The following is a 72,089-nucleotide window of genomic DNA, read 5'->3' as shown; positions in this document are numbered from 1 at the left end:
TTAAACATGCTAAGGAAGGATTTAGGGGCACTAAAACACCCTTTAAGGTGTTTATGGTTTTGATGTTTACGGTTCATGAATGTTCATGGACCGTAAACTCCTTTTTACTCCCATAAAGACACGATTTTGGGTTTCTAATTTCATGCATGCAAGTTTCTAAGTCATAGATAAGCATTAGAAGGGTTTTAGAGGGGTTTTGGGGCTTCAAAACCCCCTTATGGGAGTTTACGGTTTTGGGAAGTGTTCCCAAACCGTAAACATGAGTTTTTGAGGTATTTGGATGATTCAACCCCGAATTTGCATGGATACAAAGCTAAACAACAAGCTAGGAAGGATTACTTACGATTTTGGAGCTTCAATAAGGTGTTTCTTGACCAAATCCAGCTTGTAGAGAGAGAGTAGAGAGAGAAAGCTTTAGGAGTGGGAAAAAGGCACAAGTGAAGGCCACTCAACCCTTATATAGGGTTTGAGTTGGCGGCCAGGTGGGGATCCACCCAATACCGACATTAAACAGAATTTATGGTCGTACCCGATTAAACGATCGTAAACTAAAAATTTTTCCAAATGAATTCGAGGGTGTTTCACGTGTTTTTATTTATTTTGTTTCGACATTTATGAAAATGAAAATAAAAACATTAATTGATTTGTCTAACCCAAAAGTTAACGGAAAATTTTAATAAAAATAAATTTTATTAAAGGGAATGGGTTACAGCAACAAAATAAATTTCAGGTTGTCACACCATCAATATTCAAGTGTTGCTGTTCTCGAGAGCCATTATTTCATTTTTCATAGCTTCTCTCCACTTGGAATGTTTTGATGCATGTGAGTAGTGCTTGGGCTCATCTGGAGATGAGATGGCAGTCAATAATGCCTCGTGAGTGTTAGTAAAATTTTCATAAGACACATAATTGGATAAAGCTTGTACCGTTGATGTCGTTGAAGTAGCCCCGTGGAGAGAATTCTCTATGGAAGGTGGTAAAGTGACTTCATAATCACTAAACCTTTGAGGCATGCTTCTTGTACGTTCAGATCATCATTGATGATTGGTATCACGTTGCTCATTTGTCTCTTGATGAACCTGATCGCCGCTAGTGCGTTGCTGATCGTTGCTAACAGGCTGCTGATTTTCTACAGTGGCCTCGAAAATGTGATACTACTCGAGGTCAAGTGGGTCTGTCTATAAAAAAGGTCTGAGGCCAACATTTTCAAGCTCAGTTTCGCTTCTATGGGGATTTTTATCAATAGTCTTGAAAGGGTAATGATGTTTAACAAACTTCACATCTCTTGATACTATAATTCTTTTATCCTTTAAGTCATACATACGATAACATTTTTGTCTTTGTTGGTACCCCAAGAAGACGCAAGGTATCCCCCTTTCTTCAAACTTGTCCTTTGAGACTTTGTTTTCCTTAGCATAGACCAAACACCCGAAGACTCTCATGTGGTCATATTGAGGTTTGCAATTTAACAAGATTTCATATGGTGTCTTGTTATTTATGACTTTAGATGGAAGTCTATTAATGATGTAGGTAGCAGTTAAGATACCCCCCTCCCCAAAAAAAATTAATGGGTAGATTTGCCTCAAATCTCAATGCTCTTGCAACTTCAATTAGGTGTCTATGTTTTCTCTCCACTATGCCTTTTTGTTGAGGCATATGGATACACGAGGTTTCATGGACGAGTCCATTGTCTTCATAAAACTTCACCATTTGATTCGAGACGAATTCACCACCACATTCACTCCTATTTCTCTTGACACTTTTCCCATGTTGTGTATTGATCATGTTGGAAAATACTATGAGGCAATGACTAGCATCAGACTTACTTAGCCACCCTATATAACAAAATGTATAAGATCAAAACAAGCAAAGGTTTTTATTAAGCTATCTGAAAAGGGAATTCTAGTTTGCTTTGATTTTACACATGAATCATAATGTTCACTATTTTCTAAACTACCTATTGAATCAATGTGTTATAATTTACTATTAGATGCATGCCTTAACCTCCTATGCCAAATCTCAGAATTAACCTTAACTGCCATATCAGCAACTCTTTTATCAGATCCTTCTAAGCGATATAAACCATTCTCATATCTCCCCATTCCAATTAACTTCCTTGACTGTAAGTCCTGTATAAGGAAAAAATCCAGGAAAAAGGTCACAAAACAATTCAAATTTTTAGTGATTTTACTAACAGATACCAAACTGCATTTGAAGCTAGGAATATATAAAACATCATTGATGTTCACATTGTTTGGAACAAGGGAGTTTCCAACTCCTTGAGCCGGTACATGATCTCCATTTGGTATACTAGCTGGAATTTAATTTTCTGACTCCTTTAGATTGACCAAGATGGAATTGTTGCAAGCAATGTACTCAGTCCCCCCCCCCCCCAGAGTCAATCATCCAGGGCATTTTAAAAGTTAGCTTACCAACCATGTTGACCTCCAGTTTCGCTGCTCCTGTGAATTGTTTTATCAGTTTAGAGTATTGATCATAATTGAGACCAACTATATGACTTTCGAGTTCAACTGCTACTTCCTTCATCTTGGGTTTTGAATCCTTTCGCTGGTCTCTTTTTTGTTTGTGTTGGTGTGAGTCCCACCAGTCGGGATATCCTATTTTCTCGAAACATCCTTTAATTGTGTGACCATTTTTCCCAAAGTGCTTATACTTAAGACTTTCATGATTGGTGCTTCGTTTATCAGTGTTGACTTTTTCTGTGTGTTGGCCGCTGACCTGGTATGTTGCTGCATCAATGCTTGTTTTCCTGGATGCAATTATATTCCTTTGTTGTTCGTCCTCAACCACGAGGTGACAGGTGGTGCCAAGAGTAGGCATAGGTTTGGTGCTTAAGATCTAAGTTTTGATTGAATCATATACATCATCGAGCCCCATGAGAAACTCATAGGTCCATTCCTTCTCCATTGATTCTACGAGTCTATTTCCAAGATCACACATGCATTTCCCATATGTGCATCTAGGGATGAGTGAAACAGTGCCGATTTTGTCCCATATTACTCTCAGTTTCTTGAAGTAAGCCAACACTACAACGTTGTCTTGCCACAAAATAGTTAATGCTTGTTTTAGCTCATAGGCACATACAGAACAATCTTTTCCTAAAATCTTCATTGATCAAAAGAAACCCTAAAAACCCGCCTTGATACTCTCGTCCTTCTTTTTCTTTTGTAATGTTGTTTCAAGATAACACCGACTTTCTCATTTTCACCTATTTCTATTAGTCTAAATATTGGTACTCGACATGATGCAACTCTGATTAGTATTCCGTTTCCGATTCGTCTGAATTGAGGGTTTTTTTCGTAACATTTTAGTTAGGAGTTCATATAGGGTTTTTTGATAAATTACAAAAAGGCATTTACTAATTGGTACTTTGATTATTGGTATTTGGAGTTTGATTTGTGAGATTAGTAAGATAGTCAGGCGATCCGTGTATGGGGACTCAGACAATGGGATCGAACGGTGGAACACAAAAACTTGTGTTCGATGGATTGTCAAGGCAAGGATCTCAACATAACCTAACTTTAGATGAGGTTCAGCAACAATTAGGCGATTTAGGGAAACCTTTCAGTAGTATGAACCTTGATGAGTTTCTAACGAATGTTTGGAGTGCCGAAGCTGATCAAGGAATCAACAATGGCTCCTCCCCTGGTTACTCCGAACTCACCCAACTTGCTTCTGCTTCATCTTTGCCTAGACAATTGAGCCTTACATTCACCAAGGATTTAACCAAGAAGACAGTCGATGAGGTTTGGCAAGATATCCAACAAACTCATAAGAAAAAGAAGACGAATGGTAGTGAGAGTAACATTAATAATACTAGTAGTTGTAAGAGACAAGCTACTCTTGGTGAGATGACACTCAAAGACTTTTTTGTCAAGGCATGGATCGTGTCTGAATCTTCTTCTCCTGGTAAGAAAAAACATGAGCATAATCTTGATCCACTAGAAGCATAGTGGATGAACTACCAAATCCCCCAGATTCCACAACAACATGAGGTTATGTCAGGCCATTATCAAGTACCACAACCCCTCCCCCTGAATGTAATAGACACTGGTTATCTGGAGACACATATGGCAGTGTCTCCTACCCCTTTGATGGGGAGTGTATCTGAGTTTGGAAGGAAACGATTTACTTCTGGAGATGTTATAGAGAAGACTATGGAAAGGAGGAAAAAGAGAATGATTAAGAATAGGGAATCTACTGCACGCTCTCGAGCAAGAAAACAGAAACAATTTTACCTTTTATAAATACATGATGAGAAAATGTTGTATTGTTTAACAGGCTTACACACATGAGCTGGAGAACAAAATCTCACGTTTGGAAGAGGAAAATGAAAGACTCAGGAAGCAGAAGGTATTTATATATGTTTCTCATAGTCGTTTCTCTTTTTTTCATGTTATCCAATCTCTTCCTTACAGGAAATGTCTTAATGGGAATGTTACTTGTATGTAGTGTTACTGTGATAAGATCTGGAAATTATTTGTGTATTCTTAGCTAATGACCTTAATTTATTTGTGTATTTCTTAGTTAATGACCTCAGCAACACTGAGTTGGATGGGTATTAACCAAATGGTATTTGCACAAGCAAATATCACAATGGACAACACCAAGTTTGTAAATGGAGCAATTGTTGGGGAGAGGAATGTATTTCAGGTCAGTGAATCTAGTCTTGTCTTGTTGTTGCATTATTATTATTGTAAGTGTTGTTGTATTATCATTATTATTAAAAAACAAACTACCCCTAAATGTATCAACTCATATTAAGGCCAATTTAATTTATTATTTAAAAAACAAACATCAATTTATTTGCTTTGCTCTTACTGCCCCTGATTGGGAACAATATATTAAAGCAATCTGCTGTTTGATGGTGCAGGGAAAGTATTTGATTTTATAATCTTTTTATTAACCGTATCTTTTTTCACTAGTTATATCATATGGCAGGGAACATGTTGTTTTTGGTAAGGTAAGAAGGGGGATGGAGACAAATAAGAAGATTGAGCTGTTGGGAACAAGTGATGGAAAACCTTCTGGTGTGGTAAAAATTGTGGATTGTGGTGAAGTTATTGAAGATAAAAAGAACAATGTGGTGGAACCCATAAAAGGTATTGTTGTTGTTATTTATTAACCATGAATAACATTTATTTGATTATATAATTTATTGTTACATTTTCTTTATTGGTAAAAAGAAAAAAATTGTGAAGAAAGATACTTCTTCTGGTGACAGTTCCGATGGGCGAGTAAAAAAACGTTGTGGATCAACTGTCAAGGAGAAATTAAGGAAACAAAGGAAGTACTCACCATCAGATTCAGATTCTGACTCTTATTCTTTCGAGAGTGATTCCGATTCTAATTTGGAGTCAGAATCAGAAGCTGATTCCGATTCTTCAAGTTCATCTGCTGGTGGTAAAAGGAGGAAGAAGAGGTCAACAAAGAAAGAAGTCAAACAACGTAATAACAAACGGAAAGAAAAGAGACGGTTGCCTGGCAAAAGATCAAAGAAAAGGTCCAGATAGTATCTGTTGATATATATATATATATATATATATATATATATATATATATATATATATATATATATATATAAATGTAATATCTTTTCATATAATATTGTGTTTGTAACTTGTAAAAGTGGACTTACTTTAGGAGCTCTGGGAGTTCAAGTGAAACAAAAAGTGGAAGTAGCAGTTTTGATGATGGAAAAGCAAATCGACGTGTTACAAAGGCCAAAATTAGACCTCCAAGTACTTCTGGTATCCTTTTTTCCCTTCTTTTTAGGGGCATATTGCAGGAAATAACAACATACTTTACTCTTTCTACTGATATAGGCATTGTACTTTATTTTTACCCATAATAACAATATAGCGATGTCCTTACATTTATTTACCAATAATAGCAATATGTCACTCATGGTATCAACAAACTTATATTTTCTTTATAGATAGTAGTATTATGTAGTAGCTAACTTAAAATGCTCGTATATATATGTAGAAAAATGCAACATTGCCATTTTGGGTAAAAAATAAAGTACATTGCTATTATGGTATGTATAACTTATAAGTGTTATTATAAGTAAAACATAATAATCAAATAGATTGAAATTATTGGTAAAGAGACGTACGTATGTAAGTAGGTTGCTGCTATAGGTAAAAAATAAAGTACAAAGCATATTTCAGTTTTCCCCACTCAAATGTTAGTGAGATAGATGCTTACAAATCTTGTTATGTAATATGTACGTAACATCCCGAGTTCAGGAGTGCAAGTTCAGGGTTCAAAGTGAAAATGTGGGTGGTTAACTCAGCGAGTCCATGGGTAGACTCTGCGAGTAGGGTCGCAGTTCTGGTCACGTGCTAAGTGGCCAACTCGGCGAGTCGGCGGCTGGACTCGGCGAGTTGGTGCTGTGTGGAGAAAACCTTAATTATGGGGGTTGAGCCCTATATAAAGAACATAATACCCTCTCCCCAGCCTCTTTACTCTCCCTTGAAGTCCAGAAACCCTAATATTCGTTTGTGAGAGAATTAGAGAGCATTTGGATCTTGAAGGAGAGTTGGTTGAAGAGATATTTGAAGATTAAGAGGCTTGGAGCAAGGGGCTTTACAAGGTTTTAGCTTATTCTTCTATTGGAGTCTTCTCTTGAGGTAATGATTCGTTATTTGAGCTGTTATCCATCTAGATCTATCATTTGTGGGATTTTTGGGAGTATATCTAGTGTTATCTTGAGTTTGGAGGTTGGATCTAAGGTTGCTACTTCAGATCTAGAGTAGTGATGATCCAAAAGAACATAAAGTCCCTGTTCAAGAGTTGTTGATGAAGCCTTTTAGTCCCAAACCCTAGCCCTATAGTGTATTATGCTTAGATATCCTTGGATTCACGTAAAGTTTTACGTGATGGGTGGCTTGTAGAGGAGTAGATCTATGGATTGGAGCCCCTGCATGGCTTGGAAAGCCACTGTATGGATTAAGAACTAGAGGTACTCGGCGAGTCACACGGGGTGAACTCGGCGAGTTGGATGATGATAGGCAGGAACTTGACGAGTAGGAAGAACAACTCGGCGAGTATGATGAAGGTTGCTTTGGACTCGACGAGTTTGTTCTTGGACTCCGCGAGTCTGGTCGTGGAGCCCTAATCTTTCTAGTTGAGCTGTGAATCGGTGAGTCGAGGGACGACTCAGTGGGTTGAGTGAGAAAGGACTCAGAGTTTTTTGGACTCGGCGAGTCTTGGGGCGACTCGGAGACTAGAGTCGTGGATTGGGAGTTCTGAGCATAGGGACTCGACGAGTCAGCGGGTTGACTCGTCGAGTAGAGTCAGTAAGGAAGGTTGACTTTGACTTTGATAAAGTGTTGACCAGTTGACTTCCAGGGGCATTTTGGTAATTGTTGGCATTATTTTGAGTTCAGTGGTAGGTGTTGGCTGGTGGTGGAGATGGTGTCGGTGGTCGGAGCAACTCGGTCTTGTCTCTTCATTCGGCAGTTGCGAGGTGAGTTATCCTCACTATATCGACAGGGTCTACGGCACCAAGGCTGGCCCTTTATTGGATTGTAATCCGGATATCGTTGTTATGTTGTTGCTTTGCTATGTTTGTATCATGGTAGTTAGGATGGTATATGTTAGAGACCTGGTTAAGGTCGGTATCCTGGTATATAGGATGATGCTATGCTAGTGACCGGTTAGGTCGGTATCCTGGTTAGGATGATGTTATGTTATGTGATCGGCTAGATTGGTTTGATTGGATGTGAATTGTTATATGATTGCATGTTATGTGCACATGGTTGTTGGACTGGGGTTGGGTTGAGGCGGGTTTTGCTTTGTGTTGTAGGCCAACATACCCCAGGCAGACCGGTTATCCCGAAGGCGCAACGAGCGGTCCGGATAGGCTGTAGTCCCCACGAGGGCGGACCAGATGTGCCGAGGCTCGGGGAGTGGACCAGGCCGACTGAAGGCTGGTGGTGTGGTGCGGGCGTACCAGTCATACTATAGACTCAGAGAGTGGACCATGCCGACTGAAGGCCTGGTGGCGTGGTGCGGGCGTACCAGTCATACTATAGACTCAGAGAGTGGACCAGGTGGATTGATGGCCCGGTGCGGGCGGACCAATCACACTATAGACTCGATGTGTATGGCTAGACTCTGAGGGTGGACCAGGTGGACTGAAGGCCCGGTAGGGCGGACCAGTCACACAGTAGTCCCGAAGTGCATGTTGTTCTGTGTTCTGTTATGATATGGCATGTTATGTGTATGGTTTACGTGGTTGGTATTTTGGGGGTATCTCACTAAGCTTTCGGGTTTACAGTTGTGGTTTAAATGTTTCAGGTACTTCAGGAGACCGTGGCAAGGAAAAGGCGTGATCGTACCGCTCCTTATGATTATGTTTTATGATATGGTTCTGGGAAGACTCTGATAAATAATTGTATGGAAAACCTTTTTGTAATAACTTAATGAAATTGGGTTGTTTTTGAAAATTTTAAATTGGTTGAAAATTTTAGAGCGTTACAAGTTGGTATCAGAGCCTTGTTTTGAGTGAATTGGAGGAACATTCGTGTGAATCCACTCTCAAATCAAGGAGAGTTTTCTAAAGAGAATTTAAAATGGTTTTCAAAATGTGTAAAAGAGGACGCGGAAGTACGATCAGCCGGAGCCAGTAAGTATCCCCAAAATACCATACAAGATATTTGTTTTTGAGATATGATAGAACAACATGCTAGTACTAGGCTAGGGATCTTCCGGAATTTCATGATAGTGTTGCCTGATTTATGATGCCTGCTAGCCTAGGGTTTCTTTCTGTATGAGATTTCCAGTGTTCCTCTAGGAGTGAGGGTTGAGTGCTTGTTATGTGTGATCATCACTAGGGTGTTCTGGTGATACTTGGTATAAATATGGGTAGGTGTGGAAGGTTGTATGGGCCCGTACTAATGAAAGCATAGGACCCATACACATATCAAGGAAGCCACAACCTATAGGGTGGGGTTGGGAGTTGGTTCCCGGGGTTCTGGGAGAGCATCTGATGTTTTGCAGTATTTTCAGTATGGTGGTTACGAGTCATGCTGGGAGCGGATCCGGATCGGGATCGGGAGTAGGAGAGGGTGGTCAGGGTGTTATTGGTCAGATGAGCACAGACGAGTTGGATGCTAGGATTTGTGAGATCCTACATGATGAGGTTGTTGCGATGTTCCGGGATGAGTTGCCAGAACTGTTTGGGTCAATCAAGACCGTCATGGTCGAGTATTTTGATGAGCGCTATGTAGCTCTTGCAGAGACGGCTGTCGCGGCAGCTACAACGGCAGCGGGAGGAGCATGTAGAGGTTTTCCATATCGGGACATCGATAATACGAAGCCGCCTACCTTCGATGGAGTTCAGGACCCGATTGTTGCTAAGAGATGGTTGTCAGATGTGGAGGGGTGTTTCTTTACGTGTTCATTCCCTGCTGATCAGAGAGTGAGGTGTGCTCTGAACCTGTTGAGGCTCGGGGCGAAGGATTAGTGGAGATTGACCATGGGGTCATATTCGGATGTGCAGAGGGTTGCGGTTTCATGGGATCAGTTCTGGGAGATGTTTATCACTCGTTATGTTCCATGGGTTGAGAGAGAGAGGTTGGCTCAGGAGTTCCTAGAGCTGAAGCAGGATTCGGAGACGGTGATGGAGATCACCAGGATGTTCACTGAGAGGGCGATGTTTTGCCCTGAGTTTGCTTCGAAGCAGGCTTAGATGTCCTGATATCTGAGTATACTCAAGAGGGATATCAGGCACTTTGTGTTTACATAGAGGTGCGAGACCTTGTTAAAGTTGCAAGAGGCCGCCAGGCGGCGTGAGTTAGAGATTGAGTTGCAGTTGCGAGAGTAGAAGCAGGCTCCGGTGCAGTCGCAGCCAGCACCGAAAGAGTCCAAGGCCGTTGATTCTAGATTAGGAGATCAGAGCAGCCGCACTTGTGGGAAGTATGGGAAGGGTCACATCGGAGTTTGTAGGTCTGGTGGTGCATACCGCAAGTGCGAAAAAGAGGGGCATTATGCGAGGGATTATCGGCAGACAGCCCCGGTTCAGGATTTGAGGATTTGTTATCACTGCCATCAGGTTAGACACTTGAGGGTCAACTGTCCACAACTTGCTGCAGGACTGGTGTAGGCTCCAGCACCGGCCACTTTGAGGATTACGGGTGGAGGTCAGGGTGGAGCGGAGCCCCCGAGGGCTCAGGGTCATGCTTTTCAGCTTTCAGCAGAGGAGATCAGGGCAGTGCCGGATGCAGTTGCGGGTATGTTTCCTTTTTGATATCTTGTTATCTTATGATTATTATGGAGTATTGTATATCTGCTAGTCTCGTTGTGTGATTTTTGGTATTATATTCGTTTGTTCGTTGAGGGTTATGGTATGGTTAAGGGTTTTGGTTTTGGGAGTTTCGTTGGTTATCATCCATGAGGATTATTAGTGGGAAATCAGGGTTTTGGTCTGAATGTCGTGTAACATCTGCAATCTGAGGAGTGGTTAGCTGAAGGTCGGGCTTCTTTCGAGTCCGAGATGATCAGTGTTGATATGTGTTTTTGTGAAGGTTGCTCGTTCTAGTGGGAATCAATTCACATGTAAGGGAATGTGTTGTGAAGGGTTGTTAAGGGAGGTCCGTTATGGCGACCAATGGTGGATAGTCAGTGCTCTATGTGGGGAGAATCCGAAGATTCTCCGGAAGATTGACAAGCATGAGAGGTTGATTAGCTGTTTAGGATTCAGCAGCAGTTCTGTCAGCCAAGAGCGTAGGCTGGTATGAGTAAGTGACAAGCAAACGGGGCGGGATACAGATCAAGGGTTTCGGAAAAAGGGTGATTGATTGTGGAAGGCCTAGGATCAGGCTGGGATTGAGGATGGAGGAAGGAGTTAGAGTTCGGAGCCCCTAGAGGGCTAGAACAAGATGCACGGGAGAGTTTTCCAGGAGGGATAATTCGGGATGATGAATGTTAGTTGAGCGGTCCGGGTAGACTGAAGGCCGGTGGGCATACCAGTCAGGCCGAAGGCTCAGAGGACGGTCCAGACAGGCTAAAGGCCCTGGAGGGCGGTCCAAACATGCTGAAGGTTCTGAGAGTGGTCCAGATTGGCTGAAGGCCTGGTAAGGCGGTCCAGTCATGCTGAAGACTCTGCATGTGTTGATAAGATGGAATGAGTATGTTGTGATGTGATGGCATCAAAAGGTCTGGCCCTGGGTATTGATCATGATTAGTGGAAGGTAGTGCATGGACTCGAGAGTCCTTGAGAGCAGATTCAGAGCATGTGTGGTGCATGGGATAGCGATTATGCTATAAGGGAATGGTGTAGTATTGGGCGAGCACCGTGGCACTTGTTGTAGTAAGAAGGCGGCCAAGTAGATTTCCTTGGATAAGGAAAGGGAAAGGTGTGTAGCTATGAGAGGGAGTCTAAGTTCACAGAAGTGAAAGCCGTAACGCGGAGGTATAATGGAGGTGTTCCAATTATGTTTGTTGAGTAGTGTGTTTGCGCCGGTGGTATGGAAACACATCCGGGTTGGATGTATGCTGAGGTCACGGCAGGAATTTCGAGGGTGTAGAGCCAAAGAGGCTTGGAAGTGATGCAAGGATGGAGCCTTGGATTCCCAGTTTGGTTTTGATCAAGGAATTATGTATGTATTGGTAATTCATCCTGAGGGATGTTTGGAGGTGTCGTCAGTGTTTCGGGTTTTCCCAACCCGAGGATGCTACAGCTAGTTCAACATGTGTATGTGATTGCGGAGGAGAACTCATGGGAGTTGCTTTGAAGCTGAAGGATGTGTCATCCTATCAGCATGGAAGGGATAGAGTTGGACTCAGGAAGGGAGCAGGATAAGTCTCAGCAGTGAATTTGGTGAAAGATATGTCTGTCGAGGAAAGTGATGGCAGTGTGGTACCGCGTTGGGATGCCGGTGGTTTAGGGTTATATCTAGCTCGTAAGAGTCAAGTGACTGTTGTGATCTGGAACGAGTGAAGTATCATGGAGTGGTACTAGGTTGACAAGTGTGGTTATCAGAGGATGAAGGCGGTGGCCGGCTTGAGGCGGTGGTCAAGACACCGCAGGGGAAGAGTTGGGTTTTTGGGTTTCGATGGTAGTGATTTGAGGAACCTGGTTTGGTCAATGCTAGGTGCTCCATTGTGAGAGTAGCTTATGGAGTTGTGTTGTCGCAGGCTTCAAGGACGAAGCCTAATTTAATTGGGGGAGAATTGTAACATCCCGAGTTTAGGAGTGCAAGTTCAGGGTTCAAAGTGAAAATGTGGATGGTCAACACGGCGAGTCCATGGGTAGACTCGGCGAGTAGGGTCGCGATTCTGGTCGCGTGTTAAGTGGCCAACTCGGCGAGTCGGCGGCTGGACTCGGCGAGTTGGGGCTGTGTGGAGAAAACCTTAATGCTGGGGGTTGAGCCCTATATAAAGAACATAATACCCTCTCCCTAGCCTCTTTACTCTCCCTTGAAATCCAAAAACCCTAATATTCGTTTGAGAGAGAATTAGAGAGCATTTGGATCTTGAAGGAGAGTTGGTTGAAGAGATCTTTGAAGATTAAGAGGCTTAGAGCAAGGGGCTTTACAAGGTTTTAGCTTATTCTTCTGTTGGAGTCTTCTCATGAGGTAATGATTTGTTATTTGAGCTGTTATCCATCTATATCTATCATTTGTGGGATTTTTGGGAGTATATCTAGTGCTATCTTGAGTTTTCAGGTTGGATCTAAGGTTGTTACCTCACATCTAGAGTAGTGATGATCCAAAAGAGCATAAAGTCCCTGTTCAAGAGTTGTTGATGAAGCCTTTTAGTCCCAAACCCTAGCCCTAGAGTCTATTATGCTTACATCTCCTTGGATTCACGTAAAGTTTGCCACTTTACGTGATGGTGGCTTGTACAGGAGTAGATTTATGGATTAGAGCCCCTGCATGGCTTGGAAAGCCACTGTATGGATTAAGAACTAGAGGTAGTCGGCGAGTTACATGGGTGAACTTGGTGAGTTGGATGAAGATGGGCAGGAACTCGACGAGTTGGAAGAACAACTCGGTGAGTATGTTAAAGGTTGCTTTGGACTCGGCGAGTCTGGTCGTGGAGCCCTAATCTTTCTGGTTGAGATGTGAATCGGTGAGTCAAGGGACGACTCGATGAGTTGCGTGAGAAAGGACTCAGAGTTTGTTGGACTCGGCGAGTTGAATCATGGATTAGGAGTTTTGAGTATAGGGACTCGACGAGTCAGCGGGTTGATACGGCAAGTAGAGTCAGTTAGGAAGGTTGACTTTGACTTTGACCAAGTGTTGACCAGTTGACTTCCAGGGGCATTTTGGTAATTGTTGGCATTATTTTGAGTTCAGTGGTAGGTGTTGGCTGGTGGTGGAGATCGTGTCAGTGGTCGGAGCAGCTTGGTCTTGTCTCTTCAGTCAGCAGTTGCGAGGTGAGTTATCCTCACTATATCGACAGGGTCTGCGGCACCAAGGCTGGCCCTTTATCGGATTGTAATCCAGATATCATTGTTATGTTGTTGCTTTGCTATGTTTTCATCCTGGTAGTTAGATGGTATATGTTAGAGACCTGGTTAAGGTTGGTATCCTGGTATATAGGATGATGCTATGCTAGTGACCGGTTAGGTCGGTATCCTGGTTACGATGATGTTATGTTATGTGATCGGCTAGATCAGTTTGATTAGATGTGAATTGTTATATGATTGCATGTTATGTGCACATGGTTGTTGGACTGGGGTTGGGTTGAGGCGGGTTTTGCTTTGTGCTGTAGGACAACATACCCTGGGCGGACCGGTTATCCCAAAGGCCCAGCGAGCGCTTAGGATAGGCTGTAGGCCCCACGAGGGCGGACCAGACGTGCCGAGGCTCGGAGAGTGGACCAGGCCGACTGAAGGCCTGGTGCGGGCGTACCAGTCATACTTTAGACTCAAAGAGAGTGGACCAGGTGGATTGATTGCCTGGTGTGGGCGGACCGATCACACTGTAGACTCGATGTATATGGCTAGACTCTGAGGGTGGACCAGGTGGACTGAAGGCCCAGTAGGGCGGACCAGTCACACAGTAGACCCGAAGTGCATGGATCTTCTGTGTTCTGTTATGATATGGCATGTTATGTGTATGGTTTATGTGGTTGGTATTTTGGGGGTATCTCACTAAGCTTTTGGGCTTACAGTTGTGGTTTAAATGTTTCAGGTACTTCAGGAGACCGTGGCAAGGCAAAGCCGTGATCGTACCGCTCCTCATGATTATGTTTTATGATATGGTTATGGGAAGACTCTGATAAATAATTGTATGGAAAACCTTTTTGTAAAAACTTAATGAAACTGGGTTGTTTTTGAAAAGTTTAAATTGGTTGAAATTTTTAGAGCGTTACAATGTATTGAGGAAAAGTTTACCAGATATGTCACGAAAGGAACCTGAATCAAAGGTGGAAATTAAGGATCCAAATTCAAAGAAAACAACCTTGGAAGAGCAAGAGCTTGATAAAAATGGGGTTGTAAAGGAGAAGGAGAAGGAAAATCTATCTAATAAGCCATGTGGCAAGCGAAATCAAGATTCAAATGACTTAAGCAGATCCAGGTTTGAAATTTGAAGACACAGACAGACATACAGTAATATTGTGTTTTGTTGTGTGTGTGTGTGTGTCTATATATATATATATATATATATATATATATATATATATATATATATATATATATATAAAATCAAGATTCACTTTCCACTCGTACAAAAATACTCTTCAGGATTGTTCTGAATTATTATGACCATTTTTCCCTCATAGGAGTTTTGACATTAACATACATGGGTACATTTCTTTTAGTGTAGATTTTGTCGAAGAGAAATGACACCAAAGAAGATAAGTATCTCTTGTTGTTTGTATATATACACTTTTTCTTCTTGTTTAAAAACTTTAAAAATATATAATTGTGAAAATTGAAGGTTCACACACTATTAAAAGGATTGGAAAAGATTGTTGCAAGTGCAGATATTCAAATTTTAGTCTGTGGTGACTTCAATTAAGTTCGAGGAAGGTATCTTGTGTATTTTTATGCCATAACTTTTATAAAAGTAAAAGCTTTATTATGTTACATAATCTTTATTGAATTATTTATTATAAACTGAATTTCAGTGCCCTTCATGCACTTCTTGCAATTGGAAAAGTTGATCCAATGCATCAAGATTTAGCAGTAGACCCTCTTGGAACAAGATACAGTTTATATATCTAAATGATACCAATGAAGAAAAGAAAAAAAATCTTAATGATATTAGCTATATGTATGTATGTGTGTGAATTTGAAAAGCTAAATGCATCAAAAATAGCATTTTTACACAGGGAGGTATAAAGTGTGTTAGTTTTAGTTAGTATTGGAGTGTATGTGTGTGTGTGTATACATATATATATATATATATATATATATATGTATGTATATATATATATATATATGTATATATATATATATATATATATATATATATATATATATATCTCAGAATGTTGAATTATTGATCCACAAACATCTGTTTCATTTGCTATAGACAAGGAAAACAAGTCTAGATGACATTACCTCTTTTCTAGTTCATTGGATGTGCCATTTCAGCTACATTTGTTATGTGTGTCGTGTGGCCAACAAACATCTATTTTCATTACTTTGGTGTGTGCAATTATTGATCCAGAGTAAGTCCATGGATTTAATGTGTTTTTGGATTGTCCTATAGGTAGCATCTCAGCTTCTGATTAATTTGGTGTACTATTTGGTAGGTTGATCCTACTACATGGCTAATAATGATCTCTAGGGCCCACTAGAAGGATTGGATATTGTATTTAAGCATCTATCGAAGACTTCACGACAAGGACTTGATGAATATAAGCTAGCAATGTTTTACTTGATTTGGACATGAACCCTACGATATCATACTTTGGAATGGCTAGAAGCTTTGGAGGAAACAAGACACAAGCAAAATCAAACACACAGAGAGTTGTTGGCACATATTAAGCTAGATAATGCAATTGTATATAAATTCTGCTTCTCTTGAGTTCATTTCTTTTATCACATTTACTCACTATTGGAATAATTATTTGTATTTGACATATTAGTGAAATGAATCATCATTGTTATTTATTGTATTTTATTTTGTATTATGAGATTTTTAATGCGTTATTTAATTTGAAAATTACTAAATCTATCAAAATATATAATTTTTAAAACATTTAACTTTATGACACGTAAAAATGTGTGTCATCTTCATTTATGACAGTGGCTTCCTTGATACGCATTACGTGTCATAAACACGCGCGTCGTAAGGTTACAACACGAAAATGCGTGTCATATTCCTTTATGGTAGGGCCTTTCTTGATACGCATTGCGTGTCATAACTGTGTGTCATAAATGTGTGTCATAAATATACGTCGTAAATGCGCATCATAAATAGACGACGCGCAAAAGCGTGTCATCTGTCGTTATGACAGGGCCTTCCTTGACACGCATTTGTGCATCGTCTGAGCATTTTACGACACACATTATACGTCCTAAAAGGCTGTTTTTCTAGTAGTGCCCACAATTATAATTGAATATGAAATTTTAGAATAATAAGATTATTCATGGATTAAACATGTTAATATAAAACACAACAAGTATTGATGTTATGATCATACCCCAATATATCAAAAACATTATATAATAGTTATTGTTACAATGTTCCAATATCTAAATACTAAATCCAAATCAAAATCCCATTTTTGGAATAATAAAGTCTTATGGATGAAGTATGACCATTCATACTTAGCTAAGAAGAAGAACTTTATTAATGGGTTCGACTAAATTTAATTTATGTGAATTCTGTGAATACTATCATCTCTATATTTGACTTTACTCTAGGTAGAGGTAAATATCTTGGAGTATATGATTGGTGTTATTTCATGACATATAGTCTCTTCGCTCGATTAAGTATACTCTTGAAGTCACAAAGATTTCTATGTGATCCTTGAATGACATAGATCAACACAGTTTTTCAATGAACTCATCCATCCAATCATATTAGATTTAGACTTATAAAGTAGTTTATTCTTACTGTTAGTATGTTGTGTTATTTTGTTTTGGTTGGACCTTATTCCAACTAAACTTACTCTTCATCCCACAACGAAGTCATAATCCAATTACAATTCATAATTATATATATAATTTTTCTTAGAAATCAGAATCTTATGCACCTCTTTACATGAATGATATATTCTAAACTAATTGTCTCATATACATTCACTTAGTTCTTCTAAAGTATCATTAGAATGTTCCTATAATCATCCAGTGAGTTAACCATGTATTCAATTGGTATATTATGATATGCTAATAGCATGATCATATACCAGAGCTTATACATAACAAAACATAAATGATTGACTCATTCTCCAAGAAAATCGAATACAAATCATTTCAACTAGTTCAAATCTATGAGCTAGTTTCTTTATGAGGTTGGCTCAAAACATAGTGCTCTGTGAAAATGCTAACGGTCCTCCAAAGGAATCTTCTACCTTGATCTCTTTGAAGACATTGTCAATATATTCATAAGTATGTAAAACTTTTAACATTCATTTTATCTATCTCTATAGATTTTACATTCCAAGAATGTATATTGTTCTTTCTAAGTCTTTCATTTTAGAAACACATTCCGAGTCAAGGTGAAAAATCCTGGCATGGTCAAAGTGTAATTTCTTATGATTAAGTATGTCTCATTCATACAAGATTAGGAATGTCACTATGCTCCCATCAACTCTTAGTAAACACACATGTTCTATTCAATCTTATATAAAAAACATACCTTGTGGTTTTATATTAAAATGATGATTGCAACATTAAGATGTTTGCTTTATATCCACAAGTGGATCTCAAGCTTTACACATTTTTTAGGATAACATGTGTGACAACCCGAAATTTCTATTATGAACAATCATTCACTTCAATAGAAGTCGGAACTATTTTTGCTTAGTGTTAAGCATCTTGGAGTCAGTTTGAGTGTTTTAAAGATTAGTACTTAAAGAAATAACAGGAGAGAGGATGCCCTAGGTTCATTGTGCAACATTTTCACAAAAACACCAAGAGTTGGGAGTTTTCGGCCCAAATAGTGTTTGGACCGAAAACCCCCATGAGTATATATATGACACTTAGCCATATTTGTCACTTTTTCACTCTACCAAGAATAAGTCTCGAAATCCTCTCTGTTGGATAAGGTGTCTAAGTCCATAACTATTTCTGGTATGTACTTGACCCGACCCGGCATGGTCCATTTGGGTTGCATGGCACCATGCAATTGGATAGACTAAATGAGAGAAATAACACTTGGAGATTATTAATATATTATAAGTTCTAATATATTAATAATATTATTTGGTTAGTTTGATCAAGAATTAATTTAGAATTAATTAAGTGATCAAAAGAGAACTAATTAAATATATGGGTTGATTATGTAAATCATCCATATCTTGTGTAGTGGGCTAAGAGGCTCCATGGATTATCAAGTTGGGTTCCACCCATAGGATGCTCCATGGATGCTCCATGGGAGTTACAAACCCATGGTTCATGGAAATGAAGAGTCATGACACATTAGGGTTTACATGGTGTAACCCTAGATGTGTCAACACTATATAAGGATCTCATTCTCCACCAAATTCGGCTACACTAAGGAAACAAGAGGGCTAGGCCAATTTCAAGAAGTGTGCATTCTCTCAAAAGTCTTTCCAAGAGCATTTGGTGTTGTGTGAAGCATTTGAGGCATCACACTTGGGGTGCTAGGCTCACAAGGTTTCATGGAACGTAAGCAACAACAAGGTAAGTTATTCTATCTTTCATTCAAGTAAAAGTTGTTCCCCATGTATGCTAGATAGGAATATAACCTTGGAATTCAACTTTGCATGATAATTAGACAAGCATAGATCCAAGGTTATTAGGGTTGCATGTACACTTAGGAAGTGTTAGAATGCTCAAAACCCAACAGTGGTATAAGAGCCTAGGCTTGTTTGCTTTTTATTTGTCCTTAAAAGTTGAAAAAAGTCGAAAATCTTGCTATATACGAATGGACTCGTCGAGTCCATAGGGGGGACTCGTCGAGTTCACGTGTATCTTCAACCAACTCGGCGAGTAAGTTCATGCACTCGGCGAGTAGGGTCGACAGGTTGCAGAATTTCGACTTTAGTTGCTGGAAATGGACTAGAAACATTACCCTAAACTGTTTTGGTACTTGAAAACTTGTTTTGATGGTGTAATGTTCTTTCTAATTCATTTACAACAACTAGTTATCAAAATTACAAAGTTTTAAGTGTAATTTTGATTTATGAATGTGTTCATATTCATGTTCTTGTTCTTATGATGTTTTAGATGATCATAGGAATTATTTGTAACCTATGTGGTAGATTAATTCTTGATCATAATGTGTTTTAATGGAGTCCATAATTGGTCCTCAAGTTATGGAAAACCAAGAGTCACACTTGAATTAAAACCATTAAAAGAGTCCTCAAGTTACTCTATTAAACTCATAAGTTAGAAGAAATGAAAAGTTTTGAAAGTTACAAAACTTGCCCTCAAGTTTTGCAACAAGTAAAGTTCCAACCCTTAGAATTTTAAAAGTTAAAATTCAACCCTTATATTATTATAATAATTATATATATGTGTATAAGAACAAAGTCGTCTTACCGCTAGTACACCTCATTCACGAAGCCGGTCTATAAGGTGGGTATAAGGTTGTTGCCTATAAAATGGCAACTTAATTGGTGTCCATTCTCACCCACCGCTCGCTTGACTGGTGGAGGGTCGTTAGCCGAACGGGTAGGACAAGGACTTATAAATTCTCATTTAAATTATGATGAATATTATAAAGTAACTAAATGTTTTATTAAATTCCCAATCTTAGTTACTTTAGGAAAAATGTGAATAAGGTGCTAATCCATGAAATTACACTTTACACTTTGTTAAAGTCATTGGTGGAGCGTGCGTGGTTAACCGGCACACTAACTTGGACTTAACAAGGTAGGTAAAGGGTGACTTAAGGTTTATTATAGTATCGATGGAGCGTGTGTGGTTTACCAGCAGATTGATTGAGTGATAAACTTTAAGGGTACCAAGTGATTTGCATGGTTACTTCACACCTCGTTTTGTGATCCTCGGTATCCCAGTCACAAAACTTGGAGGGCACACTCGAGATTGAAACATGCCTTTGAAAAGTCCATTGAATCTCAAAGAATCTAGGAATTTCTAAGAACCAATCCTAAAAGCTAATATCTAATATATCGGTTTTCATGGTGGAAATTGGTGAATCGTCATTCACCTACCTTTCAAATATGTTATAGCTTGGATTACGGAATACCTCTTCTAAGTTATAATATATTGTGATTGGATCCTAGCCTTAATATTACATTTGGGTGTTTTATTAAGGACTCTCCTAATATCTAAACTAATCTTGTCCTCTTCCTTCAGATGTCTTCAAACAATGCTGCTTCTGGCTCGAATCCTAATGGCTCCTTTACTCTTATGAGCTTGTGTGGGAAAGTTACCTTTGATGGATCCAACTTCAATGAGTGGATCAGAACCATCAGGATGATTACCCGCTACGAGGACAAAGAATATGTCCTTGACAAGGAGCTTAAGGAAATTGATGAGTCCACTGCAACTCCCCAGGAGATCGTTGACTTTCATACTCATGAAAGAGATGCTACCAAGGTGGCTTGCATCATGTTGGCCACAATGACAACAGAACTCCAAAAGTCTTATGAAGATTTCTACCCTTATGAAATGCACCAAGATTTGATGGAAAGATACCATCAAAGTGCACGACAAGAGAGGTACGAAATCATCTGCTCCATGATAACAACCATGATGAAGGACGGGGATTCCGTCACGAGCCACATGCAGAAAATGCAAAGGTATGTGGATCGATTGCTGAAGCTTAATGTGAACTTCCCTGAGGAGCTTGCAATAGATATAATTTTGTGCTCCTTACCATCGTGCTATGATCAATTCCGCATGACATATCACATGAATAAGGAAGAGGTCACACTCAGCAAACTTCAGGGACTTCTCAAGACCGCAGAATCAGGTCTTAAAGGGAAGTCGGTTGTTAACACTCCTACTCCAAACTACACTCCGGTTTTGGCAATCGGGAAAAGTCGAGGGAAGAAGAGAAAGAGATCTTCGAAGGGTACCAAGGTTAGGACCCTTGATGGCTCTTCTTCAAGTGGAACCAAGAAAGGTTTCGTCACTCCTTCTTCTGACCCAAAAAAGGCTGAATGCTTCTATTGCCATGAAAAATCACATTGGAAGCGGAACTGCCCAAAATATTAGCAAGATGTGAAGGATGGGAAAGTTAAACCCAACCATGCAGGTATTTACACTATCATTTCTAATAACTCACCCCATTCGAAATTTTGGGTCCTTGATACCGGTTGTGGTATTCACATTTGTTGTGACTTGCAGGGACTAGGAAGAAGTGAGAATGTGGAGCAAGGAAGAATAAACTTAATCATGGGGAATAGGAAAGTTACACCTGTCACCAAGATTGGATTTTATACTTTATCGCTAAGTAGTGGGTTAAATTTAGATTTAAATAGACGTTGTTATTTGCCATAAATGGAAAGAAATATTATTTTCTTTCATGCATTGTACAAACAAGGTTTCACCTTTTCATTTGATAATGAAGTTGGTTCGATTAATGCTTTCTTTAATAATGTTCTTTATTTTAAAGCATTACCTTGTGATGGTGTGTATGAAGTTGTGTCTGTTGTAGATAACTTAGGAAATAATGCTTTGTGTATTGATTCTCCTAATAATAATAACTTGGATAAAGCATCATTATGGCATTGTCGTCTTGGACATATAAGCAAGAAACGCATAGGCCAACTCCAAAAGGATGGAGTCTTGGAGTCGTTTGACCTGAAGTCAGATGATAGTTGCGAATCATGCTTACTTGGAAAAATGACAAACTCACCCTTCACAGGCTCGTGTGAAAGGGGTGAAGGTTTGTTGGACCTTGTACACACGGATGTGTGTGGACCATTCAAACATGCCACAAGGGATGCTAATCGTTATTATTTGACTTTTACTGATGATTACAGTAGATATGGATATGTCTACTTAATCAAACATAAGTCAGAGACTTTTGAGAGGTTTAAGGAACTTAAACAGGAAGTCGAGAATCAATTGGGCAGGAACATTAAGATGATTCGATCCGATCGAGGAGGTGAGTATCTTAGTTCAGAGTTCCTCGACTATCTTAGGGAATGTGGGATTGTCTCACAATTGACACCTCCCAGGACACCACAGTTGAATGGTGTGGCTGAGAGGCGTAATCGAACCTTGTTAGACATGGTTCGTTCCATGATGAGTCGAGCTTCGCTACCTATCTCATTCTGGGGGTATGCCTTAGAGACTGTCGCCCATATTCTTAATCTAGTCCCTACAAAGAAAGTTGCCAAAACTCCTCACGAGATGTGGACTGGTAAAGTACCTAAACTAGACCACATCAAGATTTGGGGTTGCGAGGCTTTCGTGAGACGCGAGTCTCATGATAAGCTAGAACCCCGAAGCGAGAGGTGTATTTTCGTCGGCTACCCACATCAATCCTTTGGTTACCTCTTCTACAGACCTAGTGACAATGTGGTTTTTGTAGCAAGAAGAGGAGTCTTTCGAGAGAGAGAATTTATAAGCCAAGGAGACAGTGGGAGGCAAATTGATCTTGAAGAAATTCAAGAGTCAAGTGGTGAAGGAACTTCAAACTCTAGCCCTCAACTTGAGGAGGAAACTCCTGTTGAGCCAATTGACGAATCTGTACCTCTAAGGCGTTCCACGAGAGTTAGGAGTGCACCTGAGCATTACTATGGATTCCATATTACTACAGAAGGTGAGACACTTATTAGTGATGGGACACTAGTAAGTCAAGATGACCCTAACAGCTACGTGGAAGCCATGGCAGGCCCCGAGTCTGCTAAATGGAAAGAGGCTATGGATAGCGAGATACAATCCATGTATGACAATCAAGTTTGGAACTTGGTTGAAAATGTACCAGGTCGTAAGACGGTGGGGTGCAAATGGGGCTTCAAGAAGAAGACCAACATGGATGGTAAAGTACACACTTATAAGGCTAGACTGGTTACAAAGGGCTTCTCTCAAATTCCTGGAGTGGATTATGATGAGACTTTTTCTCCACTAGCCAAGATTAAGTCTATTCGGGTTCTGTTAGCCATAGCTGCATTTCATGACTATGAAATATGGCAAATGGATGTCAAAACCGCTTTCCTTAATGGAAAATTGGCTGAAGATGTTTACATGAATCAGCCAGAAGGTTTTGTCAGCAGCGAGTACCCTAATAGAGTGTGGAAGCTTGAGAAATCCATTTATGGATTAAAACAAGCACCTCGCAAATGGAATCTTTGCTTTGATGAAAAGGTCAAGGAATTTGGCTTTTCTAGGAGTGAAGATGAATCTTGTGTGTATGTCAAGGCTAGTGGGAGTATAGTTAGCTTTTTGGTATTGTATGTGGATGACATACTACTCATAGGAAACGACATTCCAACCCTGCAGGAAGTAAAGTCCTAGCTTGGGAAGTGTTTCGCTATGAAGGACCTTGGTGAAGCTGCCTATATTTTAGGGATAAGGATCTTGAGAGATCGGAGTAAAAGACTAATTGGAGTTAGTCAGAGTACCTACTTGGATAAGGTGCTGAAGAGATTCAGCATGCAGGATTCCAAGAAAGGAGAGTTGCCCATCCAAAGTAACGCCAAATTGAGTAAGACACAAAGCCCTAGCACTGAGGCTGAGATAGCAGAAATGAGTCGAATACCTTATGCTTCGGTTGTAGGATCGATCATGTATGCTATGACGTGTACTCGACCTGATGTAGCTTTTGCCCTGAGCATGGTTAACAGGTTTCAGGGGAACCCTGGTAAGGCACACTAGACTGCGGTAAAGAATATTCTCAAGTACCTATGAAGGACTAAGGACTGGGTCCTTACCCTCGGCGGGAGTGATGACTTGAGAGTTGTAGGGTATAGTGATGCTAGCTTCCAGATTGATAGGGATAATTTCCGCTCTCAGTCGGGCAGGGTCTTTACCCTAAATGGAGGAGCAATTTCTTGGAAGAGTTCCAAGCAAGAGACAGTGGCAGATTCTACTTGTGAATCAGAGTATATTGCAGCGAGCGAGGCGGCAAAGGAGGCTATATGGCTAAAGAACCTCATTAGAGACCTTGGAGTTGTACCAGCTATTAAAGACCCAATGGAAATTTTCTGTGATAGTGAAAGCGCTGTTGCCTTAGCTAAGGAACCAAGGGATCACGGGAGATCCAGACACATCTATAGAAAATACCATTTTATTAGACATCGAATAGAAGAAGGACTCCTCGTGGCAAAGAGGGTATCATCGGATGAGAACCCAGCAGATCCCCTCACGAAGGGACTGACTCGGGTTAAGCATCTCCAGCATGCTCGGAGCATAGGGCTGAAGGATGATATTAGATTTAGTAGTTAGATAACCTCGAAATTTGTAAAGTGTAATTGACATTTGATGATGAATAAAAGTGTTTTAGTTATGAGTAAAGTGTTGCTATCTCTTATCGATCGTTTACTATATTTCTTTTGCATGTTTTGACTTCCAGAATAATTTTTGTTTAGTATAACATATTATTCAAACCTCCACAGTCGGTCATATGTCGGAAGTAGGTATGAATCAAGATTGTCCTGTTTGGTTGCAGAGGTCTTGGACAAGGCTACAGCAATCATGAGTGCTCATAAGTTCTGAGCATTGGACTCAACCCACGCTCACTGGAATCACTTCATGGAATTTTATCTCGAGTGATCGTGAGACGGTAATATCGTATAAGTCTTCAAACCTAGAGATATGATTTGTTACTTACAAGTTGATTATGCATTGATTGTACGAAAACGCATTGGTAACTCGATGTTATAAATCGTGCTCTTGTGTGTAATTCAATGAGTGGTAGAACAAACATATGAGTCGAAGTTTATCTGTTCCTTCTTGGATTAGAAGCTAATATTTGGGCCCCTCGATGATTATGTTTTGACCCATGTACCGGGCCTGGTCAGAACTAAGTTGATGTGTTCAATTAAGTTCTTTGTCAAACAAATCGGAAATCGGGAAACAAACTGTTGGACAATAAGTAAGACATTGTTCCATGTATTTGTCCGACTGATATCTAGAACAGAGGATTATATGATCACTTATCTTAAATGGCGTACCATCATCTTCTCAGTTCCGAGAAACCTTGAAAAGAGCTACGATTGCCGATCGGTTCCGGAAGTCATACTTGCAGTAATAGTTATTAGACTTGTCCAAGTGGGAGACTGTTGGATAAGGTGTCTAAGTCCATAACTATTTCTGGTATGTACTTGACCCGACCCGGCATGGTCCATTTGGGTTGCATGGCACCATGCAATTGGATAGACTAAATGAGAGAAATAACACTTGGAGATTATTAATATATTATAAGTTCTAATATATTAATAATATTATTTGGTTAGTTTGATCAAAAATTAATTTAGAATCAATTAAGTGATCAAAAGAGAACTAATTAAATATATGGGTTGATTATGTAAATCATCCATATCTTGTGTAGTGGGCTAAGAGGCTCCATCGATTATCAAGTTGGGTTCCACCCATAGGATGCTCCATGGATGCTCCATGGGAGTTACAAACCCATGGTTCATGGAAATGAAGAGTCATGACACATTAGGGTTTACATGGTGTAACCCTAGATGTGTCAACACTATATAAGGATCTCATTCTCCACCAAATTCGGCTACACTAAGGAAACAAGAGGGCTAGGCCAATTTCAAGAAGTGTGCATTCTCTCAAAAGTCTTTCCAAGAGCTTTTGGTGTTGTGTGAAGCATTTGAGGCATCACACTTGGGGTGCTAGGCTCACAAGGTTTCAAGGAACATAAGCAACAACAAGGTAAGTTATTCTATCTTTCATTCAAGTAAAAGTTGTTCCCCATGTATGCTAGATAGGAATATAACCTTGGAATTCAACTTTGCATGATAATTAGACAAACATAGATCCAAGGTTATTAGGGTTTCATGTACACTTAGGAAGTGTTATAATGCTCAAAACCCAACACTCTCAACTATCATCTGATTTTCCTTCTTGATTCTCGAAAATGTAAGTGTTTCTTACCCTACCTAGTTGATACCTTCCATTACCTAGTGATCTTACATGATTTCATCCATGAAATCATTCCATTTATGTAGATCTTCAAGTGTTCTTAGTTTCACCAAAAACACTAAGAACACACACTTGTGTTTTGGCCGAAAACCAACTCTAAAAGCATCCAAATTGTAAGTATCACTTGCTTATACTTGTTATATAGTTCAATCACATGTTTAAAGGCCTAGAAATCTTCATGATCCAAGAAAAGAGGAGATTTTGGTCAAGGGTATCTCCTTGGACCGAGAACCCTTCTTAGGCCGAGAACCCTAAGATCGAAGGGTCATTTGGACCGAAAACCTACCATTTGGACCGAAAACTCCATTTGGTGACCATACAACTCTTTTATGCAACCGTTTGTGATTGTAACACTTCCTAATGAGTGTTTCTTGGAATTTAAATGTGTTACCTTTCTTAATTAGTTATTTAAACACTAATTGTATACATATATGTGTCTTTATATGATAAATAGAATCCGTATGTGTGCTCAAGCCTTCACTTGACACTTAGCATCCTATACAATCCATTCAACCCAACCAATCACTGCAGGTGAGTTCATACCCCTCAATTAACCTTTTAAATGTTTTAAATGCTTCTATGGGGGGGGGGATACAAGTTGAATCATGATAGTTATTATATCAATCATATGTGATTAATAACTAGCAAACTGTAGATATACTACACTTATAGCTGTTTTACTCAGTATACTATTTCAAAATGATTTCTCACAACATGTTTGTATACTAAAACTCTTTATAAAATTGTATTACTAACTATATCCTTACTTTCAAACTCTGTACATTTACGTTTTAAACAAATGATTTCTTATACTCCGAACTCTTCTCACTAATCCGCTCTTAAATCATTTTACAACTGACATCAACTCATCAATTATTAGTTGTTAAACTTTTAAAAGGTTTTACAAAACTTCTTTTATACTTTTATATTGTCAAATGCATGCCTATATATGTATAGATATATAAGTAATGTTTAAAGGACTTAGGACTGCTAGCACGCTTTAATTCCTTTGCCTTGTGTGGATGTGGTCTTAGAGTATCGGTTATTTGTCCGAATGTCATCTAAATATCAGTTATATATTAGGTATACATACGTAGACAAAAAGGTTCTATCAGTCAATTCAGTACCTTTGGGTAGGAAAGGCATACTTTCGATTATACACATACATTACTAGTAACTATAATAGGTATAGTTAGGAGACACAAATACATACTATACGAAGAGACACTAATACATACCATACAAAGAGACACTAATACATACTATACAAAGAGACACTAATACATACTATATGAAGAGACATTAATACATACCATACAAAGAGACACTAATATATACTATATGAAGAGACACTAATATATACCATACAAAGAGACATTAATACATACTATACGAAGAGACACTAATACATACCATACAAAGAGACACTAATACATACTATACGAAGAGACACTAATACATAATATACAAAGAGACACTAATACATACTATACTAAGAGACACTAGTACATACTATATGAAGAGACCCTAATACATACTATACTAGGAGACACTATTAGATACTATATGAAGGGACCCTAATACATACTATACTAACAGACACTAGTACATAGTATATGGAGAAACACTACTACATACTTCATGAATTATACTTCTACACTCTCATGGACTGACCATCCTCCACTTGGCTGCTCGCAACAGAAGGTGTGTTCATCGATGGATGTTCTCGGTTATACTGTTCGGCGAGTTACCACGCCGTGTTTATCCTATACAAATGGGTACTTCCCTAAGGAATATATTATTTCCTTATTACCTTCACTTTGTGATACATTCACATAAACGATGAGGTTGGATATATTTTGATATAAATATATTATTTCCCTATTACCTTTACTTTGTGAGACATTCACATAAACGATGAGGTAGGATATATTTTGATATAAATATATTATTTCCCTATTACCTTTACTTTGTGAGACATTCACATAAACGATGAGGTAGGATATATTTTGATATAAATATATTATTTCCCTATTACCTTTACTTTGTGAGACATTCACATAAACGCTGAGGTAGGATATATTTTGATATAAATATATTATTTCTCTAGTACCTTTATTTTGTGATACATTCATTTAAACGAAGATGTATACTATATTCTAATAACAATAAGTCATACATGGGAAAAAGCATCATTTTTACAATGAAGCACACTTACAAAACATTCGGGTCTCGGTAGAAGACTACCTTTTTATACTAGTAAGAAATATGGGATTTACTAGGATCCTTAAATACTTATACAAACTTTTCTCGAATAATTACAAGTCTTGCATTGCAGTTTTTACAAATAAATGACACTAAAATACTTATGAATTCACTAGATTTATGCTGATAAACTCTTTCAAAACAACTTGTATTCTCAGGTTAACGACAAAGTTTTGAGAAGACGGAATAGTCAAGACTTTTCATTTATTTTGATTATTCATTATGTTGTTTTATTCTATGAAAGAACACACATAGATTTAAAATTATACTAATTAATGCAATGGATGATGTTGTTGCTTGTTTACTACTTTGTATTGTTGCGATACTTTATATGACGTCCTCCGCTCCAGAACGTTTCCGCTGTTCTTGGTTTTTGGGTGTGACAGATTGGTATCAGAGCATTACTTACAGTGAATCGAGTATATCAACCCATAAAAGATATACAGACTATAAAAATACAATGGGATTAAAATACTCTGACCAAGAGTTTATACTTTTAAATAATAAAATATTTAATTAAGTATACATACATGCATTCATACTAAAATCAGTGTCACTAGGACAGAACAAAAGTATTACGATTGTTGGGCAGCACAAGTAGACTTAGAGACTTATAGTCAAATCTGGGAAGATATAGCCTGATCAACTATATTATCCGAGGATTGACTAGCATGTGCCTAAGTGTGGTTGTGAGGTTGCAACAAGTCTAAAAACTTACCAACCATACCACAATGAAAACCTTAGAATAAAACATCAACCTAAAATACTATAGGAGTATTTTGTGTCACTATAAATTATTTATGTGCTTATTTCTTATACCCCTTTTTCTCGTATAGATATCATGGCTGGATTTCATCCCCACGGCGACCCGTACTTCTCAAACGAAGGCAATGATGGAGGGTTTGAAGAAGAGCCAGAAGATGATCATCCAATCCCTTTGGATGATCACCATGCTGAAGACCTTTCGAATGGTGCTAACCCTCTGAGGTTGATAACCTACCCCCAGTAGCTCCCATTCCAAATCCTAACCCTCGTCCGACTTTTCATGGCCCTACGCCCCCTTGGGTGGAAAGCTTGGAGACATGGAGTGAAGAGAAAGATCAACCTATGCCATTTAATGGAGACCGAAGGTTCTATAACCTGAGCGAAGGAGGCTCGGCATACAGAGTCCTGCCAATCCTGGTCCGTAGGGTTGCCTGAAATGAAATTCAGGGCATGACAGCTATCCAACGTATCGTAGAGGTTGATGCCAATGCAGGAATGCATACCATCCGCACCATCCATCTTGAAGATGCTCGTGAAAGGTCTAGGAGAGACCACAAGAACATGCTACAAGCACTAGCTGAAACCCGAGCCGAAGTCATAGAGCTCCGAGTACGCCAAAGGGTGTACGAAAGTGTCACACCCCGAAAACCGAAGGCAGAAACATTTCCGAGGTTGACTCCACGTTGAGTATCAAATCCAATGTACATAGTAAGTAAAGTAAATCAACCATTACATTACATATATGAAAGTTTTACATTTGTTTCAAAACCATAAGTTATACAAGTGATACATAGTATATATGAACAACACGAAACGAGTCTTCTGAGAACTCCTTCTTCGCACAAAAGGATCTTCGGGTACCTGTCTAACGCGAACCTGAGAATACAAGCGGTTTGAAAATCAGCATAATGCTGGTGAGTTCCTAAGCGGTTAGTTTTTCAGAAAGTGTACGAGTTCCTTTGGTTTCCCTGAAAAAGTAGTTATCCAAGAAAATCCCATATTTTCTTATGTAAAGTTAGTTTCCAAATCCGAAAGAAAAGTAAACGATGTACAATGAAAACATGATTGTTCTTGTGAAATGTAGTTCAGTTGTTTAACTTGTTACACTTTTCTAGTTACTTACTACTGTTACTCAGGAAGAACCCCATGTTCTCCTAACTGTGTGTGTGTGTATTATTACCAATTCTGATCATGTTCGGTGTCTTTCCCAGGAAAACCCCATGTTTCCCTGACTGTGTGTGTGTATCTTTACCGGTTATGATTATGTTCAATGTTCTCCCCAGGAAAACCCCATGTTTCCCTGACTGTGTGTGTGTGATTGCCATTCTTGAATATACATTAGCTTTACTACGAATGGAGATTTTGGTTACAGGGTTAGTCCTCCACTATCTCGTGCCATGGAAGTGTTGCAAGGACGTGTCTCCAATCATTAAGATTACTCTTTACTTTTCGACTAGGAAAGTAGTATTTACGACTGACTATATTCTACGTACCTGTCCTTTACACTCGAGCCTAGGTGTTTTATTAAGGACATTACACTCGAGCCTAGGTGTTATTTAATGATGGCTGTCCTTTTACACTCGACCCTAGGTGTATTATTAAGGACATTACACTCGAACCTAGGTGTTATTTAATGATTATGGTCCTTTACACTCGATTCTAGGTGTATTATTAAGGACATTACAGTGATTTGTGTGTTATGATGGTATTTATCTATCACACTCGAGCCTAGGTGTATTGTTAAGGACGTATAGATGTTTTATGTTTTCTAATGGAGTCTGTCTTTTACACTCGAACCTTAGTGTTTCATTACAGACATTACAATGGTTTATGTATTCTATCAGTGTAAGTGTGAACAATCAAATGCAAAGTACACAATATAATAGTGTATAATAAGAATTAAAAATCGGGTTAAAAACAAACAACTCTGCAAGTTAAAACAGTTGGTTTAAAAGGTTTTCAATTCTTAAAATGTACAATCATTTAACTGAAATCATGTGATTGAGTACAAGATATTCTTGTACTTTTGCTTGTATTCCCCCCCTGAAATCATTGAAAAACCATTGAAAAAGGGTAGGGGTATGAACTCACCGGACGCGGAATTGTGTCGATTTCGGATGCTAAAACATCGAATCGAGGCCTGATAACATGTGAGGTTCCTATGTATAATGAAATGGAATACAAATATATCTAATTAGATTTACAAATTCTAATTAGATATGAAGTTAGACTCCAATGAACGAAAACACCTCAAAACAGGTGTTTCGAGTGACCCGGGTGACATCTACGGACAGGAATTGAAGCGTGGGACTTGGGATTTAAGTTTACTCCCTAAGAGTAAACTTCCTAATTGAGTTTATGGCCTAAACACCCATTCCCCATGAGTTTATGGTCGTAAACTCATGGTGGGGGTGGTTTATGGTGTTTAATGGGTCACATAGGGTCAATACCACTTGGAAATGCTTGGATTAATTTTACCTAAGGCTTGGGATGGATTAAATTCAGCAAATGCAATACTTAAAGGAGTTTACGGCCTAATCATGGGGTCTATGGCCGCAAACTCACATATCTCTGAGAATAAGTGTTGTTAAGGTCCCAAAATTAATCACATGTGATTCTAAAAATTCTAACAAACCTAGAAATCAATTTTGGGCACCATTTGACATCCTTTTAGGAGTTTACGGCCATGGGGCATGTTCTATGGCCGTAAACTCTCAAATGTAGGATTTTGATGTGTTTAAAGCCCTTAAACTATTTTTGGTTGGTTCTATAATTTATTCCAAGGCTTTTGGTGGTGTTGGATGGCTTTCTGACATCTTAGAAGTGAGTTTACACCCTTGTTTAAGGAGTTTACGGCCCAAGCACAAGCCTTGGCCGTAAACTCACACAAACTCTTCAAAATTTATGTTTAAGGTGTTGTAGGTCCATTTCCAATATTCTAAAAATCATATCTAAGTCTTGTTTGTGTCTTGGAATGGTTAAATGGCTTATAACCCCTTTAAATATGTGTTTACGGCCTAGGCACCTTCTTGGGCCGTAAAATCTTATACAAGGCTTTAAATCTTGGTTTGAGGCATTCTAATTCCATTTCATAAAGTCCTCTAGCCATAACCAAAGTCCAATTGAGGTTTAGAAGGGTTTTGTTGCTCCAAAAACCCCTTTTATATGAGTTTACGGCCTAGGATTGTTCTAGGGCCGTAAACTTATGATAATGGTCCTATCCCATGGTTTGAACTTGAATTTGAGGGCTAAAGATGTTGCATAACAAATTAGGGAAGGTACCTTGGTGATTTGAAGCCTTAAACTTGAGATTTTGACCCTTAAATCTAGTTTGAGGAGAGAGGTTGGTGTGATAGTTGTAAAATGGAGCAAAAGCTTCAAAATGGAGACTTAGATCACTTTAAATAGTGTCCAAGTTCGGGACATGGTAGAATTCTACCCGATACCGGCGTTAGACGGGGCTTTTGGTCGCACCCGGCCAATTTGCCGTAACCCGATATGGCTGATTCTAGAAATGTTCCGATCATTAATATGAGATGTTAGAATGAGTTCTAAGGGTATTAATACACTTATTAAGTCATAAAATAAAATTCACATTAACGACTTAATAAAAGGTCGGAAACAGAAACGAAATCGGAAACGGTGATTGGATGATCGGAACGGGTCGCGAGAAGGGTTACATTTAGGGATATGAATTTCGGGTTGTTACAGAAAGACACCTGCTTGATATGGAGTGCCAATTGGCTGAACTAAGGGTTCACCAGAGGGAGGCCCGTCACCAGTAAGGAGATGCTTTACTTTCCTTCCTCGTTTTAAGGAATCATGTTCTCTGTCTACGTCCTATGTAGCACTTTTCTATGTAACTATCCCAATACTATGAGTACTTTTAGTTAGGTCTTTTCACTATCAAAACTTTTTCTATTCCGGACATGATGTAAGACCTACTACAAGGTCAATTTTCCCAAACTTATTACATCATAAATATTAATGATATTGACAGTCGACTAACTTCTGTGTCAACCTTTGTTCAAATACTTTCATCATACTATCGTTAGAATTCTATCTGAAACTCACTCTACTCAAGTTATTGATCTATGGAAATTCAACTCTGGGATCATTTCCAATTCTCTTTGAAAAGTTGGATCATGTTATCCACAAACCAATGATACCCTGGTTCGGACGACGAATGTCTTGTTACCATTCTATGAAACTTACTCCTACTCTTTACTAGGACTGCATCATAGGGATGTAGGTCAAACCATCGAGAACATAATGCTACTCTTTACATGAACGATCGAAATACATCTAGGTTCAAATCATAATCACTCACGAACTCCTTTTCTTTCATATAACAGAATCATGTCGTCATCTAGAAATAATAAACCGAGCAATGAAACCCCTATCCTTCATATCGACACCGCTACATTCCAAGTCGTGGTAACAGCTGTCGTGACAGCTGTCCTTGCAAACCTCAGCTCGCGCAATGCAAACAAGGCTGGCTAGGGGGTTGAAAATTATGATCGTTGTATCTATCCGAGAAGCCAAAAGATGACAACAGTCACGAACTTGCAAAGTCGTAAAGCTGAGAAAAAGAAACGAAATTGCCAAGGCCAAAAGGGGCGCAAGAGATCCCAAAGACTTGCTATCCTACAGCAACAAGTGGCAACCCCTGCCATTTCAGCATTGATCAGACCATACGAGGGAAAACGCCCGAAGTGTTTCAGGTGTAGCTTTCATCATAATAGGGCTTGCCATGAAATGCAATGCTGCAATTTCCTTAAATAGGGCACCATGCTCGTAGCTGTGGAGCACCAGCATGACCCATCACTCAAATCCCTGACATCGGAGTTAACCAAGCTTGCTATGGTTGCGGTGAAATAGGACACTTTAATAGGAATTCTTCGAAAGGGAGCAACAACGAAAGGAACCGTGTCCACATAACTTCGACACGACACATCACTTCTACCACCGATGCTGGTGCTAGCTAGATATGTCACCAATGCAGCGAGATAGGACACATCAAAAAGGATTCTCCAATAACAAAGAACTTCGGTGCAGACGGGAAGATACTAAGGATCACTGTCGCAGGAGAGACTACTCCAGACCTACGTTAAAGAAATTAAGGCGTTCATTGTAACAGACTCATAAACTGTTTAAAAACTAGTGCAACTCGAGTCTTATCTTTTGCGAGACCCCGTCAGTCAAGGGACCCTCGTGCTGCGTGTACTTGCCTTTTGTAGTGTACCTTGTTCGCAACAGTAGTCTTGTAGTTAATCTAAAGTACTGAAACTCTGTTAAAAAGTTGCACTGTTGTGTTTAGTCTATAACGCCTTTAAAATCAAGTCTAATGTCTTTATTTCCAAGTGAGATCGATATTATCATGCGACTTGAGTCAATTCGATCCTCACAATACCAGTTTCATGAGTAAATCTCTTTCTCCGTAAACGTCTTGCTAGTGAAACCGTCATTCCAGAACTCTGAGGTACTCATGCATAGAGTACCTCATGTCTCGTATCCTTTCCAAAGAAACCTCAGTAAACCTCCCCGGAATACCACTCGTACAGTACGTCAAGTTCAATCCGCAGACTCATATGGTTGATCTATCACTGAGGATTGTATACACAAGAGTGGTATATAATCAAGATACTATAGGTTTAGAATTGATGATTCCACTTTAACTTCTTTTCCTTGTTTGGATGTGAGTTTAAAGAAGAATCGTTTATTCGACTACATTTTCAATCTTGTTTATATACGAATCGTATACATGAGATTGTGATTGATGAACCATGTATGACTTCTAGCATGAACTTCAGGACGGAGACTGCTCAAGACTATGAATGATAGTGTTGCCATACGAATCAACTTAGAGCCCAATCAAATGCCTTCTCACCAAGAGAGGACAGGGGATACATATAAAAATAGAAGTACCTACCCTATTTCCTACTCCATGAGTACTCCCAGGATTACCTCCATAACGTCAAGTTCAACTTCGAAAATCAAAGTAGTTGCAGGGGCTACCTATGTAGCCAAATCGCCCTATAGTCTAGCACCTGCAGAGATGCAAGAACTGTCCGGTCAACTCGACGAACTGCTAAACAATGGCTTTATAAGACTAAGCTTCTCACCCTGGGAAACTCCAGTCTAGTTCTTCAAGAAGAAGGACGAATTGTTCGTACATGCATCGACTAATGGAGACCTCAACATGTCGCACCCTGCTAAAGCGGAAACGCAAGGTATGACAGTGATAACGGTTTCCTTGCAAAAGATAATGATACATCACCATAGCAGTATTTAAAAGTTTACAACCCATAGCTTCAAAAGAAACAAAATACAAGTTTTTCCAAAATAAGATTGTTCAAAGAAAACTCCACAAATAACTTCAACACGATGCAGCATGCTCTATGATGATGAATATTTATATCCACTTACTAATTATTTCCTGAAAAAACATGTAAAACGAGCGTCAACTATGAAAATAGTTGGTGAGTTCACAAGTTTATAAAATCGAGTTTGAAATAAGGCTTTTCGTAAATACAAGTACATTGCTTTAATGAAAAACAAAGTTGATTGCTATTAATGAGTACAAGTTTATTGCTATAACGAGAATGAGTTTTTGTATGTGTATGACCAAACAATGAGTCTCAACCAAACCTATGACTGAAGCCCTATCGAGATCTATGCTTATCGTTCCATAGATGACTATGGTATCATGCACTCCATCGATTCGGGCGAGTGAGGAGTTGTCAATTCCTAATAGTGCTATCCATAATGACCATTGGCTCAAAGAGTTAATGGTTAGAGATAAGGGAAGGGCCTTAGTACGATAAGTTCTCATGTTTCGTGTTGCATAGACATACATAAAGAAACATAGCAATACAATATAAATCGTGTTTGATACAAATCAATTTAAATACAACATACAAATAATAGTTTTTCTGGACATGCTTTTTCACCCCAAAACATAAAACTGAAAATAGGGGAGTGCGTGAATACTCACAACGTTTCGAGTAGGTACAAGTTGTACTTCGGAATGCACCAACGTCTTACTACCCGGATCCTACGACATCGAACACACACTAGTGAGTTTCCATGTCGACATCTAATGCTAATATACTAAATTCTACATATAGTGAAATGCCAATTTATGACTTAGTATTTGATTTTATATTAATTGGTTACACTTTTTCTGAAATAATGAAATTCTACAAATCGTGCAATTAATTACAACATTGGAATATAAATTTTCCAAATTTTTAACTCCTTATTACAACATCAATTCACGAAAATAGCATTCAAAGGATAAAAATTCTCAAACTTTTTATTTAACTGCTATTACACAATACTAAGTAGGGAAAATTATAAAAATGGATTTCCAAGCTGTTTAATTATATTTTATGATTTTTGAGCATTTATTCCAATAAAAATTGAAATAAATAGAAAACAGTTTCCAAAATTACCCAAACTTTTTAATTAACTGTTATTGTACAAAAATAGGCTGGGAAAAATATAAAAGATATTTTTCAGTGTGTATTTCTATTTTTCCTTGTTTTATTCTTTTAAATAATCATTAATTGAAGAAATAATATTAAACAGTTAAAATAAATTACCAAAAATTTTTGTAACATCATTTACAGTATAAATAACCTGAGAAAAATACCAAAAGTGGTCTTCATATTGTATAATCCGGTTTTGGTTATTTATGTGAATTTAAGTGTAATTAACTTTAGAAATTAAGATAAAAATAGTTTACAGTGGAGAAAACTCCTCAAATTTTTTATGTAACCTCCTACTGTACAACATGATGCTGTGGTAGATTTTCATCAATTTTGGATAATCAGAACTATTTTTCCTATTTTTAAACCATTATAATTACCAAAAATTGGGAAAAATAGCAAGGCATGATGAAAAATGTTGAAATTATTTTTCTGAGTCATCCATCATAGGTAAGGTATGCGAAAATTGTTAGATAAAATTTTCACGCTATCTAAAGTGGTTTTGTGATTTATTATATCCTAACAAAAAGAAAATCGGAAATCATGACAAACAACAACAAAAATTAATGAAATTTAGTGAGGGGTCATTATCCATCATAAGGGCCATCCATGAATTTGTTCCGGATTTATAGACCTCTGCAAGTATTTTATGTGATTTATGCCCTTGGTTTCTAGCAATAATTTAAATAAATCAAAGAAATAATAAAAGCTTTTGGTATTTTACAGATTATCACATGCATGTGAGGGCTTTCAAAAGGAAAAATGTTCAAAATTTAATCAGAATGGAAATAGGGGTACTGAACCCAAACAAGTTAAGAAATGGTGCATGAGATATAAATGTGGATGAAGTTCATGAATTTATGTAGCCCATTCAGTGGGGCTTTAAGCCACGAAATTTTAACCATCATTCACTGGATATGTTAAGTTTCTAAAGTATTTTTCCCCAGATATATGGTTGGGAGTAAGGCCACTGATCATGCAAGGCAAAAATGGTGATCATAGAAAAAGAACTGTTTGCACAACCATTTTGTAAAAATTGCCAAAAATCGGATATTTAATATTTTATAGTGAGACCAGTTGGGTTTGAAAGTTAACTCGTGGAACTATCCAATACAAAAAGAATATCATGATTTGGTTAAATAATGACCGAGATATGGTCGTTCAAAGCTGAATAAAGTAATCTGGAAGATTGCATGTTTGCTTTGAGTGCATCCTTAGGACATTTTGACAAGAACATCATGCATGCCTTTGATAAGATCCGATTTCTAGCACATGCATGGAGTGAATGAGCATCCAAGATGTACTAGAAGTGGTTTAAATGCTTTTGACCATGCAAGAACACAAAAGAAATGGAGAAGAAGATGTAATACTTGTTTTTGAAGTCACATGAACATATGTGCATCATTTTCATTCCTTGCATGGGTTTGATCCCGGATTTTCACCATTTCAAACACATGCATTGTGTTATGGTGAGAATCTACAAAGCACAAGGGAAAAATAAAGATCTCTAGCCATGGAAAGGCATAGAATCCGAAAAGAATAGAATCTAAGAAGAAGAGGTAGTAGAATCATGAAATTATGGGAGAAAATGTTGTTGTTTACCTTGGTTTTGATCTTGAGGGAAGTAAGAACACTTCAAAGTCTTCAAAATCTCGAAATTTGGCAGAGGAATGAGAGAAATTTCGTGAGTTAGAGAGAGAGAGAGAGGAAGAGAGTTTGTGGGTTAGAAGGGTGGAGTGTGAGAGAGTGAAGAGAGAAGAGGTAGAGTGAGGGAGAAGTTCTAATGATTGAGTTTTGGGAAGAGGGAGCATGGGGAGGGGAGAATGGACAGATTTTTTAGTGCATTAAAGCCTCCTCTCTCCTAAATTCGAATTTTATAAAATTCCCTCCCACATTTTTATAAAACCCCAAATTTTTATAAAAGTGTTTATTAGGCAATTCTTGATTTATTTAGAAGTCTTGTTTTTAACTAATAAATTATGATTATTGCATGATAATTTAATTTCTATTTCATTGATTATAATCCATAATTTGATTAATAAAAATTTGATATTTTAAAGTTTATAGCCAAATTTTATAAAGTTTTTAAGCTTTAAGATTTATAAATTTGGATTTGGGGCTCTTTAGGGGTTTTGGAATATTGTTTTATGTTCATCGTCATAATGAAGTATAATTAGAATATTTTAATTTCTTTTTAGGGTTTTATACCCTTTTTCAATTATAACAAAGCTTGAAAGTTTCATTCAAATTATAGCATTGGCATTTCCTATTGTAGTTAAGCAACTTACTAGAATCGTAAGTGTCAAGTATATTAGTCCTAGGTCTTAGATGGATCCTAGTTTATGCAAGATTTTGACCTAACTTATACTACTAGGCCATGGCATGATGTGCATGAATGGTTATTATAAAGATGCATGAGTCCGAGAATGACCTGAATTGACAGTTGTCACACAACAAGATTTCCATTAGGAATCATTTCCCTCTGCCTCGCATAGATGGATTAATTGACCAGCCACAAGGAACAAATTACCTTTCGAAGATGGATCTGAGATCCTCGTATCACTAGTTACGAGTGTTAGAGAAGGATGTTCCGAGGACGACCTTCCGAACTCGATATGGATGATACAAGTCCGTGGTGATACCTCCCGAATAAGACCAATGCGCCCGTAGTATTCATGAACGTAATGAGTAGGGTATGTCGTCCCTATTAGGATCAGTTTGTCATCGTCCTTATAAATGACTTACTTATCTACGCTAGTAGTAAGAATGAGAATGAAAACATTTACAACTGACCTTAGGAAACCTTTGGAATTCCTGGTGGGAGACCGCGTTCTTTTGAAAGTCTCACCCTAGAAAGGCTTGATACACGTCGGAAAGCGTGGAAAGCTAAATCCAAAATACATAGGGCCTTTCGAGATTCTTGTTAGAACCAGCCCTGTAACTTACGCACTTAACCTACCCGCGAACCCAACAACGTACGTTCTATGTCCTACTCCTCGAAACTTGAACAAGTACCTTTCCGTCAGGACTCTTGAAATCCCACTCGACGGGATAGAGATCAACGATAGCTGCAATTTCGTGAAAGTACCGTAGTAACCATGGACCTAGAGGTCAAGCGGATGAAACAAAACCGTGTCCCGATAAGTGAAGGTTCGATGGAACGCCAAGTGAGGACCTGAATTCACTTGGGAACGAGAGGATCAGATAACACTGAAATGTCCTAATCTTTTTACTTAGTTGCTTAAGACTCTAATTTCAGGATGAAATTCCTTCTAACGGGGGGATGATGTGACAACCCGAAATTTCTATTATGAACAATCATTCACTTCAATAGAAGTCGGAATTGTTTATGCTTACTGTTAAGCATCTTAGAGTCAGTTTGAGTGTTTTAAAGCTTAGTACTTCAAGAAATAATAGGAGAGAGGATGCCCTAGGTTCATTGTGCATCATTTTCGCAAAAACTCCAAGAGTTGGGAGTTTTCGGCCCAAATAGTGTTTCGTCCCGAAATTCATTTTATGTCATCGCTTGTCATCGCATGGGAAAAGTTGTGGATACTTTTCCTTCTTGAAGTCCTCACGCTCCCAGGTGTACTCTGGCCCGCATTTTGAGTTCCAACGAACTTTCACAATCGGGATGTTACTCCGCTTAAGTTGTTTTACCTCCCTGCCAAGGATTTCTATCGGTTCCTCAACGAAGTTTAGCTTATCATTGATCTTAATTTCCTCCAGGGGTACGATCAATGTTTTGTCGGCTACACATTTCTTAAGATTGGAGACGTGGAATGTGTCATGAATGGCGCTTAACTCTTAGGGCAATTGGAGTTTATAAGCTACCGGACCAATCCTTTCAATAACTTCAAAGGGTCCAACATATCTCGGGCTTAGTTTTCCTTTCTTACCAAAACGCACAAGCCCTTTCCAAGGTGACACTTTTAAAAGTACCTTGTCTCCTACTTGGAATTCTAATGGTTTACGACGATTATCCGCATAACTTTTCTGACGATCTCTAGCGGCTTTAAGCCTGTCCTTGATGATAGCAATCTTGTCAGATGTTTCCTGGATAAGTTCGACTTTAGTCAACTGTCTGTCTCCGATTTCTGTCCAGCATAAGGGCGAACGACACTTGCATCCATACAATGCTTCATATAGAGCATATTGGATACTCGTGTGGCAACTGTTATTGTAGGAAAACTCAATTAGAGGCAAATGAGTATCCCAATTTCCTTTGAACTCAATGACACACGGTCGTAGCATGTCTTCCAATGTTTGTATTGTTCTCTCTGTTTGCCCATCTATCTGAGGGTGGTAAGTTGTGCTCAAATCTATCTTGGTTCCTAGTGCCTTCTGTAACATCCACCAAAATCGAGATGTGAAACGACTATCTCTATCAGAAATGATAGACAAGGGTACACCATGCAGAGAAACAATTTTGTCGATGTAGATTTGGGCCAATTTTCCATCTTGAAATCTTCCCGAATGGGGAGAAAGTGAGCAGATTTCGTCAGTCGATCCACTTTGACCCAAATTGAGTCATGACCTTTAGCAGTTCTTGGAAGTTTGGTAACGAAATCCATAGATATTTGCTCCCATTTCCATTGGGGAATTTCAGGCTGTTGTAACAACCCGGATGGTTTTTGATGTTCAGCTTTGACTATTGAGCATGTCAAACACTTCCCAACATACAAGGCAATATCCTTTTTCATTCCAGGCCACCAATAGTACTTTTTAAGATCCTTGTACATGTTATCCGCTACAGGGTGGATTGAGTACTTAGATCGATGAGACTCCTCTAGTACCATGTCTCTCAGATTGTTAACGCTTGGAATCCAGACCCTGTCCTTAAAATAACAAACTCCATCAGGTTTGGTTTCAAATCTCTCTTTCAAATCATGAAAAGTCTCGCCTGGAAGATTTTCCTTGCATAACGCTTTCTCCTAGGCATCAATGATTTGAGATTTCAAGCTTGTCTGAATCACCATTCCCAAAGCTCTCACACGGGAAGCTTTCACTCTTTCTTTCCTACTAAGAGCGTCGGCTACTACGTTAGCCTTTCCTGGGTGATATCGTATCTTACAATCATAATCACTAAACAACTCTACCCATCTTCTCTACCGCATGTTTAACATTTTCTGATACAGGATATGCTGAAGGCTTTTCTGATAGGTATAAATGGTGCACTTGGTTCCGTACAAATGATGCCTCCATATCTTAAGAGCGAAAACTATTGCTCCTAGTTCAAGATCATGGGTGGTATAATTCTTCTCGTGCGGTTTGAGTTGTCTGGAAGCATATGCAATGACCTTATCTTTTTGCATTAACACACATCCTAATCCTTGATGAGACGCATCAGCATACATCACAAAGTTCTCTGATCCTTCTGGTAAAGCCAGAATTGGTGTATTGCACAGCTTGTTTTTCAGGATTTGAAACGCCTCTTCGTGTTTCTCTTCCCAAAGAAATTTTCTGTCCTTTTGGGTCAAAGATGTTAATGGTTGGGAAATCCTAGAGAAATTCTCAATGAAGCGTCTATAGTACCCAGCTAATCCTAGGAACTGTCGTATTTCTGTCGGGGTTTTGGGAGCTTCCCATTTCTTGATTGCCTCGATCTTAGCTGGATCTACATGAATTCCTCTTTCGCCGATCACATGACCAAGAAAATGTACTTCTCGAATCCAAAATTCACACTTAGTGAACTTGGCATACAATTTCTGCTCCTTCAACATCTCCAACACTAGCTTCAGATGCTTATTGTGATCTTCTTTGGTTTGCGAGTAAACAAGTATGTCATCGATAAATACAATTACAAACTTGTCTAGGTATGGTCTACAGACCCTATTCATCAAATCCATGAATACAGTGGGTGCGTTCGTTAGTCCAAAAGGCATGACTAAGAACTCATAATGTCCATAACGGGTTCTAAATTTTGTTTTGTGAATGTCCCCTTCGTGAATTCTTAGCTGATGATACCCTGACCAAAGTTCGATTTTTGAGAAGTAGGAAGCGCACTGCAACTGATCGAACAAGTCATCTATTCTAGGGAGGGGATATCGATTCTTGATTGTCAACTTGTTCAGTTTTCTGTAATCAATGCACATTCGGAACGACCCATCTTTCTTTTGGACGAATAACACTGGGGCTCCCCACGGTGAAGAACTTGGTCGAATAAACCCTTTGCCTAGAAGTTCTTGAAGTTATCCGGATAGTTCTTGCATCTCGGATGGTGCAAGGTGATAGGGTGCTTTTGCTACCGGTGCCGCTCCGGGAATTAAGTCTATCCGAAATTTAACCTGCCTGTGAGGGGGTAGACCGGGCAATTCCTCCGGAAACACCTCGGGATAGTTTTGAACCACTGGAATCTCCTTGAGTTGTTTAGCTTCAGGTTCTCTTTCTAGCACGTGGGCCATGAATGCAATACAATTCTTTTTCAGGTACTTGTGAACCTTCACACTTGATACTATGTTTAAACTTCTTCCTGGCTTCTCACCGTGTATGATAAGGGTTTCTCCATTAGGGAGAGGTACTCTAATGACTTTCTCGTAACAACCAATGTCCGCTCTATTTTTTGATAACCAATCCATCCCTACTATCACATCAAAACTACCTAGCTCTATAGGAATTAGGTCAATGCTAAAGAGTTTATCAGCTAAATTCAGAGTACAACCAGGAATTATATCATTAGCCCTAATTTCATACCCATCAGCAAGTTGAATAGCATAAGCATTCCTCATATTTCTCGATTTCAAGCCAATTAACGGTCTAAATGCTAAAGAAGCAAAACTCCTATCTGCTCCCGCATCGAATATTACTGATGCAAAATGGTTGTTCAGGAGAAATATACCTGTTATCACTTCAGGGTTCTGACGAGCTTCTTCTGCACCAATCACAAAGGCTACACCTCTTGTCCTTCCAACTTGATTTCCTTGAAAGTTTTGCTTGGCTTGGCCTTGTCCATTGTTACCAGGTCCATTGTTCAGTTTGGGACATGGTCTACGGAGATGATCAGTACTCCTGCACTCGTAACATGTCCTTTTTCCCTCCTTATTCACCTTACAATACTTCGAGTAATGGCCTGTTTGCTTACAGTTTTGGCACACTGGGCAAGCTCCCTTGTGATGGAAGTTACACTTATTGCACTTCGGAAGCGGCCCTAAGTACTGCTTTCGCTCCTACACTTCCCGTTCTTGAGTTTTCACTGGTTCTTGCTCCTGGGCTCTTACCATAAAGTTTCTTGAGACTTTCTGCTTCCTCCCTGACTTGTCTCCATACTTCTTCTCTCCCTGATCTGTTGGCTTCCTCTAGCTACTAGAGCTTTCCTTTGTCGATGCTCCCATCCTTATCACATCATTGGTTAGTCGATTTGCTAGGCTTACTGCACTTTGAATGGTAGTTGGGTTTGCTGAGGTAACCATTCCCCAAATCTCTGGTGCCAGACCCCAGATGTAACGATCTATCCGTTTCTCCTCAGGAGTAACCATGTGAGGTACCAGTTTTGCTAGTTCATGAAATCGGACTGTGTACTTCTCTATTTATGTTCCAACCATAGAATGGTTCCAGAATTCAAATTCAAGTTTCTGAAGTTCATCCTTGGGATAATACTCCTTTATCAGTAGCTTCTTTAGGTCTTCCCAAGTTAGCTGATACGCCGATGTACGGCCTCGGGTTTGCACTAGAGTATTCCACCAGGTTAATGCCCTATCTTGGAATAGGCAAGATGCATACTCAACTTTGTTGCGCTCGAGGCATTTGCTAATGTGAAGGACCGACTCCATGCTGTCAATCCATTTCAGCAACCCGACCGCACCTTCCTTTCCATGGAACTCCTTAGGTTTACAGGCCATAAAGGACTTGTAGTTACATTCTCTTTCATTGTTTCCCCAGTTTCCTCCACTACTTCCTTGGTTAGCATTAAGTCCTGCAGTTACTTGAGTAACAATGTTTGGGATTGCTTCCATGAGTTTTTGTGCTACAATTTGAGCAACATCGGGTGTTTTGTTCTGTGGGCGCCCGCGATTAGGCCTTCCTGACATGGTTCTATTACACAGGAGAAGAAATACATATAAATACATAAAATAATGTATAATATTTAGTTCACTACTATTTTGAAAACCGTAAGTGTTGTCAAATTATTGGTTTGCATTAATACTAGACATATATATTTTAGAAAGAAAAGAAAAGAGAAATCTTTTTATTCGACCATTTACCAAATAAATTCTAGGGTTTGACCTCATAGTAAAAGTTTTCAAACATAAAATAAAATTCTTCATTGCCATTTGACATTGTCTTAAAAACCAAACCATTACATCAAGTCCAAAATAAAGTTTCAAATGTTTTTCCCAAAAGACACCCAACATGGGTTTTCATTTCATGACAAAATAAAATAAAATACTGAAATCAGAACCAACCACTAATCGCTATCCCAACAAGTAACATCAACACCACAATCAGTAATAGCCCAACAAGCACATAATATGCGGTCATCGCACGACATGCCACTCGTCTAGCAGTACTAGCAGTGTCAGCAGTCTCCATCGAATGCTGAAACAGGATTTCCATTCCTGTCAAGACTTCATTCAAAACTTCCCGATGCCCAGCTATCACATCGAGACTGTGATGTAGGCCCGCTGCTATCGACTGCAATCTCCAGGACTCCTCCGGGGTCATAACTGGCTGTCTGACAGGTATCCCTATGACTTGCTGTGGTGAGGGTGCTCTCGGTCCTGCATCGCTGGGTCCTACCCCGCTAGGTCCTGCCGTGCCATGTCCTGCTGTGCTGGTGGGCATCCTTCCTAGAATGGGAACACTCTTCCTCTCCGTCCTCCGAATGCGAAGTCCATAAAGTGGTGGCTGTGGCAACACTGATGTAGGTGATGCCTCGTGTCGTTGACTCGGGGCGTTGTCATTGCTGATCTCCACCGAGTTCCCCGTATCTTCCGTATCCTCTGATGGGTCTTCTTCTACCGAGGCAGGGGGATTACGTCGAGGGATAATAGTGACGTAGACGGACTCATCGGCTGAGGCGGTAGCGCGGGAAGATGACGATGTTGATATAGTGGACTGAGACATAGTTTCAATGAGATATGAAATAAATGACAATGCATGCCTATAATATGCAATGCTTACACACACCAAAATTAACCTTTTGAATTTTTTTTTTTAAACAAAGTTTTCTCAAAAATTTTGTTGAACATATTCCCATTATAATTAGCTCAAGCTTTGTATAAATCTTTCCTTAATTAAACATAGGTGATCAGGCTATGTTTAATCGAGGTCCAATGATACAACTCCCGACCTAATTATACTAGTAATATGTTTGATGTAAAAAGAATTTATTTGTATGTTTTAGTTATAGGTTGTGTTTTCTTAAAGAAAAACCGATGTTCTCTATAACTTTAGCTCTAATACCACTTCTGTCACACCCCGCTAAAGTGGAAACGCAAGGTATGACAGCGATAACGCTTTCATTGCAAAAGATAATGATACATCACCATAGTAGTATTCAAAAGTTTACAACCCATAGCTTCAAAAGAAACAAAATACAAGTTTTTCCAAAATAAGATTGTTCAAAGAAAACTCCACAAATAACTTCAACACGATGCAGCATGCTCTATGATGATGAATATTTATATCCACTTACTAATTATTTCCTGAAAAAGCATCTAAAACGAGTGTCAACTATGAAAATAGTTGGTGAGTTCACAAGTTTATAAAATCGAGTTTGAAATAAGGCTTTTTGTAAATACAAGTACATTGCTTTAATGATAAACAAAGTTGATTGCTATTAATGAGTACAAGTTTATTGCTATAACGAGAATGAGTTTTTGTATGTGTATGACCAAACAATGAGTCTCAACCAAACCTATGACTGAAGCCCTATCGAGATCTATGCTTATCGTTCCATAGATGACTATGGTATCATGCACTCCATCGATTCGGGCGAGTGAGGAGTTGTCAATTCCTAATAGTGCTATCCATAATGACCATTGGCTCAAAGAGCTAATGGTTAGAGATAAGGGAAGGGCCTTAGTACGATAAGTTCTCAGGTTTCATGTTGCATAGACATACATAAAGAAACATAGCAATACAATAGAAATCGTGTTTGATACAAATCAATTTAAATACAACATACAAATAATAGTTTTTCTGGACATGCTTTTTCACCCCAAAACATAAAACTGAAAATAGGGGAGTGCGTGAATACTCACAACGTTTCGAGTAGGTACAAGTTGTACTTCGGAATGCACCAACGTCTTACTACCCGGATCCTACGACATCGAACACACACTAGTGAGTTTCCATGTCGACATCTAATGCTAATATACTAAATTCTACATATAGTGAAATGCCAATTTATGACTTAGTATTTGATTTTATATTAATTGGTTACACTTTTTCTGAAATAATGAAATTCTACAAATCGTGCGATTAATTACAACATTGGAATATAAATTTTCCAAATTTTTAAGTCCTTATTACAACATCAATTCACGAAAATAGCATTCAAAGGATAAAAATTCTCAAACTTTTTATTTAACTGCTATTACACAATACTAAGTAGGGAAAATTATAAAAATGGATTTCCAAGCTGTTTAATTATATTTTATGATTTTTGAGCATTTATTCCAATAAAAATTGAAATAAATAGAAAACAATTTCCAAAATTACCCAAACTTTTTAATTAACTGTTATTGTACAAAAATAGGCTGGGCAAAATATAAAAGATATTTTTCAGTGAGTATTTCTATTTTTCCTTGTTTTATTCTTTTAAATAATCATTAATTGAAGAAATAATATTAAACAGTTAAAATAAATTACCAAAAAATTTTGTAACATCATTTACAGTATAAATAACCTGAGAAAAATGCCAAAAGTGGTCTTCAAATTGTATAATCCAGTTTTGGGTATTTATGTGAATTTAAGTGTAATTAACTTCAGAAATTAAGATAAAAATAGTTTACAGTGGAGAAAAATCCTCAAATTTTTTATGTAACCTCGTACTGTACAACATGATGTTGTGGTACATTTTCATGAATTTTGGATAATCAGAACTATTTTTCCTACTTTTAAACCATTATAATTACCAAAAATTGGGAAAAATAGCAAGGCATGATGAAAAATGTTGAAATTATTTTTCTGAGTCATCCATCACAGGTAAGGTATGCGAAAATTGTTATATAAAATTTTCACACTCTCTAAATTGGTTTTGTGATTTATTATATCTTAACAAAAAGAAAATCGGAAATCATACCAAACACCAACAAAAATTAATGAAATTTAGTGAGGGGTCATTATCCATCATAAGGGTCATCCATGAATTTGTTCCGGATTTATTGATCTCTGGAAGTATTTTATGTGATTTATGCCCTTGGTTTCTAGCAATAATTTAAATAAATCAAAGAAATAATCAAAGGTTTTGGTATTTTACAGATTATCACATGCATGTGAGGGCTTTCAAAAGGAAAAGTGTTCAAAATTTAATCAGAAGGGAACTAGGGGTATTGAACCCAAACAAGTTAAGAAATGTTGCATGCAATGGTGCATGAGATATAAATGTGGCTGAAGTTCATGAATTTATGTAGCCCATTCAGTGGGGCTTTAAGCCACGAAATTTTAACCATCATTCACTGGATATGTTAAGTTTCTAAAGTATTTTTCCCCAGACATATGGTTGGGTGTAAGGCCATTGATGATGCAAGGCAAATATGGTGATCATAGAAAAAGAGCTGTTTGCGCAACCATTTTGTAAAAATTTCCAAAAATCGGATATTTAATATTTTACAGTGAGACCAGTTGGGTTTGAAAGTTAACTCGTGGAACTATCCAATACACAAAGAATATCATGATTTTGTTAAATAATGACCGAGATATGGTCGTTCAAATCTGAATAAAGTAATCTGGCAGATTGCATGTTTGCTTTGAGTGCATCCTTAGGACATTTTGACAAGAACATCATGCATGCCTTTGATAAGATCCGATTTCTAGCACATGCATGGAGTGAATGAGCATCCAAGATGTACTAGAAGTGGTTTAAATGCTTTTGACCATGCAAGAACACAAAAGAAATGGAGAAGAAGATGTAATACTTGTTTTTGAAGTCACATGAACATATGTGCATCATTTTCATTCCTTGCATGGATTTGATCCCGGATTTTCACCATTTCAAACACATGCATTGTGTTATGGTGAGAATCTACAAAGCACAAGGGAAAAATAAAGATCTCTAGCCATGGAAAGGCATAGAATCCGAAAAGAATAGAATCTAAGAAGAAGAGGTAGTAGAATCATGAAATTATGGGAGAAAATGTTGTTGTTTACCTTGGTTTTGATCTTGAGGGAAGTAAGAACACTTCAAAGTCTTCAAAATCTCGAAATTTGGCAGAGGAATGAGAGAAATTTCGTGAGTTAGAGAGAGAGAGAGAGAGAGAGGAAGAGAGTTTGTGGGTTAGAAGGGTGGAGTGTGAGAGAGTGAAGAGAGAAGAGGTAGAGTGAGGGAGAAGTTCTAATGATTGAGTTTTGGGAAGAGGGAGCATGGGGAGGGGAGAATGGCCAGATTTTTTAGTGCATTAAAGCCTTCTCTCTCCTAAATTCAAATTTTATAAAATTCCCTCCAACATTTTTATAAAACCCCAAATTTTTATAAAAGTGTTTATTAGGCAATTCTTGATTTATTTAGAAATCTTGTTTTTAACTAATAAATTATGATTATTGCATGATAATTTAATTTCTATTTCATTGATTATAATCCATAATTTTATTAATAAAAATTTGATATTAGAAAGTTTATAGCCAAATTTTATAAAGTTTTTAAGCTTTAAGATTTATACATTTGGATTTTGGGCTCTTTAGAGTTTTTGGAATATTGTTTGATGTTCATCGTCATAATGAAGTATAATTAGAATTAATTTCTTTTTAGGGTTTTATACCATTTTTCAATTATAACAAAGCTTGAAAGTTTCATTCAAATTATAGCATTGGCATTTCCTATTGTAGTTAAGCAACTTACTAGAATCGTAAATGTCAAGTATATTAGTCCTAGGTCTTAGATGGATCCTAGTTTATGCAAGATTTTGACCTAATTTATACTACTAGGCCATGGCATGATGTGCATGAATGGTTATTATAAAAATGCATGAGTCTGAGAATGACCTGAATTGACATTTGTCACACAACAAGATTTCCATTAGGAATCATTTCCCTCTGCCTCGCATAGATGGATTAATTGACCGGCCACAAGGAACAAATTACCTTTCGAAGATGGATATAAGATCCTCGTATCACTAGTTATGAGTGTTAGAGAAGGATGTTCCGAGGACGACCTTCCGAACTCGATATGGATGATACAAGTCTATGGTGATACCTCCCGAATAAGACCAATGCGCCCGTAGTATTCATGAACGTAATGAGTAGGGTATGACGTCCCAATTAGGATCAGTTTGTGATCGTCCTTATAAATGACTTACTTATCTACGCTAGTAGTAAGAATGACAATGAAAACATTTACAACTGACCTTAGGAAACCTTTGGAATTCAATGTGGGAGACCGCGTTCTTTTGAAAGTCTCACCCTGGAAAGGCTTGATACACATCGGAAAGCGCTGAAAGCTAAATCCAAGATACATAGGGCCTTTCAATATTCTTGTTAGAACCAGACCTGTAACTTACACACTTAACCTACCCGCGAACCCAACAACGTACGTTCTACGTCCCACTCCTCGAAACTTGAATAAGTACCTTGTCCGTCAGGACTCTTGAAATCCCACTCGACGGGATAGAGATCAACGACAACTGCAATTTCGTGAAAGTATCGTAGTAACCATGGACCTAGAGATCAAGCGGACGAAACAAAACCGTATCCCTATAAGTGAAGGTTCGATGGAACGCCAAGCGAGGACCTGAATTCACTTGGGAACGAGAGGACCAGATAACACTGAAATGTCCTAATCTTTTTACTTAGTTGCTTAAGACTCTAATTTCGGGATGAAATTCCTTCTAACGAGGGGATGATGTGACAACCCAAAATTTATATTATGAACAATCATTCACTTCAATAGAAGTCAGAATTGTTTCTGCTTACTGTTAAGCATCTTGGAGTCAGTTTGAGTGTTTTAAAGCTTAGTACTTCAAGAAATAACAGGAGAGAGGATGCCCTAGGTTCATTGTGCATCATTTTCGCAAAAAATCCAAGAGTTAGGAGTTTTCGGCCCAAATAGTGTTTGGACCGAAAACCCCCATGGGTATATATATGACACTTAGCCATATTTGTCACTTTTTCACTCTTCCAAGAACAAGTCTCGAAATCCTCTCAACTATCATCCGATTTTCCTTCTTGATTCTCGAAAATGTAAGTGTTTCTTACCCTACCTAGTTGATACCTTCCATTACTTAGTGATCTTACATGATTTCATCCATGAAATCATTCCATTTATGTAGATCTTCAAGTATTTTTAGTTTCACCAAGAACACCAAGAACTCATACTTGTGTTTTGGCTGAAAACCAACTCTAAAAGCTTCCTAATTGTAAGTATCACTTTCTTATACTTATTATATAGTTCAATCACATGTTTAAAGGCCTAGAAATCTTCATGATCCAAGAAAAGAGGAGCTTTCGGTCAAGGGTATCTCCTTGGACCAAGAACCCTTCTTAGGCCGTGAACCCCATGACTGAAAGATCATTTGGACCGAAAACCTACCATTTGGACCGAAAACTCTATTTGGTGACCATAAAACTCTTTTATGCAACCATTTGTGATTGTAACACTTCCTAATGAGTGTTTCCTGGACTTTAAAGGTGTTACCTTTCTTATTTAGTTATTTAAACACTAATTGTATACATATATGTGTCTTTATATGTTAAATAGGATCCGTATGTGTGCTCAAGCCTTCACTTGATACTTAGCATCCTATACCAACCGTTCAACCCAACCACTAACTGCAGGTGAGTTCATACCCCTTAATTAACCTTTTAAATGTTTTTAAATGCTTCTAGGGGGGGGGGGAATACTAGTTGAATCATGATAGTTATTATATCAATCATATGTGATTAATAACTAGCAAACTGTAGATTTACAACACTTTTAGCTGTTTTACTCAGTATACTACTTCAAAATGATTTTTCATAAAACGTTTGTATACTAAAACTCTTTATCAGATTGTATTACATACTATATCCATCCTTTCAAACTTTGTACATTTACGTTTTAAACAAATGATTTCTTATACTCCGAACTGTTCTTACTAATCCTCTCTTAAATCGTTTTACAACTGACATCAAGTCATCAGTTATTAGCTGCTAAACTTTTAAAAGGTTTTACAAAACTTCTTTTATACTTTTATATTGTCAAATTCATGCCTATATATGTATAGATATATAAGTAATGTTTAAAGGACTTAGGACTGCTAGCTCACTTTAATTCCTTTGCCTTGTGTGGATGTGGCCTTAGAGTATCGGTTATTTGTCCGAATGTCATCTAAATATCAGTTATATATTAGGTATACATACGTAGACAAAAAGGTTCTATCAGTCAATTCAGTACCTTTGGGTAGAAAAGGCATACATTCGATTCTACACGTACATTACTAGTAACTATAATAGGTATAGTTAGGAGACACAAATACATACTATACGAAGAGACACTAATACATACCATACAAACGGACACTAATACATACTATACAAAGAGACACTAATACATACTATATGAAGAGATATTAATACATACCATACAAAGAGACACTAATACATACTATACGAAGAGAAACGAATACATACCATACAAAGAGACACTAGTACATACTATACGAAGAGACGCTAATACATACCATACAAAGAGACACTAATACATACTATACGAAGAGACACTAATACATACTATACAAAGAGACACTAATACATACTATACTAAGAGGCACTAGTACATACTATATGAAGAGACCCTAATACATACTATACTAAGAGACACTAGTACATACTATATGGAGAGACACTACTACATACTTCATGAAGTTATACTTCTACACACTCATGAACCGACCATGCTACACTTGGCTGCTCGCAACAGAAGGTGAGTTCATCTACATAGGTTCTCGGTTATACTGTTCGGCGAGTTACCACGCCGTGTTTATCCTAAACAAATGGGTACTTCCCTAAGGAATATATTAGTTCCTTATTACCTTTACTTTATGAGACACTCACATAAATGATGAGGTAGGATATATTTTGATATAAATATATTATTTCCCTATTAACTTTACTTTGTGAGACATTCACATAAATGATGAGGTAGGATATATTTTGATATAAATATATTATTTCCCTATTACCTTTACTTTGTGAGACATTCAGATAAACGACGAGGTAGGATATATTTTGTTATAAATATATCATTTCCCTATTACATTTATTTTGTGAGACATTCATTAAAACGAAGAGGTAGACTATATTCTTATAACAATAAGTCATACATGGGAAAAATCATCATTTTTACAATGAAGCACACTTACAAAACAGTTGGGTCTTGGTAGAAGACTACCTTTTTATACTAGTAAGAAATATTGGATTTTCAGGGATCCTTAAATACTTATACAAACTTTTCTCGAATAATTACAAGTCTTGCATTGCAGTTCTTACAAATCAATGACACTAAAATACTTATGAATTCACCAGCTTTATGCTGATAAAATCTTTCAAAATAACTTGTATTCTCAGGTTACCAATAGACAGGTACGAAGACCAGGTTTTGAGAAGACGGAGCAGTCAAGACTCGTCATTTATTTTGATTATTCATTATGTTGTTTTATTCTATGAAAGAACACACTTAGATTTAAAATTATACTAATTAATGCAATGGATGATGTTGTTGCTTGTTTAATACTTTGCATCATTGTGATACTTTACATGACGTCCTCCGCTCCAGAACATTTCCACCGTTCTTGGTTTTGGGGTGTGACAACATGGGTTAAGAAAACCTCCAGACTAATCTATATATATATATATATATATATATATATATATATATATATATATATATCTACTAGTAGATGTCTATTATGAAAAGAGTTCTTTCTTGAAATCTATTTTCTATATTTCATATTTAGAATATGAATTTATAGTAAACAATATGCTTATTGATCTAATTATAACTACTTGTTAAAAAAGGTTTAATCATAGTCAATGTCATCAGTATGATAAGGACCATAGTAAATGGCATGAGTGTGGTAAAATCCTTTTATAACAAGTCTTGCTTTAAATTTGTATGATTATATATGCAAAATATTCTTTTTAGAAGAGTAACTTACTCCTTCTAGCCTTTCTATAGAGAGAATTTTCAATCAAGACCTCACTTGATTTTCATACATGGATTACATCTCATGTTCATGACTCTAAGTCATTAATCAGATTCGAGATCTAACATAGAATCTTGGTATTTGATGGATTTTCTAGAAACCATGATACATGGATTACTTAGTGAAAATATCATTAGGAATCTTTTATATATAAATAATATTTATATATCTCAAATAAACTACATTATTTTCCTTCAAGGATACCTTTCTTGGAGTTGGAATATGTGAATCTCATTTATATAATAAAGATAACAATGTCAAAGGTGAGTTTAATTTAATAAAAGTTTAAGTAAAAAGTATTTTGCATATAGAACTTGTTATTTATAAAGCATTGATATTTACTTTATAATTCCTCTTTAAGAGATCTAGTCTCATAAAAAGAATTCTAATAATTTACGAATATGAAGACAATCGTTATGAAAACCGATTTAAGCAAATAGTCAATCATTCATAAATTAACTGAGAAATATATTTAGACAAGCTAAATTAAAACATACATTGTTCCAAAACAAACATTGTTTTATATTACAAGTACATTATGTTCCAAGCATAATAAACTAGACTCCGAGAGTGTAGTTCCAACTTGATTGTGATCAGTTGGTTACTCTTCTATAAATATCTACAAACCATTTACAAATATTAGATTAACATTGAAGTACCAAGTACCTAAGTGTCATATGAAAAATATGAGTTCTATCCAGTAGATACCTGAAGTACTAGTCTCTTCTAGACTTTCTTTCCAGATAAGAGAAGTAGTTCCTCTTCCAGTGTCTAGTTTCTCCACAGTAGAAACAAGATCCATCTATGTGGGCCTTATTAGATTTCTTGGGCTTAAAGGTATTCAGTCCATAAAACATGGGCCTCTTAGATCACACAAGGTGACTCTCTTTGGCCTTGTATGATTCCTAGTTTGATGTTAGAAACATCTTTAGCATCACAATGATGGCTTTACTAGGTATCATGTTCAGGCTTATTGCTCAAAGCATATAGTTTAGGACTTGGACCTTTAAGTGTATACAATTTCATAACTCTCACGAGATTGTATCTTAAGACATGAACCCATTCATTGAAGTTGTATATGTTGATTGTTATTGTTTCATTAAGTCATGAAAATTTCATGGTAACGAGAATGGATTATTTAACTACAAAATTTTAACAAAATTCATTTAATATTTTCAATATTTAAAGTCTTTAATAATTAATACCCATTTAGTTTCCAAAAAACATTAATTATCAAAGTCTAGGATCTAAGTTGCAAAAGAAATAAATGGTTAGGTATCCTTTATCCCATCCACTTTAATCAACGCGACATATATCGATTATTAATTATATCTTACTATATAATTCTTAGATTTATGGGATCGCTAATAACAAATTTAATTAGACATTTTTGAACCCATCTATGCCTTAGAATTCTCTTGCTTAGGTATCCTTTCACACAAATTTTTTTCGATCAAATCATCCAATTTTAAAAACATGCGTAATCGGCCTATAACTTGGTTATAGAAATTGTAACGCCCGCAGATTTGGGATAGTCATTTTAGAGACGATAAGAGTCAAAAAAAAGAATTTTCGATAGAGGATTATTTTTAATAAATAATTATAACTAAGTTTTAGTGTATGTCACAAGGTTTCCGTTCATATAAAGAACGCTGAAATCCGAGTTACAATGAAGAAGTTATGCTTGTCGAAGTTTCGCAACAAAACTGGCATGACACTGGGAATCATAAAAAGTGAGTTTATGATATATTACTTTTTAGCCTTAGGGTTCTAAATGAAAATTGTATAGTACGTCTCCATCTTCGCGTGGAGATAAAGAACTTCAAAAACCGAGTTCGTATGCAAAATTTCTGACCTTCCGAAGATGTAGATGTCTGAGGGCTTGACACATAGCAGAAACCCTAGCCGCCTCAATTCCACGATGTGGAAATTAAGTCCACGACGTGGAACTAGTCAAAGACACTAATCGAGACTAGAAAAATACGTGCTAAGCCTATGGGACTGATGTGTTAAGATCCCATGACGTGGACATGAAATCCACGATGTGGAAAAGTCATTCGGACACCTTTTGAAGCCAGAACGCAGATGGCAAGCCAACAAAGTGATTCAACTATTTTCCACGACGTGGGCATCAAATCCAAGATGCGGAGATGTTTGGGGTAGCCTATTAATAGCAAGTTCGACCCTTGCTCTTCTAACACCAAACCTTCTTTCCTCTCTGTCGTTTGCTGAAGGCGTTCCATGTTTTAAGCCTTACGATCACGAACCGCTGATTGTTTCTAGTTAGATTCTATCAACTCACGCTACTAATGTGAGTGCATGGTTACTTTCATCTTACACATAGATATGAATTATTTTATATAAATTACGTGCTATGTGTGCATATTATGTGTATACTTGCTATCTATGCTGGATGAATGATTTTATACATGTTTTAAATGATTTAAACTGTATATGTATTTTATATCTACAAAATATGTTGGGTAAAAGATGGGTAGAATAGAGATGTAATAAGTGATGAGCAATGAAATATGAGATGAATGATGAGTGATGATATATGAGTGGTAAAAGATAGTGAGAAGCGATGAGCCAAGGATTGGCCCCGTCATCTAGCAGAGTATGGATGACAACCACAGGTGTTGTGAACGATATGTTCACCGATGTACTCTAAAAACCCATTGACATGTATTGCGTGTGGACTCTTGAAAATAATACTGTCAATAAATGAGGTTAACCTTGGTAGCTATGGACTTAGCGTCTGTTATATAAACCATGGCAATGATGGACTTCGTGCCTATTTCTTAGGAAAATCCTTAGGAATAAACAATGAGGAATAGAAGATTCATACGAAATATAATTAAGAATAAAGAAGTAAATGGGGATGGGTAATTGGGATAATTGTTTGATGATGAAACATAATAACTTTATTATTATGGGTTGAAAACCCTATGTACTCACCAGGTTTCCCAACCTGACCCACTCAGTTTATTTGTATCACAGGTATCGATACGAAGCTACACTACACTGAGAGATTAAAAGAGATGTAAATCACTAGTGTAAATGAACGTAAGGTCTGTTTATGCTTATATTTTTGTATTGAAAATGACATCCCTAAGTTTTAGTATAAACAAAATACATTTCTTCGGAAATGCTTTGATAATATATTTATCATGTTTTCTGGGAACAAATTCCGCAATATATTTCTTTAAAAATATACTTTGATTTTCAAATAAATCATAAACAAATCAGTCTTTCTGGCCGTAAAATGGGGATGACATAGTTGATATAAAAGCATTAATTTAAGCGAACTAGGAGTAAGGATTTATTTCTCGACTTAAACTTAGAATGCTAAGCGATGATTGTGAGATGAGTGTCTAATATATTTTAGGTAGTACACCTAAATTGACACACACACTAGCTTACTTTTGGATTAGATGCCTAAATTGACTTTATGTGCTATATGATTTATGTTATAGCATCATATACTTTATAATACTATTATTTTATCGGATCCATGGTCTATTGCCGACCGGATCTGAAAATTTTATGTGTTCAGATTTCTAAACGTTTAATTACGATATTAGAACTGGCATGTAAATTTTATGTGTTCAGATTTCTTAATTCTCTTCACTACACACCGAACGTCTGATTTGGTGTATAGATCAAAATGGAAAATACCCGAAGTGGAGTTGGAAATGCCAATGTAAATGGCAATCAACAGCCTCAACCCCATGTGATTTAGCAAGTACCTGTAGTTGCAGCTGCACCTGAGCCAATCACAATGGATGGAGTACAAGCCATGATTTAGGCTATGATGGCCGAACGGAGGGAAGAGATGAGGCAAATGTTGTAAGAAAATAGGGATGAACCTACAATGTCTATTGAATAGCCCGAGCTGAATGATGGACAGTCGGAGGAAGGAAACTACAGTAGGACTGTTGGTCAAGCTGAACAGCCAATGGTTAGAAGGAATATCTAAGACAGAGGAAACGATGGTCGGGGATGCAAATACAAGCATTTCATGGCATCCAAACCACCGTGTCTTTTTGGAAGTCCAACACCGGTGGAAGTTATGGACTGGATCTCTGAGATGGATACAATGTTTGAGAGTTGTGAATGTAGCAACAGACAGATGACCACCCTCGCGGTTCCCCTGTTAAAGTCTGGAGTACTAAGCTGGTGGAAGCTACTAGCTAATGCGATGCCAAATGGAGAGGTTAACAAGATGTCTTGGGAAGACTTGTTAGTGCAATTGAAGATGCAATACTGCTTTGAGTAGGATCTATTGGAGATCAACAACGCGTTTTAGAACCTAAAGAAAGGAAGAATGAACATTACCAAGTATGCTGCATGTTTTATGGAGAAGATGAAGCTTGTTCCATACCTAGTTCTAACTTAACTCTCTAAGGTCAAAAAGTTTTCCAATGGATTACCAATGGACTTTGTTCTAATGGTGAAGCAAGCAACCACTTTGAAAGCCGCCATCTAGGCAGCCAAGAATGTTGAGACCCAAATTAAGAGAAAAGGATTTGGAGAAAGATGAAGTTGGCGAAAAGAGGAAATTTGAAGGATCTTCGAGGCCTAACGAGAAGAGATAATTTGCAAAGAAGTTCAAAGGAGGAGGAGGTGAAGCAAGATGGTGCGATAAGTGCAAGAAGAAACACTCGGGAAAATGTGGTGAAGAGGTGATATGTTTCAAGTGCGGAAAGTCTGGGCACTACGCCAACGAGTGAAAATTCAACAAGAAGGTATGTTTCGGATGTAACAAAGAAGGGCATATTTCTAGAGATTACCCAAAGAAAAGCGAAGCAGCAAGGCCAAATGCACCGCCAAAGCCAATGGGATTCCACATGATCCTCGATGAAGCAGATAACAATTTGAGGAATCAAGGATTAGGAATTCATAAAGATATGAAGTAGTTGTAGTAACATGTGGTGTAGCCTATTAGAGGCATAGTATAGGGTGAAGTTGAAGCCTATGTAATCGTTTCAAGAAATAATATAAACCTTGGTTTTTGTTATCTGATGTGTTAAATGACTATGTGAAATTCTTTAATGGTGACTCGGAAAACTTCAAGAAAATACTTAGGACAAGTATGAGTAGGTGTGAATGGTAGTAGATGCCTATACTACCGAAAGCACAAGACTCGCACTTGGATCAGGGAAGGTCGCAAGTTTACCAAGAAGCTAGTAATTGATTCCGTTTTTTTCAAGTATGTCGTTACCATCGTTTCGGTGATGACTAAGAAGATGATTGTTATTCTGACGTTAGTGGTCATATCAAATCGAGTCCGAATAAGACAATTAAGTTACGTGGTTTAGAAAACCAAGTTCGATGTAGCATCCAACTTAAGCCCGAAGATTGAAGTGAAAGATAATAAAAGTGATCAATAGAAGTATCACGATCACCGTTAAAGTAAAGAAGGTTGTAGCTAGAAGTGCTACATTCTAGAATGTGATTATATCACATTAGAACATGAAGGAAGGTATATTCCATTCTGGAATTTGACTCTAAAATAAATGAGTCTAAGCATTGCATCATATGTTGAGAGGTCATTAGAATATGACCCGTCGGTCTGTTATGGTAATGAAAGGAAATAACTTATCTTAAGCCCGTTAAGAAGAAGAAGGAGTTTCTAATGAGAATCGAGATTGTAACTCGAAGGTTAAAATTGAAAGTCCAACATAGTACGAGGAGTAGATGTAAGATTGAGCATCGTCAGCAGTCAAGAAGTACGAGAGTTAGATACTCATTCGATGGAACATAGAAGTTACATTTATTACCTAGGATGTAAAGATAATGCTTGGATTCATTATACAAGCAATGTTTTTTAGATGATTCTGGGGCATAATCATCCTACGGGGGAGATAATTGTAACACCCGCAGATTCGGGCTAGTCAATTTAGAGACGATAAGCGTCAAAAAAATGAATTTTTGATAGAGGATTATTTATAAAATATAATATTAACTAAGTTTTAGTATATGTCACAAGGTTTCCGTACATATAAAGAATGTTGAGATCCGAGTTGAAGAAGTTATGACATGTCAAAGTTTCGCGAGAAAATCGGCACGACACCGGGAATCATAAAAAGTGAGTTTATGATAGATTACATTTTAGTCGTAGGGTTCTAAACAAAAGTTGTAGAGTACGTCTCCACCTTCGCGTGGATATAAAGAGCTTCAAAAACAGAGCTCATATGCAAAATTTATGACCTTACGAAGATGTAGCTGTCTGAGGGCGTGACACGTAGCAGAAACCCTAGCAAAAGACACTAATCGAGGCTAGAAAAACACGTGCTAAGCATGAGGGAGTGATGTGTTAATATCCCTTGACGTGGACATCAAACCCGCAATGTCGAAAAGTCATTCAGACACCTTTTGAAGCTAGAACGTAGATGGAAAGCCTATGAAGTGATTCATCCATTTGCCACGACGTGGGCATGTTTTGGGCAACCTGAAAATAGAAAGTTCGACCCTTTCTCTTCTCACACCAAACCTTCCTTCCTCTCTCTCGTTTGCTGAAGGCGTTCCATGTTCCGAGCCAGACGATCACGAACCCCTGACTGTTTCAAGTTAGATTCTATCAACTCACGCTACTAATGTGAGTGCATAGTTACTTTCATCTCACACATAGATACAAACTATTTTATATAAATTACGTGCTATGTGTGCATATTATCTGTATACATGTTTTAAATGATTTAAAATGTATATGTATGTTATATCTACAAAATGTGTTGGGTAAAAGACGGGTAGAATAGAGATGCAATAAATGATGAGCGGTGAAAGATGAGATGAATGATGAGCGATGATATATGAGTGGTAAAAGATAGTGAGAAGCGATGAGCCAAGCGATGGCCCCATCATCTAGCATAGTATGGATGGTAACCACAGACTATTCTAGACATTCTAGTGGAACACTAGCTGGCTGGCAACCTATAGGTGTTGTGAACGATATGTTCACCCGGTGTACTCGAAAAACCCATTGATATGTATTGCGAGTGGAATCTCGAAAATAGTACTGTCAATAAATGACGTAAACCCTGTCAGCTATGGACTTAGCGCTTGTTATAAAAACCCTGGCAACGATGGACTTTGTGCCTATTCCTTAGGACAATCCTTAGGAATAAATAATGAGAAATAGAAGATTGATAGGGAATATAATTAAGAATAAAGAAGATAATGGGGATGGTAATTGGGATAATTGTTTGATGATGAAACATAAGAACTTTATTATTGTTGGTTGAAATGTAACACTCCGAATAAGGTATTACCTTGAAACCCTTGAAGAATTCTAAGTATAGCATATTCAGTCCCTTAATTACGCTAGGTGTACTCATGAGTACACTTAGCATACTACGTGTAACATCCCAAGTCCAGGTATATCTTGTAAACCTTGATCTTTTGATCACTTGTCCATTTTGGGCCTTGTTAGAGAAAAGGTGGTAAACGAGTACATGGAGCGTACTAGATTGTACACTAATCGTAATTGTATGCGTGCATATGACGCGGAGGCCACCTAGTACGCTGGGCATACCAGAGGGTACATTGGGCGTACTAGGCCCATAATATAAACCCTAATTGTGGTGACTCCCCTATATAAAGGATATGTGGACTCATTCCTGGCCACGATTCCCAGAAACCAAACCCTCCAAACCCTAAATCATTGTTCTTATAGCTTGTGAGTTCATTTGAGAGCTTGTGGGTGTATTCTTGTGTTCTTAAAGTGGACAAGAAGCCTTAGAGAAGAAAGAGTGAGACTCCAGTCCCTTGGATCTAAGCATAGTTGTGTGGAAAGCTTCACTTAGAGTTATAAATCGTCAAGCTTTCTCACTCTTTTGATTTGTGCATTTATATGGAGTATTTTAGTGTTTTGTCCCAAAAGATGGAGGCTTTATGAGATAATGAGCCTCAGAGGTCATGATCCACCCCCTTTTAGTGTATTTTGTGGAGTAATGGCATAAAAATCTAATCTTGGTAGTTAGAAACAAGCAATGCATGAGATATGAGCTTCATGAAAAAAGAGGATGAGGGTTTTGTGTGTTTGTGACCAAATCAACCATGAAAAGGCTTAAAGTCACTGCCTTTATGAATTAAGAAATAGTATGGAGTCCAGATCTGTGATATGAGCCAAGGTCTTAACTAATTAAGACCAAATATGTGAGGAGAGTGAAACTGGGTCTTATGTTGGGCGTAATCATAGTACGCGCAATGTAGGGATCGAGCATCCCCCATATCTGCATGGCAGCTGAGTACGCCCAACGTAGAGAGCTGGTACGCGTGACGTACTCTCTGCCGTTGACTTTTTGTTGAATTTTAGGGTTTGGTCAATGTCTGGACTATTAAGCCCATGGAAGGTAAAATGGTCTTTTACCCTTCTGTGAGTGTATAGGAGGATTAGTCTAGTTTCATGAGAGGCGTTATTAATTAGAGATAATTATTGTGTGTGATAGGCGGAGGCTAGACTGGTGATACGAGTTCGAGGTTATCCGATACTGACGAGGTGAGTCTTCTCACTATACAAACCTAGAGTGGTAATATGAGTTGTGTGTGACCGGAGGGTCTTATGTGTCATTTGAGTACTGTGATGTCTTGTATTATTTCTTTGTGATTTATACTGTGTATTATTCTGAGTTATTGAGTAGGACCGGAGGGTCCACCCAAGTTAGGACCAGAGGGTCCACCCGAGCTATAGGACTAGAGGGTCCCACTGAGATATAGGACCGGAGGATCCTCACCGAGACGCAAGAGATTGCAGGGTCCATGCCAAGTTATAACCTCGAGTGGCTTGTTATTTGTGTATGTGGTATTTTGGGGAACTCACTAAGCTTCATGCTTATCGTGTTATGTGTTATGTGTTTCAGGTACTTCTCAGAGATTGAGTTATGATTTAGAGGATCCTGGAGTTTGACTTATATTCAATTTTTGATTATGAGATTGAATGATTTGACATTGTGATATTTTAGGATTTTGATAATGTGTAAAATGTGTTTTTAAATGGAAAATTTTGGTTTGAAAATTTACGTTGTTACAATTTGGTATCAGAGCCTTGGTTTGAGGGATTCGAATGCATCTTTGGGCGTGTTCGTACTCAAACTGAGGATTTGAGAAATTTTTTCAAAAGAGATAAATAAAAAAAAGAAAAAGCTAAGAGGAAACGAGTTGGAGCAGTGTGTACAATCAGCCAGAGCCCAAACGGTGATTTCCCAAAATACCCTTACTTTTTTTTTATAAGATATACATAAGATATTTTATGAGATATTATGCATGCTAGGGAGTACGCTAGGTATTTCATATTTTAGGACTAGAGTGGCCTGATTTGTGATGCCTTAGCCTAGGAGCTATTGCTATATGTGATTTGCTTTCAGTATGAGCTGAGTATGAGTATTTAGCAGAGATGGGCCTATGAGAGGTATTCTAAGAGAGTAGTCTGTGCATGGTGAGATATAGAGTACTTGTGAACTGGGATGCTAGGAGGAGGACTTGGGATGACTACAGATGCAGTGTGGAAGGTAGTATTGGGCCCGTACTACTAAAAGCACCGGATCTGTAAGCAGTCCAAGTAAGAATCCTTAGGATACTAAGGAACAAGTAGGGGTGAGTAATCGAGCACGAGTATACTCGAGCGAGTCTCTGATTATTTTGTGTTGTGTTTCAGAGACATCATGGTAGGTACACGCCATAACCCCGAGAGCAGTGGAGTCAGCGATGATGAGATTCGTAGGATGATTCATGATGAGGTGGCTGCAACCATCCGAGAGGCTATTCTGGAGATGTTTGGGTCTATTAAGACCACCTTGATCGAGACGTTTGATGAGCGATATGCTGCTGTTACCGAGGTGGCTGCTGCTGTAGCCACCGCAGCTGTCACTGCTGCCAGGTCATAGGGGGGGGTAACTCGTTGTTGTACCGAGAGATCATCAACACGAAGCCAATAGAGTTTGATGGGACTCATGATCCGATTGATGCGATGAGATGGACTGGTGGAAGTTTGTGACAGCCAGTTACACTCCTACAGAGCACGCTACAGTGACTTGGGAGAGATTTACTGTGATGTTTCGAGATTAGTATGTTCCCCTGGTGGAGAAGGAATGGTTGGCCCAGGAGTTCTGTCCCTCAAGCAGAGCAAAGAGTTGGTGAAAGTGATTACGAGGATGTTCCATGAGAGGACATTGTTCTTCCCTGAGCACGTGTCTACCGAGCAGGCGTGTATGAGTCGGTATTTAAGCATTCTGAGGAGGGATATTCGCGAGTTCGTGGCAAACGCGTCTTACCGGTCATTTGCTGAGCTTCAGGAAAATGCCCGAAAGAGGGTGATTGAGTTGGAGACTCAGGCCATAGAGGAGGCAGAGTCTCAGGGGAGGGATCGGCGACCGACACAGTCTCAGTCGATAGCTAAGTGGGCTAAGCCCGCTGATTCGAGATCTGGAGGCCAGAACAGCCGCACTTGTGGGAAGTGCGATAAGAGTCATGAGGGGATGTGCCGAGCCGGTATTTGCTACAAGTGTGGCAAGGAGGGGCATATCGCGATGGATTTCCCCAAGGGGTTTGCAGTCTGCTTTCACTGCAACCAGACCATCCATCAGAAGGGTGAGTGCCCCCAGCTGCTGCAGGGATCAACGCAGGGATCTGCTGATGCTGCTTTACAAGCTACCGAGAGCCGGCCAGCAAAAGCCGTGGTACCGAGGGTTCGAGGGAGGGCCTTTCAGATGAAAATGAAAGAGGTCCACAAAACACCTGATATTGTGGCCGATATGTGTTCTTTCACTTATCCTGTAATACCCCGAGTTCAGAAGTGCAAGTTCAGGGTTCTTGGTGTAATTAAGGAAGATCGACTCGGCGAGTCTATGGATAGACTCGGCGAGTCGAGTCGCGATTTGGTCACGTGCTAAGTGACCGAATCGGTAAGTCGGCGTCTAGACTTGGCGAGTCGGTGCTGGAATGAGAAACCCTATTTTCAGGGTTTGCACCCTATTTAAAGAACCTTATGTTTTCCCCTCAGCCTCTTTGCTACCCATTTGAGATCCAGAAACCCTAATTCGTGAGGAAACCCCATTGTTTAGTGAATTAGAGCTTGGAGGAGGATCTTTGGTATTTGAAGCTTAAAGGTTTGGAGGCTTGTATCAGGAAGCTTTGGGAGATCATAAATCTACAGTTGGTTGGGCTCATTTCACGGGTAAGGAACCATTTCGTTAAGCTATTTCTTCATGGATTCATGTATGGTGATTGATATGAGAACTAATTTGAGATAGAAGCTTGGATCTGAGGATGCTACTTCATATCTAAGCTTTTGATGGTCCTATATGTCATAAAGTTCCTGTTTAAGAGTTATTGGTGAAGCCCTTTTGTCTATAGCCTTAGCCCTAGAGTGTTTTGAGCTTATATCTCCTTGGTTTCACGTATATGTGAGGGCTAGGTTGTAGAAGAGTGGATCTATAGATTGGAGTCCCTGCATGGCTTGAAAATCCTCTATATGGAATGAGAACTAAAGAGACTTAGTGAGTCACATGAGTGAACTCGATGAGTAGTATGAATATGTGCATGGACTCGACGAGTTGGAAGAACAACTCGGCGAGTCTGTTGAAGATTTCCTTGGACTCGGTTAGTCTGTTCTTAGACTCGGTGAGTCTGGTCATGGAACCCTAACCTTTTCTGATTAAGCCGTGAATCAATGAGTCGAGGGACGACTCGGTGAGTTGAGCAAGTTGGGAATCGATGATTGTTGGACTCGACGAAATCTTGGGGTGACTCGGCAAGTCGAGTCGTGAATTGGAGTTTTTTGAGTAGAGGAACTCGACAAGTCAGAGGGTTGACTTGGCGAGTAGGGTCAACCAGGAAGGAGGACTTTGACTGAGGACTTTGACTTCGACCAAGGGTTGACCAGTTGACTCCCATGGGTATTTTGGTAATTATTGGTATTTATTGAGTTCAGTTATTTGGTATTGACCAATGGTGGAGTTCGTGTCAGTGATTGGAGCAGTGTGATCATATTCCGTCAGTCGGCAGTTGCAGGTGAGTTATCCTCACTATATCAACAGGGTCTAAGGCACCAAGGCTGGCCCTTTATCGGATTGGAATCTGGGTACTCGTTTGATGTGTTATTGCTTTGTTATGATCTGTATCCTGGTATTAGGATGGTATATGAATATATCTTATATGCACATGGTTGTTGGACTGGGGTTGGGTTGAGGTGGGTCCTGCTTTGTTTTGTAGGCCAACATACCCAGGGCGAACCGGTTAGACTGAAGGCTCGGCGAGCGGTCCGGATAGGCTGAAGGCCTAAGAGGGCGGACCATACACGCCGAGGCTCGAAGATTGGACCAAACAGATTGAAGGCCCGGTGCGGGCAGACCAATCAGACTGTAGACTCAGAGAGTGGACCAGGTGGACTGAAGGCCCGATGCGGGCGGACCAGTCACACTGTAGACTCGATATGTATGGCTGCTCTGTTTATGATATGTTATGTGTATGGTATTGTGGTTGGTATTTTAGGGGTAACTCACTAAGCTTTCGGGCTTACAGTTTCAGTGTATTGTTCCAGGTAGTTCTGGAGATCGTGGCAAGGCGAAGGTGTGATCGTACCGTTCCTCAGTTTTATGTTGTTGTTTCTGGGATACTCTGATAATAAATGAAATGAAAATCTTTTTGTAATGATTTAAAGAATATGGGTTGTTTTTGAAAAGTTTAAATTGTTGTAAATTTTCACGGTGTTACAAGTTGGAATCAGAGCCTTGGTTTGATTGAATTGGAGGAACATTCGTGTGAATCCAGTCTCTAATGAAGGAGAGTTTTCAAAAGAGAATTAAAATGGTTTTCAAAATAAGTAAAGGAGGATGCGGAGGTACGATCAGCCAGAGCCAGTATGTAGACCCCAAAATACCATACAAGTTATTTGAGTATGTGATATGTTAGAACAACATGCTAGTATTAGGCTAGGGATCTTCAAGAAAGGCATGATAGGATTGTCTGATTATATGATGTCTGCTAGCCTAAGGTTCCTGCTATGAGAGGTAGTTATCAGTTCCTCTAGAGGAGAGGATGGAGTGTTTGCCATGTATATGTTTATTGCTAGGGTGTTGTGATGATACTTGATATAAATATGGGTAGGTGTGGAAGGTACTATGGGCCCGTACTACTAAAAGAATAGGACCCATACACGTATCAAGGAAGTCACAACCTCTAGGGTTGGGTTGGGAGTTGGTTCCCGGGATATTGGGAGAGCATCTGATATTTTGCGGTATTATTTCAATATGGTGGTTACGAGGCATGTTGGGAGTGGATGTAACATCGAGAATTTCAAAATAATTTTTTTTGCATAATATAAAAACATAATTCATTTACTATTTATAAAAACATCATTTGTTTCAAGTTCAGATTCATAACACATAAAAATCCCAAGATCTCATAACATAAAATCCCGTGTGTGTACTTGATCAGACCGGTGCCTTCCCGCGATCCTCACTGGTACCTGAAACAATAACACCAAACACTGTAAGCACGAAGCTTAGTGAGTTTCCCAAAATACCACATAACACATATTAGCTACTTGAGGCTATAACTCTGTGGGTCCGTGCACCCATACTCTGTGAACCCTCAGGTTCTAACTCTGTAAACATGCATAGCATAAATCACATAGAATAATGCAGTGCAACACATAATATGCATAGCATACGAATACTCTATCACATAACTCTGGTTACCTACTCACGGTAAAGTATAGCGAGAAGACTCACCTCGCGTATCTCGGTAACTCGTAAATCCCTGAAATCACTCGTGCTCGATCCCCTAATCTATGGTCCTCCTATAACACAATATATCTCTAAATAACACTTCACAACTAAGGTTGACTAACCCTTATCAAGTCAACACAGGTTAACACTGGTCAATGGTCAACGGTTAACTTTGACCGGATCCGGCGAGTGCACTATAGCGACTCGGCGAGTCTATACGCATCCACTGATTCCCCAGGATCCTCACTTGACACATCGAGTATTTTCCTAACTTGATGAGTTCCACCTGGCATGAGTTGCAGGGCCACCACGACTCAACTCGCCGAGTCTCAAGAACAACTCGGCGAGTTCCAGCTTGACTCAGTCCACCTGTCAACCCTCTCTGACTCTCCCTGACTCGCTGAGTCAGTCCCTTAACTCGGCAAGACCACTCGCTGAGTGGTTCTGGACAATCTTCATGCTACTCCCCGAGTCTGTTCTTCAGACTCGGCGAGTCCATGCCATGCATCAACTCAAAATCACTTCTGAGGTTAGATCTGTTCCATACAATCATAGATATGGCCTCCCCAAGCATGATAATCACATAAAGTCCAAACCTTGGGGCTCAAACAACAACTATTTGCTCATAAATGATGTTTTAGCCCCATATCTCATAACTCTAGGCCAATACTCTCATGAACCCTCATAAAGCTTAAGGAATACAGCTCTTCTAGACCTATATGGATCTCATCTCAAGCCTCATCACAAATAGGGACGAAATGGACATCAAATCTAACCAACAAAGGGGTCAAGAAACCCTAAACCCCCATGTTTATCATAAGAACAGAAAAAAGAAGCCATGATATACCTCCAAGATGATGCTCTGAGCTCCAAAATCGAAGAATGTGCACTTCCCTTGCCTTCTCTTAGCTACAATCTCCTTTGCCTTGCCAAACCAAGCTTCAAAGGTCAACAATGGCCTCTTCTCTCTCCCAAGACGCTCAAATCTCTTTAGGGTTTCTCTCTAGGGGTTGGTGGCTGCAAATGATGGCCATAAGCCCCTTTAAATAGGTCTCAAACCCTGGAAATTAGGGTTTCATTAAACAACATGGACTCACCGAGTCCACTCTTGGACTCACCGAGTCCGGACGTGAACCCGCGTCCATAACCGCGATCGTACTCGGCGAGTTTGGGCTCCAACTCGCCGAGTCTCCTCACAAATTACAAAAAAATTACAAAGTAACTAATACCTGGGAATCCGGACTGTTACAATTTTCCACTACTAGAACTAGACTTCACCCTCGAAGTCTCGCTCTGCAAATAACTCCGGATGCTACTCACGCATCTCACGTTTCGGTTCCCAAGTCATCTCGGACCCCTTCCGATGTTTCCACTGAACCAAACCAAGGGTACCTCCTTGTTCCTCAGAACCTTGACCTTCCAATCTCTGATTGCCACTGGTCTCTCAGCATAATTCAGGCTTGCATCCACCTGAATATCCTCCAATGGAACGACTGCCCACTCATCGGCTATACACTTCCGCAATTGTGACACGTGGAAAGTGTCGTGAATCTGTCCCAACTCTGCTGGCAAATCCAAACGATAGGCTACCCTGCCTACCATCGTGACCACCCGGAATGGACCAATATATCGGGGCCCCAACTTGCCCCTCTTCCTGAATCGAATCACTCCTTTACAAGGAGAGACCTTCAGGAGCACAAAGTCGCCGACCTGAAACTCAAGATCGGATCGGCGTCTGTCTGCATAACTCTTCTGACGACTCTGAGCAAGTACGTACCCCAACTTCCCCCAAAATCCAACACACATGCCCGGAGCATGTCCTCGAGCGTTTGAATCATCCGCTCACTTTGTCCGTCTATCTGGGGTGATATGCGGTACTAAAATGCAGTCTAGTACCCAACTCCTCGTGAAACTTCTTCCATAATCTGGAAGTGAAACGCACGGTCTGAAACAATCGTGAACAGCACTCCATGCCGTGACACCACTTCCCTCACATACACCTCTGCCAATTTCTCTGGTGAAGAACTCTCGCTGATAGCAAGAAAGTGAGCGCTCTTTGTCAACCTGTCCACAATCACCCAAATTGCATCGACTCCCCTGGCAGTCCTTGGCAATTTGGTGATAAAATCCATGGTGATCTGTTCTCACTTCCACTTGGGAACCTCCAACGGCTGCAACTTACCATGCGGTCTCTGGTGCTCGACCTTAACCCTATGGCAGGTCAAGCACCTCTCAACAAACCACGCAACATCCCTCTTCATACAGGGCCATCAATACTCTTTCCTTAGGTCCAAATACATCTTAGTGGCCCCAGGATGAATCAAGAATTTCGACCGATGGGCGTCTTCCATCAAAATCGTATGCGTTCCTCCCACAAACAGCACCCAGATACGCCCCTGGAATGTCATAAGCCCCCCACCATCAGTAACAAACTCTGAAATCAATCCAACAACTCGCTCTTTCTTCTGCATCTCAGGGTGCACAGCCTCGGCCTGTGCCGCACGAATAGCGTCCAACACTGGAGCTATCATGGTCAATCTCAAACATACATCCCGCAGCGGGGTGCTATCTGCTCTGCGGCTCAGTGCATCGGCTACAACATTAGCCTTGCCTGGGTGGTACAGGATCTCATAATCATAATCCTTGACCACATCCAACCACCTCCTCTGTCGCATGTTTAGGTTGGGCTGATCCATCAAATACTTTAAACTCTTACGGTCCATGTATATCGTACACCGAACCCCATATAGATAGTGACGCCAAATCTTAAGGGCGAACACCACTGCCCTCAGCTCTAGATCATGGGTGGGATATCTCGTCTCATGAGGCTTCAGCTGCCTCGATGCATATGCTATCACATGCCCTCTCTGCATCAGCACTGCCCCCAACCCCAAAATCGATGCATCAGAGTATACCACAAAGTCCTCCATCCCTTCCGGGAGGGCTAACACCGGGGCTGCGCATAACCTTTGGCGAAGCGTCTCAAAGGAGGCCTACTGCTTGGTGTAACAACCCGTTATTTCAGGTCATTAAAAATCGAGTCTTGTAACCTCTTTGAAAAGTAATAGGAATATCATCGAAAAATGAAATATTCAAAAGCTATTTTTTGAGTACACTATGTAGTAGATATCGTCTTAAGGTTTCCAAACATATAAAGAACACTAAAATCCGAGTTATAACGAAGAAGTTATGACCATACTAAGTCTTCCGACAAAAACCGGCAATACGGATATACGTAAAAACGCGAAGTTTCGATAAAATACTTTTTGACCTTAGGTGTCTAAATGAAAGTCATAGATATCATTAAACTGCAAACATACATAAAAAGAACGCCCAAATCTAACGTCGTATGAAAAAGTTATGAATTATTAACGAACTTTTCTTACCCCGACCTTTTAAAAATAAATAATAAAAATAATTTTGAAATTTGCTGACGGAATCTAAACGAAAGTTGTAGATCATAGTCTAACCTACGCGTGGATATAAAGAATGTCGAAAACGGAGTTCGTATGAAGGAGATGTGAATTTTTGAAGTTTGCTAAATAATTAATATATAAATTAAATTCAAAAATCGGTATTATCCGAAGGGTGAGTCACCGGGTCCATCCGAGTTACGCCCGACATACCCTCGTACGCCCAGTGTACTCAAGGACTAGGCTCCGGTTCGTCCACATCGCCCCTATGTGAGGCTATGCCCCGTCCCGTCCGAGATTCCCAAGAATCATGAGAAAATCCGCTTTTTCAAGTCAAAGTTCTGCTCGGTTTTCGTCACACCTTCTTCAATCTATCAGGTGAGTTCATACCCCTACAAACATACTTTAAATACGTTTTTAAATGCTTTTTATACTCTTTTAGGGGGGATTACAAGTAAACATACGGTTATTATCGTGTAGTTCATAAAGTTTCACTTTACTCATTTTTATCAAATGAATCACTTTTGATTCATTACTACTATGTGAAAACTCTTGTCATACTTTGCATGCACTAGATTTATACGAAGTACTTTGAAATTCCAAAGTATCCTTTGTTGCTAAACTATTTTATACATTCTAAGAACTTATGATTTATGCTTTGTGAAGCATTGTGGAAAAGGATAAACTTTGCATGCAAAACTATTACTTTAATACAAACTTAGTTGAGAATCCGTGAGACGTGTACATCTTCAAATACTACCTTTTGCTAAAAGGTATCGCTACAAGTCATGTCTATAACAAGAGTCTCCCGTTCGGAGAACGTGTCAAATGTGTATAGATCTATACGGGAAGTCATGATCCCGCGCCCTGACTGTTAGCTACAG

This window comes from Lactuca serriola, chromosome 3, assembly GCF_051521515.1.
Source record: "Lactuca serriola cultivar US96UC23 chromosome 3, Lser_US96UC23_V15, whole genome shotgun sequence".
Classification (NCBI taxonomy): domain Eukaryota; kingdom Viridiplantae; phylum Streptophyta; class Magnoliopsida; order Asterales; family Asteraceae; genus Lactuca; species Lactuca serriola.
The sequence above is the reverse complement of the archived record's forward strand: the minus strand, read 5'-3'. Positions refer to the sequence as shown.